This window comes from Wyeomyia smithii, chromosome 2, assembly GCF_029784165.1.
Source record: "Wyeomyia smithii strain HCP4-BCI-WySm-NY-G18 chromosome 2, ASM2978416v1, whole genome shotgun sequence".
Taxonomy (NCBI): Eukaryota; Metazoa; Arthropoda; class Insecta; order Diptera; family Culicidae; genus Wyeomyia; species Wyeomyia smithii.
Genome location: NC_073695.1, coordinates 249,350,555 through 249,411,429, shown reverse-complemented (window position 1 = coordinate 249,411,429; position 60,875 = coordinate 249,350,555). Strand labels below are relative to the sequence as shown.

At 39.7% G+C, this 60,875-nt stretch overlaps 6 protein-coding genes across 7 annotated transcripts; 2 read left to right on the top strand and 4 right to left on the bottom strand.

The window, feature by feature from the left end:
* Positions 1-7,205: 7,205 nt before the first annotated feature.
* On the bottom strand, positions 7,206-10,725 carry LOC129721771 (zinc finger protein 665-like). The gene is made up of 5 exons (XM_055674702.1): positions 10,542-10,725; positions 9,734-10,316; positions 9,463-9,676; positions 8,000-9,404; positions 7,206-7,940 (listed from the first exon to the last, which is right to left on the bottom strand). Exons 1-5 carry the CDS (start codon positions 10,620-10,622, stop codon positions 7,275-7,277), a joined length of 2,949 nt encoding a protein of 982 aa, XP_055530677.1. The 5' UTR covers positions 10,623-10,725; the 3' UTR covers positions 7,206-7,274.
* Positions 10,726-11,678: 953 nt separating this feature from the next.
* LOC129722438 (gastrula zinc finger protein XlCGF67.1-like) lies at positions 11,679-12,600 on the top strand. Its single transcript, XM_055675889.1, has 2 exons — positions 11,679-11,879; positions 11,932-12,600. The coding sequence occupies exons 1-2, from the start codon at positions 11,775-11,777 to the stop codon at positions 12,466-12,468; spliced, it is 642 nt and encodes a 213-aa protein (XP_055531864.1). The 5' UTR covers positions 11,679-11,774; the 3' UTR covers positions 12,469-12,600.
* On the bottom strand, positions 12,445-13,692 carry LOC129722437 (protein FRA10AC1 homolog). The gene is made up of 4 exons (XM_055675888.1): positions 13,195-13,692; positions 12,985-13,144; positions 12,636-12,917; positions 12,445-12,565 (listed from the first exon to the last, which is right to left on the bottom strand). The coding sequence occupies exons 1-4, from the start codon at positions 13,462-13,464 to the stop codon at positions 12,498-12,500; spliced, it is 780 nt and encodes a 259-aa protein (XP_055531863.1). The 5' UTR covers positions 13,465-13,692; the 3' UTR covers positions 12,445-12,497.
* Positions 13,693-33,462: 19,770 nt separating this feature from the next.
* Positions 33,463-35,966, bottom strand: LOC129724235 (phenoloxidase-activating factor 2-like). Its single transcript, XM_055678957.1, has 5 exons — positions 35,784-35,966; positions 34,781-34,869; positions 34,662-34,691; positions 34,208-34,601; positions 33,463-34,152 (listed from the first exon to the last, which is right to left on the bottom strand). The coding sequence occupies exons 1-5, from the start codon at positions 35,871-35,873 to the stop codon at positions 33,613-33,615; spliced, it is 1,143 nt and encodes a 380-aa protein (XP_055534932.1). The 5' UTR covers positions 35,874-35,966; the 3' UTR covers positions 33,463-33,612.
* Positions 35,967-36,054: 88 nt separating this feature from the next.
* LOC129724234 (zinc finger protein 677-like) lies at positions 36,055-38,060 on the bottom strand. 2 transcript variants are annotated; one of them, XM_055678955.1, is made up of 6 exons: positions 37,881-38,060; positions 37,336-37,822; positions 37,115-37,278; positions 36,973-37,052; positions 36,629-36,910; positions 36,055-36,565 (listed from the first exon to the last, which is right to left on the bottom strand). In XM_055678955.1, exons 1-6 carry the CDS (start codon positions 37,886-37,888, stop codon positions 36,417-36,419), a joined length of 1,170 nt encoding a protein of 389 aa, XP_055534930.1. In that variant the 5' UTR covers positions 37,889-38,060; the 3' UTR covers positions 36,055-36,416. The 2 variants fall into 2 exon arrangements, with proteins under 2 accessions (XP_055534930.1, XP_055534931.1); XM_055678956.1 differs by having other exon boundaries at positions 36,973-37,040.
* A 12,602-nt stretch (positions 38,061-50,662) lies between these two features.
* On the top strand, positions 50,663-51,595 carry LOC129724587 (uncharacterized). The gene is made up of 2 exons (XM_055679584.1): positions 50,663-50,752; positions 50,810-51,595. Exons 1-2 carry the CDS (start codon positions 50,663-50,665, stop codon positions 51,311-51,313), a joined length of 594 nt encoding a protein of 197 aa, XP_055535559.1. The 3' UTR covers positions 51,314-51,595.
* The last annotated feature ends 9,280 nt before the right edge of the window (positions 51,596-60,875 follow it).

Sequence of the window (60,875 nt, the reverse complement as noted above, 5' to 3'; positions counted from 1 at the left end):
TGCGGCCACACATCCTCCGTACAGTTTCTTCTTTCCGACAAAGTTCCTGCAGCGCTACGATACCGAAGTGAAGAGGTTCCAACTGATCCAGTAGGATCCTGTCGCCACCCGGGATGTTCAGCGATCTACAGTTCCATGCTCCAAGCTTCCAATCAGTGTCCTTTTGACGTAGGACTACGTCTTTGTTTTCTATACTAGATTACACTTTGTGAAAATGAAAATGAAACTGGCAAATGTTGCGTCAGATTTCAAACGGTTATAGCAAGCGAACGACTTAATGCATCATAGTCATTTAAATGTCGGTGGATAGATAAAATGTGTAACAATTTTTTGATATTATGTTCAACATTGTTGCTTAACTGCTTAATGGTGGAAAAAGATGAAAAGTTCCAAGGTCAAGCTTTCCCATACATTTCCCTTGTTCTTGGCTTGCTTCCCAAGCACAGATAACAATAACATGGACGAAATAAATTCCACTGCCTACATATTTCGACTCAACAAAGTGTTTTGGTTTGTTTGTCTTTGTCTAAGCTGCGTGGCCACGCCTTAATGGTAAAAATCTACGCTGAACTCGATACAAAAGACTGCGTGTGGAAAATTCAGCTTCACTTTAGTTTGTTCCACAATAGCGAGTGAGGTGCAGCCGTTAAAGCTTTGCGACATTGAGAAACGAGAGCTGCATACGAGTCAACTTCCAGGCACCGCGGAGCATGTTCCTTTATTCTGCACACGGCAGCAATAATAACCATTGTACACTGCAGGATATTTTGCTGGAACAGCTGCTGGAGGGCACAGCGGAGAGCAAACTTTATATTTTATCGATGCTACCGGTGGTGGTGTGATTATCAGCATTCTGTAGCATACATTTCGAGCTGAAGATTATCGAATCGGTTCTTTTTAGAACTATAAATGCTTGAAGATAAGAGTTACGAGAATTTTCACAACTACTCCTAGTGTGAAATGTCCATCTATTTCTCAATAATCATTTTTACAATAACAAACAGGGCGCACCAAAGATAAACGGTAGTGTTGCCTATGAATAGTTTATCACAACAAGACATAACCCTCATTTCAAGAATTTTCACTGCTAAATTGAGTGATTTTCCGGTTTAATTGTTCGTTTGTGTTCACTCGAACACCGTTATCAGTCAAACATAAGAAACGAAAATTAGTTAATCTAAGAACCAGAGTGATTTTCGCAGCGGGAAAAAAAACTTTCTTTTGATGCTTATGAAAATCACTCAGTAGTATTGAAGATGTATTGGTTTGTTTCTCTTTCTTTCTATAAGCTACGTGGCCACGCCTTAATGGTAAAAATCTACGCTGAACTCGATACAAAAGATTGCGTGTGGAAAATTCAGCTTCAGTTTAGTTTGTTCCACAATAGCGAGTGCGGTGCAGCTGTTAAAGCTTTGCGACATTGAGAAACGAGAGCTGCATACGAGTCAACCTCCAGGCACCGCGGAGCATGTTACCTGTATTCTGCACACGGCAGCAACAATAACCATCGTACGCTGCAGGATATTTTGCAGGCACAGCTGCTGGAGGGCACAGCGGAGAGCAAATTTTATACGCGGCCAACAAAATAATCGATGCTACCGGTGGTGGTGTGATCATCAGCATTCTGTAGCTACATTTCGAGCTGAAGATTATGAAATCGGTTCTTTCCAGAACTATAAGATGATGAATATAAGAGTTATGAGAATTTTCACAACTACTACTAGTGTGAAATTTTTATCTATTTCTAAATAATCATTTTTACAATAACGACCAGGACGCACCAAATATAAACGGTAGTGTTACCTATGAATAGTTTATCACAACAAGATATAACCCTCATTTCAAGAATTTGCACTGCTAAATTGAGTGATTTTCCGGTTTAATTGTTTGTTTGTGTTCACTCGAACACCGTTATCAGTCAAATGTTAGAAACGAAAATTAGTTAATCTAAGAACCAGAGTGATTTGCGCATCGGGAAAGCAAAACCTTTCTTTTGATGCTTATGAAAATCACTCAGTAGTATCGAAGGTGTTTTGGTTTGTTCCTCTTTCTCGAAGCTACGTAGCCACGCCTTAATTGCAAAAATCTGCTCTGAACTCAATACAAAAGACTGCGTGTAGAAAATTCAGCTTCAGTTTAGTTTGTTACACATAAGCGAGAGCAGTGCAGCTGTTAAAGGTACGCGACATTGAGAAACGAGAGCTGCATACGAGTCAACTCAAAATATTCATGGTGCAATTATCAGCGTTCTGTAGCACGAATTTTTAACTGAATATTATGGAATCGGTTCTTTTCAGAACTATAGATGCTTGAAGATAAGAGTTATGAGAATTTTCGCAACTACTACTAGTGTAAAATTTTCATGTATTCATGCATCGTTAGTTTTAAAATAACGACTATCAAAAATAAACGGTAGTGTTACCTATGAACAGTTAAGCGCAGCATATAATAATATTTAGATTAGCATATATTAAATATTTAGTCCTACGTCACCATTTCATACAACCCCTAGGGCTGTATACCTTGTAGTATTTTCGTCTCCTTGGTCGTTGCCGATTGATCCGGTCCGTTTCTTCTTCTTGATTATTTGTAGTAAAGTGTTTTTGCCATGCTACCTTACTAGGGCCGCGTACGTTCCCTCTTCCCAGTCAGCATACGACCAAAGTTTCCACCGGGGGTTGGTTACCCGATCTCCGCTAAGGTTACTCGTATTCCGGTCGGCACCTCGTGGAGGTTGGGATAGGAGTTGCTGGGCAGAGGTGAATGACCACAATAGGGTGTCAGGTGACACGTGTCCAACCATTTACCAACTATTATTGGTATTAGAGCTCTCTTTTTCAGAAGAGGGAGGGGCGTCGAACCACCTTGAAAACTTCTCTTGCTCCCAGAAACCTTAACATATAAAATTTGGTTCCATTTACTTGATCATTTCTTGAGATGTGCAGCAATTTGTGTTTCATTTGTATGGGACCTTGTCTTTCCAGAAGAGGGAGGAGTGTCGAACAATTACCATTATGGACTTATTTGTTACCTCTAAAAACTTCCACATGCCAAATTTGGTTTTATTTATTTGGTTAGTTTTCGAGAGGTGCAGGAATTTGTGTTTGTTTTCTATGGGACCTCTCACTTTCAGAAGATGAAGGTGTCTAAAACGTCATAGGAACCTTTCCCGGTCCCAAAAACCCCTGCATACAAATTTTCGTGTCGATCGGTTCGGTAATTTCCAAGTCTATATGGATCAGACAGACAGGACTGCATTTTTATATGTTTTGATATACAACAAGTTCGAGAGCCCGTCACCTTGCTCCAGACCGTCTAACGTAATAAACGCGTTCGATATTTCGCCAGTCGAGCGTCGCACGTAATAGTTTGATTAGTTTTGTTGGAAAGCCATGTTCAAGAATAATTTGCCACAGCTCGTTGCGTTTCACCGAATCGTACGTCGCCCTAAAGTCAATGAATAGATGGTGTGTCTGCAAATTGTCTTCTCGAGCCATGTCGAGGATCTGTCTCAAAGGGAACATCTGATTCGTTGTATATCGTCTCGTTCGAAAACCGCATCGGTATTCTCCAACAAAAGCTATCTGCGACGGCCTCAGCTGCTGGAACAGGATACAGAAGAGTTTTTTTATAAGCGGAACTGAAGAGGGTGGTGCCGACCGGAATACGAGAGGAGATCGGGTAACCAACCCCCGGTGGAAACTATGGTCGTATGCTGACTGGGAAGGGGGTCGTACGTGGCTGTATCCCCATAGGGGCGGCGTACAACAGCGTCTGACCCGGAGCGGGCGGCTAAATTATGGAATGCTGTATCCTCGCCAGCTACACCTAAGATGGCAGCCCCATCAGCAGGATGTAGGTATCGCGACCCTGGTAAGGTAGCATACCGAAACTTTTCATCAACCACGAACAACGAATATAGAAATACGGAACGGATCAATCGGCAAAGACCTAGGCTACGAACACGGAAAAGGATTAAGGTAAACGATTGGAAATTGTGTACTTGAAACGTCCGATCTCTCAATGAACCGGCGCGGGCTGGCTTGCTTGCTCGAGAACTACAGCGGCAGGGAGTCGAAATCGAAATCTCAGCGATTCAGGAGGCTCGGAGGCCAAATTCCGGAGAAAGGAAATTCCGTGCAGTAGACCCTATTGCACGAACTTCTTTCAAGTACTACAGTGGCGGCAAAGCAGCGGAACGGGACGTCGGATTCGTAGTGTTGGGAAATCAGAAAACAAGAGTCATCCGGTGGAGGCCCGTAGATGACCGTATATGCGTGTTGAGGATTAAGGGCAAATTCTTCAACTACAATTTAATCAACACCTACGCACCGACAAACGACAAATCCGATGAAGTCAAAGATGAGTTTTATGACAAGTTTGAGCGAATCTATGATAAGTGCCCGAAACACGACGTAAAAGTCGTCATCGAAGACGCAAACGCACAGGTTGGGAGGGAGGAATTTTTCCGTCCGGTCATTGGAAGGCATAGCCTCCACTCGTCAACCAATGAAAACGGCCTGAGACTGATAAGCTTTGCCGCGGCCAGAGGGATGGCCATATGTAGCTCCTATTTTCCACGTTTGAATATTCGGAAGCACACCTGGAGGCATCCAAATGGAGAAGCCTGCTCCCAGATCGATCACGTACTGATTGACGGTCTGGTGGCGCGAACCAGCCTGTGGCTGAAAGCCACCTTGAAAAGATAAAAAAAAGATTGACGGTCGGCACTGTTCGGATGTTACTGATGTTAGGTCGTTTCGAGGACCAAACATTGACTCTGACCATTATCTCGTCGTTTGTAAGATCCGCGCACGGTTGTGTGCTGAAATCTCGCACAGAGAGAACGACGCGTTTCAACATTCAACGGTTGAAAGCTGATGGCGTGGCAGCAGAGTACGCCAGAGGGCTGGATCAACGGATCGCAGAACAGCAGGAGGAAGGAGTGAAAGACATGAATGGATTGTGGAGCAGTATCCACGGCGCCATCGAAACGACTGCGAGAGAGGTGGTAGGTACGTGGCGTGGAAGACAGCCTAATGGCTGGTTCGATGCCGAGTGCCAGAGAGCGACAGATGAGAAGAACCGTGCCAGGAGCCGCATGCTCACTGCGGCTACGCGTCAGAACAGAGAGAGGTACAGGGTGGCAAGAGCTGCCGAAAATAGAACCCACCGTCGGAAGAAGCGCGAGTACGAGGTGCAGGTGCTCGCCAGCGCAGAGGACAGCTATGCTCAAAACGACGTGCGGAGATTCTATAGAACTGTCAACAGAGTCAGGAATTTCCCTGTGCCGGTCATGTGTAACGACAAGGACGGTAACCTGCTTACTGATAAACCGACGGTTGCAGCCAGGTGGAAGGAGCATTTTCAGGCGCTATTGAACGGTGAGGAGTCGTATGAGCAGAGCAGGAACAGGATGACGATTATGAGTGACGAACAAGCTGTGGAGCCACCAACACAGGAGGAGGTGAAAAAGGCGATTAGTGAGCTGAAAAATGGCAAGACCGCTGGGAAGGACGGTATCCCGGCCGAACTTTTAAAAGCGGAAAGGACGGTTGACGGCTGTACTATGGGATCCACCAGATAATACTAAGGATCTGGGCGGATGAACAAATGCCCAACGACTGGTTGGAAGGCCTCATATGTCCTATCTATAAGAAGGGCCATCGATTGGATTGTGGCAACTATCGAGGCATAACGTTGCTCAACTCCGCATATAAAGTGCTCTCCCGTATCCTGTTCTTCAGATTGAGACCGTTAACGGAATCCTTTGTTGGCGAATACCAGGCTGGTTTTCGACAGGGGCGTTCCACGACCGATCAAATTTTCATCCTGCGACAGATCCTCGATTAGTTCCGGGAGTACAACTTACCGACTCACCATCTGTTTGAGGACTTCAGGGCGGCATACGACTCAGTGAAAAGAAACGAGCTGGGGCAGATCATGCTGGAACACGGTTTTCCTACGAAACTAATTAAGCTGAGTCGTATGACACTGGAGGGATCAAAATCGTGCGAGCGGATAGCTGGCGAAACATCAGCCGCGTTCGTAACGTTGGATGGACTGAAGCAGGGGGATGCGCTCTCCAACTTACTGTTTAACATCGCTCTTGAGGGTGCAGTACGAGGAGCAAATGTGGAAAGAAACGGTACGATCATCACGAAATCTCACATGCTTCTTGGTTTTGCGGACGACGTCGATATCATCGGTATCAACCGTAAGGCCGTGGAGGAGGCTTTCGTACCTTTTAAGAGAGAAGCAGCGAGATTGGGACTTGTCATTAACTCTGCCAAAACGAAGTACATGGTAGCTGGCAGAGAGCGTGGGAGTCCCCGTGGTGTTGGTGCTGAGGTGGAGATAGATGGGGAACGATTTGGAGTGGTTGACGAATTCGTTTATCTTGGTACGCTTGTGACATGTGCAAACGATATGAGCCGTGAAGTGAAACGACGAGTTGCAGCTGCGAATAGGGCTTTCTACGGACTGCGTAACCAGCTAAGGTCCCGTAGTTTGCAAACTCGCACAAAACTAGCGCTGTATAGGACGTGATACTCCCGGTGGCCCTTTACTGACATGAAGCATGGACGCTGAAGGAAGGTGATCGACAAGTACTCGGAGTTTTTGAGCGTAAAGTTCTGCGATCGATACTTGGCGATAAACTAGAAGATGGAGTGTGGCGCAGACGCATGAACCACGAGTTGTACCAGCTATACAAACATGCTGATATAGTGAAGGTAATACAGCGGAGCTGGCTTCAGTGGGCTGGACATGTAGCCAGGATGCCTGACGAAAGAGCCGCCAAAACTATCTTCAGTAGAGAACCAGGAAGAGGCCGTCGACTCCGTGGTAGGCCTCGCACGCGGTGGATGTGCGCGGTGGAAGAAGATGCACGATCTGCTGGTGTACGAGGAGACTGGTCGGCGGTCGCCCAAGACAGAAGAAGCTGAACATCTCTAATTCGTTCGGACCTAGACCGGTAAACGGTCCGTTAGCCAACAAAGTAAGTAAGTATTCTATATTGTCGCCAATTGTGGAATTTATTTTCATTTATTTCGATGTAAATCTAGAAATATGTCTTGCACTGCATGAGATGACCAGTTAAAAGTTTTCTAGGGTCGATATTCGAGGGTGCTTTCAAGAAACTTATTCGTGGTGGCAGTCAAATTAGGTATATTGAGACATTGGGAATTTCAAAGGCAGAGAAATTTATCAGAAGAAAACAATACTAGGTACTCCACAATATATTATACACGTAAAACTTTACACAAAACTCACTAACCGACACTAACCTCGTCATCCCTCATCAGAACGGCAGGAAAACTCACATTTATATCTACTGGAATGATATCGGTTACCGATTCCTGCTTCGGACTGATTCCCGTCGTCTCCACTGTTCCGTCCGTCGACGTTACCCCTATCACGGTTTCATCCTTCTGCTCGTCTCCGTGCAAGCGTGCCTCATGAATTCGTCGGGTTTTCGGCATCGAAAAAGTCAGCGGACAGTAGGCACATGGTAGCCGGATGCCTTCGTTGTCGTGCTGTTTCATGTGCCGATCGAAGTGCTTTTTCTCCTTGATACAGACGAAGCACTTTGGACACTCGAACAAGTGCGGGTTGTCGTGAATGCGGGTATGACTTTTCATCTTCCGCTCCGTAGGGAAAACCTTGCCACAAACCGGACAGGTCGCTCCGGACTCATGCATTCGCTTTACGTGCAACCGATAGTGTCGATCGGTGGCAAAGTAACGATGACAAGGTACACAGCAGAACTCCGTTTCACCGCTGTGTGACTTCAGGTGCAGCTCCAGCTTGGCCGGATCGCGGAAGGCCCGGTTGCAAATGCGACAGCGCTGTTCGTTGGATTCCCGTGCATGGCGTGTCATATGCTCTCGCAACCGGTACGGCTGCGAGAATCCTTTGCCGCACAGCTCACACATTACCTGGGGGAAGAAAGCGATGTCAGTTACTTGGATTTAAATTAAAAAAAACTCTTCCCAACCAGCTGATCCTCCGAATGGCTTCTCAGGTGCAGCTTCAATCCTTCTGACGATAGCAAAACTTTCTCGCACACATGACACTGAAATTTCCGGTCATTATCGTGGAAATTGATCACGTGTCGCTTCAAAGTAACACGGAAATTAAACTCCTTCCCGCAAATGTCACACATGAAATGTCCAGGTATGTTGGAGGTTTTCTTTCTATTCGGATTCCGGTGTCTACCTAAATGCGATACCAGCTGCTTGCGCGTTGGATAACCGCTGCCACAGAGATCACAAACATGGTTCTTACAGTCGGCATGCTGCTCTTTTATGTGCGTTTCCAGTAGCAGCTGGGAATTGTACGTTTCCGGGCAGTTGGGGCAATTGTAGAGAATCACCCGCTGGTGCTCACGCTGATGAGCTCGCAGAGCAACCGTCGAGATGAAGGTAGCCTTGCAAATGTTACACACTATCGGGACCTCCTGCGGATGCTCTTCTTCGCGATGTTTCAACAGTTCCTCCTGGTCGGCAAACCGTTTATGGCAGGTACGGCAATTGACAGCTGTATCCTTAACGCTGTCTTTGTGCTCCTCTCGACGGTGCTGCAGTAGGTCGCTTATAGAATCGAACGTACGAGAACATAATCGACAGCAAAATTTGCCATGAATCGATCGATGACTAGCTAGGGCTGATTTAGAGGGGAACTCCTCTTCACAGTCTTGACATTTTAGTTTGACTACTCTTTTCTCGACCAAATGTATTTTCCGGTGGTTTATTAGATTGTGATTTCGTTTGAACTTCATACCACACTCATCACACTCCCAACGTCGCTCGTCAGTGTGCGAAATCCTGTGCTCCCGGAGGGCTGCATTCGTGTCGTACGTATTGCCACAATCCACGCAAATAAAGTGGTTTGCCACTTTATCGTGAACGCGTCGTTTGTGCTTTGCCAGCACAGAATGCGAAGAAAATTTTTCTGTGCAGAGATGGCAACCGAAACCTTCTTCCGTGTGACCCTTAATATGCCGCTTCCAAGAACTTTTGGTTGACAGTTGAACCCCACACTCTTTGCAGGGAAACTTTACCCCCGTATGCACCATTCGAATGTGCTCCTGCAAGTTTCCATTGGTCATGTAAGTTTTGGCGCAATACGAGCAGCTGAAGGGGCGCTCTCGGTCATCATGTTGTTGCACCATATGGCGATCGAGTAGCTTCTGCAGCAGGAAACCTTCGTCGCACAGGTTGCAAGCCAGGATGATAGATCCATCTTTAGCCCCAGGAATTTTCCGACATGCGACCTTTTTTCTTTTCTTGAAATGTTTTAGTTTAGATTTCACTGTGGATTTCTCTTTCTTCCTGGGTGACTTTTCGTTACAGTCTGATTCAGAGCTGGAACTGGAAGTTGAGCCTGAGTGGACGGATGAACTGCAAGGAGAAAACTTTTCATCCTTTTTGTGATTGATTAAAGAATGAAACAAAACACCTATTGGAATCTTCCACGTTGGTATCTTCAACCAGCAAGGGGTTTTCCTCGTCTTCCAGTTCAACCTTGATGTGTACTTCCGGTGCCGGCAATTCATCCAGTTCAACTGCGAGTTTCATGCTTTCATCGAACAGTTTGGAGTCCATAGCATCATCTGAGTCGGAATCAATGTCGCGTTCGGTTTTTGTACTAGTAGAAGTGGATGGTTTCGTACCTATAAATAAAAGTTTTCAGCATGCTAAGAACAGTTTATAACAGAGAAACCTGTTACCCATCCAGCCCACATCGATCAGTTCCACGTGCTGCTTCATGTGCTTTTCCAGCGTTCCAGGGTCGATAAACCTACGACCACATTCGTCACACCGATAGGCGGGGGTTTTCCAGTGCTCTTTGCCGACGTGCATTTTAAACTTTTCCTTGTTCCACCGCGTCGGCACTCCAAACTCAGCGTCGCAAACCGAACAGGTCAGACAGCCGTTTTTGATTATGTAATTTACCGGTGCTTCGCTGGCAATATGTCGTTCAACATCCTTCTCGGATCCATCGTCGTCTTCTACCTTCGGAGGCTGACCGTACTCTTTGTTTAGCGCCTCCATTAGATGTTTGCGCAAGTTGTCGACTCGTTCGAACGTCCGATTACAGTGGTTGCAGCGAATTTCTGTGTGCCGCCCGGTGGTGCGTCCCCCGTTAACGTGCTTCACCATGTGTCGTCGCAGTTCGGGCATATCCGGAAAACTGCGACGTCTCTCCGTCGGACAGGCTGCACACTGGTAACCATCGTGCACAATCAGGTAGTCGATCGTTTCGAACATCGACTGGAGGCCGTGCGCTGGCAGCATCGGCGGGGGAGAGGCCTAAAAGATGTTAAATTTATTTTTTTTTGCCACACCCACTACTAATATTTGTTAAATGTACTAATCAGCCCTAATCAGCTGTGATCAAGAGACTTTTTAGCAAATGAACTGTTGGTTCTGCCTGGCGCAAGGCTGGTCGTATTTTCTCTCCTTCGGGATTGTTTACTTTTGTTACTTATAACAGAAAATGTGATTTCGATTGAATTATTATAGAATTTATCAAACCTGCTTGTCTAAATCTATTGTCTCGCGGCAACTCTGATCGGTATCCGATAGTTTGTGTTTATTACTGGGCATAGTTTCCATTCTTGCGAAGGAAAATAAAATTTATTAAGCGTAAAGTTTCGAAAATGTATTTTTTCCTTCTACAGAGATGACATTTGTTTACATACTAGAGGCAAAGTAAAACGTCAAAAATTCGCCCTTACAAATTTCCGTGAAATAAAATGTTCGATCTATTTATATAAAAGTGAGTGTCTCTGTATTTCAAAAAGACTCAATAGAGTTCAGACAATGTGTGCAGCAGAGGAAGCGAAAAACAAGCGAACTGGAAATATGATTTGGACCAATCCAAAAAAAAATCCAAATCTGTTTCATATTTCCAGTTAGCTTATTTTTCGCTTCCCCTGCTGCCACATGCTTAATGAACTTGAATTTTAACGAGTAAAAGCCGTTGTTAAAAATAAAAATTTAGTTCGAAAAAAAACTCAATAGAGTTTTTGACCAAAAATTGTAATTTCTATGGCTTTGCCTTATCTCAGAAGCGCTGTTAAGCTGGAAGAGAAACTTTTACTATTTTTCAACTAGCTTACCACCACAAATGATTTACATACCTTTTAACATGGCCCTGCAAATTAAAAAAAAAAACATATACAGGATGTGAGACAGAATGTTTTGCTTAAAATTTGTGAAAATTTTATTTGTAAAAAACTAAGGGATAAGACAATGCTAAAATTATCTCTAACCAAAATGAATAAATTTAAACACAGAGCGTTATGGCGGCCAGCAATGCGGACCGGGTATCAGCTAGTATGTAATAAAAACTAGCAATACTCAGAGGGAGAGATATGCGAAGAGAGTGTTGTGAGCCAAACGAACACGTCAAAATTCGAGCCAAACGAACAAGGAAGGTAACACATTGGAAGGTATAGCAATAAGGTTCAATGAAAAATATATTTATTTTTAATATTTTTTTAAAAACATGAATTGAGAATGCTCCAAAGTTGCTTCATCACAGTGATTTTTAACTGGTGGTTCACTAACCCTTTGTATGGTCTACAGATTAATGATGAAAGTATATAAAATTAAACATAAACATAAAATTTAACACCTTCACGGTTTTTGTGATGCACTTTATTTATTATTAGCGGTTTTTTTCATCGCTTATCTCTCCCTCTGAGGATCTCTAATAAAAACTTCAATCTGAAATCTGTGCTGAATTTAGTTTCCCAGATAGCAATGACCAGTAATTTACCTGTTCAAGAAATTTGCAATGAAATGTCCATTGATAGCATAGGAGGGAGTGAGGAGATTCCACCTTACCAGTCAGAGCTTGACAGTGAGGTACATAAAACGCATAAATCCAAATTTCTGTTATTTCACTGTGTATTTGTAGCGATCGGTCCCGCCAGTAGACAGCCAGGAGGTTCTGATAAGTGATCTATTTGTGGGGTCCATGCCGGACCCCAGCCAGCTGGTTGGTCCCAATGAAGCCAACTGCAGCTTAGTCTGTGATACCTGTTCCAAACGTTTCAATGAGTGGAGAAAACTCCAACGGCATCTGGACTGCCACAGGCAGCAGAAGCTCAAATGCGAACACTGCGGCACATTTCTGAAATCACGTTCGACTTACGCATCGCATCTGCAGCGGCATAAAAATATCGGAAGATTTCAGTGTGACCACTGTGACAAGAATTTTGCCGCTAGAAGAGACCTACAAACACATCTCAAAGTGCACGATGCGACGGCAGAACGGTTCTCCTGTGATATATGTGGAAAGGATTTCGGTCGCATTTATTCCCTACTTGATCATCGAAAGCTACACAATGGAGCAACGGATTTCTGTTGCGAAAAGTGCGGAAAAGAATTTACTAAGCGGAGGCACTTACTACTGCATGAGAGAACTCACTTGCTTGAGGAAGAGGGATTTTAATATAAAAAACGTCTTTAGATCAATTAAAATTACAAAAGTAAACTCTCTAAGTAATCATCAAACTCCTCTTCTCGAGATTTTTCTTCCAAATCGGGACCTGAGAGAATTAAATATAGTAACTTTAGAATAGAACTGCCACCATCAGAAGTAATCGTAAAATAGCTTACCTTTTGTCCAGCAATTTTCCATCAAGGACGAAGAGGAACTCGGTATACCACTTTGATCCCCTGGATCATTACCCACCACGTCAGAGCTCTGCCCACTTTCGTTCAAATTTGTTGAACCTTTGTCCTGGCCATCGCCCGTTTCTGTGCGTTTCAGACGCTCCGGTTCGACTGCTTCGAAATCGCATCTCTGGGCTTGTTTACTTCGCTCCCGTTTCTTCAGTCGTTTGATTTCCCGCTTCTTGGAATGATAGTTCAACTTATCCGAACACTTTGGGCACAACCCTTGAAGTAGAACCGATCAAGCTGAACCAGTTTGTCTGGAAACTATAGTCACATTTCATCTACTCACGCAACTTAACTAGCGCGTTCTTCCGCGTTTCGTGCTCCTGATAGGCAAAGTAAACTTCCCAGCTTCGCAAAGTTTCTCGCTCCTCGCAAGTTCGGTTGCCACATGTAAACTGACCCTTACCGGCAATAACTTCTTTCTCAATCCGCCAGCGCATTGCCACCTACAAAAATTATTCTGAACAATATCCTAGAATTTATAATAAAAACTTACTTTATTTTCTTTGTATCGACTTAGATCGGCTATACAGTACTCCTTGAACAGCTTGTCGTAGTACTTCTTAGCCAGTTGTTTTTCCCACGAGTCCACTTCTTCGCCGTCCCACAGGAAGCGGTGGTTCTCCCGAATAACATCGTGATCTGTTTTGTCCCGGGAACAATCTCGCTGCAGGTGCCGCGTAGTGCCCGGTTTGGTTAAAACGTACTCGTTGATCAGGTGCTTGTGCAGCTCATACGGGTTTAGTTTGGCCAACCGGCGGGACATTTTTAGCTCGATTCGAAGACACCTTCACCGAGTTGATCGACAATCCAAACCATTCGCGTTGACGGTGTTGCTGGTATTTGTTTGGTTTTTGCATGCGAAAAAGAAGGAAGGAAAATTTTTGCTTTTGTCATCACGCACACTTTGACAATTACATATGAGTGTTCACGTAGGTGCGAACAGCCTTTAAAATTTCTTTCAACGTGAATAACCCGAATTCAAACAAACACCTAAACAAATGAACTCACAGATTCATCCTGTGAAAATCCTTCTTGAAACGGGTTTTCCATTATCCACCAGAGCTGCCAGATTTTCATTCAGAATATGCAGATCGTTTCCAGGAATTCATATTGTCCTCATCTAAGAAATCTTTTTTAAAATAAAATAAGGCCGTTACAAATTTTATTTTCATGTTATGTCACCCCCCCTTCAAAAATCTTGAATATTGGAAGGGGAAGAAAAAAAAAGCTCAAACCGTTTTGTTCATTTTATTGGTTTTCCGACAGCATAAATGCTTTATTTAGCAACAAACAAGTCCAGTGACAGCGAGAGTGTCGTCAAAAGGCAAGCGAAATAAATAATAATAATAATAAAGTGTTATTTTTCAACATTTATTTGAGTGCAAGTTACAAACGTCATAACTTGCACACAAACTTTGATCACAGATATTTGTTTTTTTTTCGTCTCGGTGTTATTTATTTTTTGCCACCCCCTTTGCTAACTTTGATAACCTTGGACATAAAAAGAATTCGAAATTTGTATCAGCCTTAATGGTCAAAAAACTTATGCAAACTAGACTAATTTCTGTGTCACATATATGGTCTTGGATATAACGACGTTTTTCTCCTTGTATAATATTATTAAGCAACAAAGGCTTAGAAATTTGAAAGTCTTAGTTTCGAGATGCTGCCCATAAGATCAAAATTAACAAAATGCATGAAATTCGCATTTAGGAAGTTTCGAACACATGATTTTGTAATTTTCGATCTATATTTTTATAATTTATCAATGAAACATTGATACATAAAACGGATCATGTTGAAAAACGCCTCCAAAGTTACTTCTTTCAAAAATGAAGGAAAACAGTTTTTTTGAACATTTTAGAATATATGAAATCCTACTAAACTGTAATGGTATGTTTGCATACAATTAAGAGCTGATTATATTAGCTTCCTAAAACCGGAAGAGTATTTGATTTTAACCCTGCAGAGTCTGCCGCAGGCCACGTAAAAATATTGGGAATTTTCCTAACTTTGACCTTCAATAACATCAGATGTGAGCACGTGTCAGCACAGCTCCTGATAGCACGCCTAAGAGCCCTGTTTGTGCTCCTCAAGAACCAATGTTTAAAGTTTGCGGAAAATTTGCGTTTTTGTAGAAGAAGATTGGGAGTTTTTTGAAGTAGAATACTTCTCTCAGGAAGTTCGGCTACATAGCGATGTGAAATGAAAATCTAAAACCGAAAAAAGTGAAAAATATGTCCAATTTCAAATGCTAATAAATCGGTTAGTATCCGATGGATTTCCTTCGTTCTTGCAGCAATGGATTGGAAAATCTTCTAAGATTCTTCCCAAATGAAGATAATTGTAATTTTATTATGCACACTATTGTACTATTGAAAATAGTCAAGCCATGTCAAAACGAACTATTCGACCTCTGATTGGTCGTTATATGATTGCTTCCCAAGCACGGTCGACAGAATCATATACCTTGCAATTTAAAATATGCTATTTAGCCTATATAAGAGCCTGTTTCAGCCGAAGCCGCTCATAATAGTTCTAGACAGCGACAACAGCAGTCATCCCTTAGCAGCAGCAGTAGCAGTGCAGTGGATACCAGCGATAGCGGATAGCGGCCACAGCTGTGGGGTAGCAATGGATAGCGTACTAGTTGCAGCGGATCTCAGCATCGATAGCAGCTTGGCCAGTTGATGCAGGGACAGCGGATACCAATGGCAGCTTATAGCGGCCACAACTGTGGCATGGCTACCAATAGCGTAGCAGTTGCAGCGGGTATATCTGACCATGAAGCATTTATCCAATAATTGAATGAAAATTGAAGTTGCAGCAATCGGCCTTTTTCAAGGCTACTAAATGTTTTTGGAAGAGCATAATGAATGGTTATTAATAAACTGCAACTGAGGCTTGATGCTGCTGCAAATGCACAGCAGTGTGATGTTTAATACGATTTGTTGATACTGTGCATAACAAGCGGTATATAAGAAACAAATCCGATTTCAAACAGAAAAGTTCGGCACGTTCTGTTCACGATGCTGAGTCTGTTTTAGAAAATTCACAACACTTCATTAACAAGGATGTAACGCCTTGAAGAAGACGGTTATGGTTAGACATCCCAGCAGAATTTCGACCTTCATACTCATGTCTACCATCGGCAATATCAAACACACAACAATTTGCTTCCATGCTACACGGGGACGGAAACATTTTTTTTTCTTCCAAGCCGCACAACACGACACAATACATATTATTTTGTTGCCTTAATGCGACCTCTATCGGTCCGGCTCGACAGAATGTCCACAAGAAAACGTTTTTGTACATCCGTGTTACGAAACTGAGAAAATCTGTAGGAACTGAAAATAAAGGCGGGTCCAGAATGAATGGGATGTATTTTTCGTACATGAGTTTTACGACATACGAAATAAAATTTTTCGAGCGTTGTAGAATGGTATAACTGGAAATAATTTAGCCACACCTATTTTTCCAGTTAATTCATTCCACAACGTTCGAAAAATTTATTATGTCAGAGCGGATATCGCACGGTATCTGACCATGAAGCATTTATGCAATAATTGAATGAAAATTGCAATTACAGCAATCGGCCTTTTTCAAGGCTACTAAATGTATTTGGAAGAGCATAATGAACGGTTATCAATAAACTGCAACTGAGGTTTGATGCTGCTGCAAATGCACAGCAGTGTGATGTTTATTACGATTTGTTGATACTGTGCTTAACAAGCGGTATATACGAAACAAATCCGATTTCGAAATTACTGACACGCAAGCAGCCGGGTTATCTTTCTTGTAAAAGTATTCTACTTCAACCTCGCGGTCGTGGCTTTGCACACAACCCTGCTGTGATTTTTTTCTGTATATTTTGAATTTTTGGTTGATTTATCAACGAAATTCTTCTTATATCACACCAATTTGGTCCAGAACACATTAAGAAGGCGTAAAATTAGTATAATTGTTCGTTAGCATACACTGACGAGTTTTTTTATTGTTTCGAAAAAAACTGAGTTATGCTCCAATTCACGTGGTTTATGAACAGCCCCTTGTCACTACAATACTTTCTCATATGATAAAATCGTCTACAGTAGAAAACTAACAATTCAACAACAAAAAAAGAATTTTGGCTGTAAATTTATTTTTCCGACCAGTCTGAAATCTGAACAATGATGGAATAACGAAAAGATTAATTATGGAGTACTTCGTAGTAAGGTCGTATGTCTGAGCGTTTACAAAACGAGTGAAAGATGATTTGTGCTTGTGAAGTACAAGGGATATAACTCTCACTCGTTTTGTTTACATTTAGACATACAACCTCATTACAGAGTACTCCAGAACTCTGCAGAATTTTATGTTTTAATAATGTTAACACAGATAACAGACATCCAAGCTAATTTTGCTTCATGTGTAAAAAGACGCAAGGGTTTTTAGGCATGTCGCAATACGCAGTATGGTTCACACACTAAGATTTTTTCACCGAGTACGGTAAACCGCTTTACCGAGATTTCAACAGCTGAGAACTCGGTAAAAATCTCGGTAAAATATCAGATTACCGTGCTTCTGTAAAATAAAATTATGACAACTGTCAACTTTTAACGAGTATCTCGGTAATATTTTACCGGGAAGTAAAACCGAAACTCGGTTGAAGTTACTGAGCGCTCAGAATTTTTATCAGAAATTGTGCTGTAATTTTTTATAAGAACTTCGGTAAAACATCGACGAATCCGGGGAAAATCACTGAAAATCGAAATAAATGAAATTTCTTTCCAGAATAATTAATTTATTGTAATTATTTCCTGAAAATTTGATTTATTGCAATAATGATAAAAATCAGAAAATCAACGTTAAATACCAATGCCTAATGCATAAAAAATGCTTATCATTAGGAATACAGTTTATGGCAAAAACATTAAAGCACTTACAAAACCTTAGAAAAGCAGTCACTGCTTCACATCCAACGGAAATGTTATGCCCAGTTTGTATGTGTCTATTTTCCTGAGAATAACAAATAACTTTTAGCAAAAAATTTACTTACTCAATATGTTAGTTAATCTCAATATTTTTTTTTGTTCACACAAAGTTAATCTCAATATTACAGATTCTTCCTCCCGGTTGATTAAACGCAAGATCTCCTCCATTTCAACAACACTCGAATTAAACAATTGAAACGCGTGTGAAGCAAATAGAATTTTAGCGCAAGTTTTTTGACAGTTGTGTTTTTGTTGCAATCGCACTTGAATATGTTTAACGAAATCTGGGTAAAAGAAAAACTGGTTACAGAGATTCGGTAGATAATTTCACTGAACTCGGAGATTTGTTATTTTACAGTTTATCTCGGTAATTCACTTTACGATATTCCGGTAAACATGTTTTGTTTTCGATATATCAGTAAAAAATAACAGAACTACGGTAAAATGAAAACATTTTCAAGTATTTCGGTATTTCGTTTTACCGAGGCCACATTATACGATTAAGTGTGTAGGGATGGGCGATACTAGCATCGATACCAGCGGTATCGATACTAAGGGTCGCGGTATCGAATATTTTGGCATCGATACTCGCCGCGAGAAATGAGTACCGGTATCGATACTTTGCCAACGATACTTTGAAACGATACCGATACCGCCAATGCCTTCTAATGGGAATAGGCGATACCAGTATCGATACCAGTATCGATACCAGCGGTATCGAAACTTCGACTTAGAGCATCGAGTATTTTGGCATCGATACTTTCTATACCGATACCACGATACTTGGTATCGTTTTGTGCAAAAGTATTCGAGTACTCAGGTATCAATACTTCAGACAGTATCGCCCATCCCTAGTATGGTGGCGCTAAAAACACTTAGTGGTCAATGATTCGATAAAATCGATAGTTTTCCAGCTCTAATCGATAATATTGCAATAAAAAGGGTTGCCGTTTTTTAATGTAGAAATTTTGAGCTGTCGTAATTTGTACATACACGACAATTTTATTCAATCCCAGTCTATATTTGCGATGAATTTGTTGGTTTTAGTGTTGATATGAAACAAAATATACACAAACCTCACAAGTGTTATATCATTGCAAAAACAGCGACTCTATAATCTGTAAGAATTTTCATGCGTCTGGCAGCTTTGACTATAATCCAGCGCTGCCATCACTAAAGTAGTTAAAGTCGCAAGTTGCAGAAAGATGTCGTTAGCATTCCAAACGAGTGAGATTTTGAAATCTTACACGCGATTTCTGGAGTTTTTTGTTCTAGCTTGGATATCTGAAACATTTTTTGGCTAAATAAACGTTTTATAACTAATCTTATTCAGCTGACGGCTGAACATTGGTCGATTAATATATTTCTAAGTCTTTAATCAGCTTTTAATCAGTCGGTTTTGGAGAACTAAATCAGCTACTTGTTACATCTACTGGAAGTAGATGTACGGGCTAAATCGATACGTATGCATGTATGTAGACGAATCGGCAACGCATTCTACCAGCAACATCATGAGCATGAGTTCGAGATTCGAGAGTGGCAGTAAAGTAAATGAATACTAAAAAGGTATTTTTTTCACTAACAATATTATAAAAATAAACGATGAAAAATACACACAAAAGTGCAACGAATCGAGAAATTTAGTTGTGTTCGAATCGCCTAAACAATAAATGAATTTATCTAATTAAGACGAGTATATATTTTGAATTATTTTTATCGTAGCTGTAATAAAGCTGAGAAAGCACTTTTTCAAAAAGACAGAACGTACAAGCGAAGCGTTTATTCAATTAGTTTGTTCAGTGTTTAGTTGATGTTGTCTAATAGCTATTTTTGAAATTGAAATAGTTCTTAACCAGCCAACAATCAAATAATGGCGTGGAATATTTCACAAGTTTTTGAAACCCTCATTTTTTGCTTGTTAAGCAGATTAATAAATCTGAGCGCTGTAGCAATCCGTTTCACCTGTATGCAGACTTTATTCAGCTATTTCGGAATTATTAGCTGTTTATTAGCCCAATTGTTTGTTGAGAAGATGCTGCTATCGTCATCTCTTGCAAGCAAACAACTGCGTTACTGGTTTCTTAGGTTTACTTGACCACCTTGTGACTTCACTGATAGAACAGAACTTCACCCAACATCGAAACTGAAAAGATTGATAGCGCTAACATCGAGTCAGAATAACTATGTCGTTGGATAGGTAAAACGTAGGACAATTCTCTTTCTCAAACTATTTATTGAGCTGCTGCTAGAAAGTAGCTAATGTAAAACTGATGTCTTGAAGGAAAACATGCGTGTACAGCCAAAAGAACCGGTATAAGCATTACGGGGTAGAACGCTGCCTGCTCGTTATCTCAAAAAGAAAAAGGTCAAGGGGGGCCCCTACTCTGGAAGATCGGAAAATAATAAATTTTTGTATTTTTTTCTCGGATGTTCAGAGTAAAGTGATGTGTTCGGGAATTTTTTTTGTATTGATTAAGATATATTAAGAAATATACTGGATACAAATCTAGTAACTATTACGCCCAGAGCTGCGATTAATCCAAGCAACATGCTGACTATGACGAGAGAGAAAATATCATCGCACTCGTTTCTTTCTCTCATAAATAGCCAGCAACCATCACAGTAAGCGTGAGGTTCCGACAAGTGATTCAATATCTTGTCTCTTTTGTTGCCATTTTCGGCTTCTCATTGTCAATCGTCGTGAATATACAGAGTTCACTCGGAAATATCAGTGCAATGCAAATCAAGGTGATTTTTGGAATATCAAAAATCGTTTCAGTAGCGTGATTATGTCAGTGCTAGCTTGAAGTATGTTGCTATCAGGATTTTTTAAAACTGATCTGCTTTGCGGTCTGTGACAATCCCAACTCAAGATATGGCAACCAATGAACTAGGTTTATAATTTCAAACCAGTGGTTATAGGTGTCGCTTGATGGGCTGGCACAACAACTCCGAGTATTCGGAACACAACCGGAACAGGTCCGCATTTTTACATTTTTCAATGAGAGGCATGGTAGGATTTTAAGCACTTCTAAGCACTGCTTTGATCATCGTTACCATGTTACTGAAACATATTCCGCTCATATATCCGAAACCAGTCGATTAACTCCGGCCATCTTCTTCGTTAAAAAAAATATGAATGAAAACTAGGAGAAAAGCAAAACCGTTCCGAACCAAAATTGAACAGTTTCAAAGTTGAACCGTGCCAACATTTAACAGGATCTGTATATAAATATACATACCCATACATATTTAAAAGTTTTCTGTTTTGCCACCCGCGATTCATTTTTTGCCGCGAACTAACACTGTCTTAAGTTTAACCTACAACAAGCACAATATTCAAGAATCAAATTAATAAACTCATGCTGTCAAAAAACAAATAAAAATGCAATATTATTTTTCAGATATGAGATCATTTGAAAAATATTAATAGAATTCTTTTTATTACATTGGTGTTATGAAGAAGCATATTTTCTACTGAGAATAAAAATGAATGATCATACAGATTCAAAATGTACCAAACTAAAATACGCTCAGTTACAAAACGAAGTAATAGTTGTTTATTGACAATGCTTTTAGTCGGCGTGCAGCCAAACCGAACCAAGCGTCGAAAAACATTTACCGCCGCAATTGCTGTGTACAAGCTGTTACAGAGAATTTTTATTATAATATCGTTATCAAATGCTCAAACGATTTCGTTACTTCATAATAGATAGATTATTACTTCTCATATCCACTGGGTGTCAATAACTCAATCTGAGAAAACGGCGCTTAGTTCGGTCTGATCGCATGCCGACCATATATTAATATCATACATATCAATTGAAGAAAAATCATTGATTTTATGTTTGCTATCCTCATAACATAATGCTGTCAAAATGAACTTGATATTTCTGCTGGTTCAATCTCAGTACAGCCATACCCGAATGATCGAGAAAGATAGCAAGAAAAAAATGAGAGTGAGAGTTGACGCTAAGAGAATCATTGTAACATCGCAAACTCTTTTGTAATGAACCATGCATCGTAGTTGGCTGATTCTGGTGTTGCATCATTTTGGCGTAATGTCAGTAGTATGATATTGACTTTCCGCAGCTCTGATTACGCCATTCGAAGTGTTTATCTCGAAACCATGTTTTTCAACTGGTGGTAAGTTTTTCTTAGCATTTACTGAACCGATTTGCCTGAAAATTTTTTTTAGCTTGTAAAAATGGATTACCTAACTTTTTACATAGCCGTTTTTGAAAATTCTAAAAATTGCCATGATGGCGGACGTTTAGGTAAAAAAATATTTTTTTTACACGAAAAACCACTATTTAAAAATTCATAAAACATAGAAAAATTCAGATATCGAAAAACGGCTATGTAACAAGCTAGATAATCCATTTTCACATGCTAAAAAAATTTCAGTCAAATCGGTTCAGTAGATGCTAAGAAAAACTTACCACCAGTTGAAAAAACATAGTTTCATGAAAAACGCTGTCAACAGCGTAATATTTACTTAAATATAGTCCACGACATGCAAAATACATCTTCAAATATACCTTAATCAATAGCCAAAATACCCGAACACTTCACCTTTTTCTAAACATCTAGAAAAAATATCACAAAAATTCATTATTTTTCAACTTTTCCCCCCTTTAATCTTATTTTTTTCGAAAATAGATCAAATAGATAAATAAATAAATACATGAATGGATAAGCGGTACAAATATATTATGTTATCTGTCTTTCAATGCATCAAGCTCATTGAGCAATCGTGACAAATCAAAATAAGGTGTTCTAAGTTTAAAAAATACCTGCTCTTTCTTATACTAATCTATAACCGACATGTCAGTAGGCCTTTATTTTTTGATTTTTAAAATAGAAAAATACATTATTTGAATTTTCACTGGTACTGCTTTGATTATGACAATTATTTTACGGGAACATGCTCGGCAATATAATGGACAAAATGCCTTTTTTGGCGGTAGTTGAGCTTAAATTGGTTTAAAGAAAAACAAAAAACTATAAAATATGATTAAACGTAACCGCTCGGTTTCGACTCATGTGTACCAAATCGAACAGAGTCTGTAGTCTCAAAATGATATATAAAACTATCGTAGTTCTACTTCAACCATGCGGTCGTGTCTTGGATACTACCTCTTACTTTTTTTAAATGTTCGTTATTAAATTATCCGGTCGTTGAACGATCGTTTTTTGATACACAAAGTTTACCTTTTTATGCAATTTTTTGCGTTCAAAACATGTTTTTTTCGGGAAAAAACCTTCCCGTTTGCACTGAAAACAAAATACCCAGGACACGATCGTACAGATACCCGACACACTTCTAAACTAGAGACTGTGTTATAAAATGATACGCAAAGAAAAAAGCAGTAAATATGGCAACCCTTTGCTAATATTCTACTTTGAACAATTCTGGCAACCACATTTATTTATTTATGCACGAGGGGTAAGACAGTGAGTAAATTTGAGGTCTTCCGAGTTTTTATGAGGAAACCTGAAAAATAAAGAGCAAATCTGAGTAACTCTCGTGTCTCTGAAAATCCATCCTTAAACTTTTTCCCCACCGCGAATATATATATGAATGTTACTCGGTCTCACAGCTCATATATTTTTCTTGTTCTCAAGGTAATCGAAGATGTGAATCATCTGGAAATTTCGGAGTAATATTGAGTACATAAGAGTTACTCCCAAGCATAAGAGTAACTCAGATAAAAGCTGTCTCGCCCCTCGTTTATGCATGACTTTTCATCACACTACACGCTCACTCTGGATAACCCAAAACTAAGTCAAAACCTAATCAGTTTCGCTAAAACCGTATGTACTCAAAATTGAGTAGAAGTTGTTTTACTCATTTTTGAGTACAACCGAATGTTATAAAAATTGAGTAAATATTACCCATATTATAGCTGATGCGCGATGCGTAAAAGTTACTCATTTTCGACTCAAAAATGAGTACTTCAAGCTTCAATGAGGGAATTTCGGAAAAATTATCATTGTTGACTCGATATTATTATATTTTGCCTTTTTAATTAATTTTATTATAAAAAAGGCTTATTTCAAGAAATTTACCTTTGTTCGCCGGGACACGGGAGATCTTTGAATTTTTTCGCCGTATATCCAACCAACGAGGCCTGGTGAAAAAGAAAAATTGGCATTAGTTGCAGTCAATTATTTTAAATTATGAATTACCTACCGATAACAACTAATTTCAAACATTTCTATTTCTTCCTTTTTTCGGATGGTTTGCTTGGTTTGCTGTTTGCTTTTAATTGCAAAAAAAAAAATAGCAAAAATAACACGCAAGCACCAGTTACTCAATTTTGAGAAAATTTGCTGCCATAGTCAATTCAATTCTACTCATTTTTTGACGTCTTCGAACAACAACAATAAAATTATTAAAATTCAACTCAGCTGCTGAGTAGCCCAGAGTGAGCGTGTAATGAAGTTTCGAAACTTTGTGGGGATATATTGCTGAGTTTCAATACACTGAAAAAACTACGCACGCTTCATCCAAGTGTTTCATCAAATGGATATGAAAATGACTCTGCATTAGGGTGTCCCAAAAAAATGGATGTTGAAAAAGTCAAGGTGCTCAGCCCTAAATTGAAAGATAATGTTATTTATAGTATTTTTGTAGAACATTTCGACTTTCTAAAAAATCGTTTTCAGGTTGCCCAAACGTGATTTATGAAAAAATGACTTTTTCAAGCTACAAAAAAAAAAATGTAGGAATCGAACAGAATTGAAAAAAGTGCAAAAAAGTGGGTTTGTAGCTTGAAAAAGTCATTTTTCATAAATCACGTTTGGGAAACCTGAAAACGATTTTTCAGAAAGTCGAAATGTTCTACAAAAATTCTATGAATAACATTATATTTTAATTTAGGACTGAGCACCTTGACTTTTTCAACATCGATTTTTTTTGGGACACCCTACTCTGCATTGTTATTTGAAGAACTTTTTTTTATCGAATTCAATCATTTTTCATTTTCGTTTCAAGTTGTCGCGCACATTGAGTGACATCTATGAACCGCACATCATTTACGTATGATTCCAACATCCCTTTCAAGTGAATTGCACTTGAATCTGCCCCACTGTTTCATCACAGTGATTATCATGTGCGAAACACTTTCAGTTGATTTGTTTTGTTCTTATATGTCAAATGACGAGTCGTTTGTGCTGAGAAGTAAAAAAATGGCGACAGATGAAGATTCAGCGAGTGTAATATGGCCTTGGAATTCGTCCCGTTTCCGGACTCTACATCTGTAAATTTTTGCAAGGTAAGTGGTTTGTGTTCCATAAAAGAATCGAATTCCAATCATACTTTTGTTTCTTTCTTCCATCACAGACATTCTAATGAAAGCATCTTTGCGCTAGAGGTAAGTATTTGTTTACTATAACTTTAATTAATTAAATTAAATTAATTGAATTCTTTATTTGCTTTACAGGCTTCTTCAACAGAGAAGGAAAATTGTTCAGAGCAGAATCGGGGTTTTCGGCTTTGTTCTCGTTAAGCACCACACAGGATTTAAATTAAACTAACGATCACTGAGAACAACTTTTTTTTGAGATCCGAACCGCTTCGCGTCTCGATGGGAAAGATAAATTTTAAGTTTTATAAATATAAGAAAGGTTACATTGTAGAACTGTTTTCATTTGAAAATCGAATAAAAACCATTAGAACTTCGGTAAACTTTCATTTGAGATTAAAAATCCAAACACTTTATGCCTATGTGTCATAACACGCGAATTGAAAGTGTTTTACTTTTGAAAATGAGGTGTTCTAATGTGTTTCGCATATGAATTCTATATGTTTTGATCAGTAGGGCGAATTCAAGTGCAAAACACTTTATAATGTCGTGTCGATTTCTTTCAGTGTACAGTTATTTAATTTTCAATGCATCACTCATACTATGAGCATGTCGAACATGTTTCTCGTTGAAACCATAATTGCACGTGATTCACAGAATTTATACTGATTGCAACATACCTTCTGTACGAAAAGTAACTCGCATGAGTTTGTTTATTTTGCACACTTGAAGCCTCGATTTGACGGTTCACTTGGAGTTTTCGACCTCACTCTTTGTGTATCTATTTACAGGGTTGTTACAGAACAGGGTTTGAACAGAGTTTGAAGATCCGCGCCGTGAGAACTAAATCCGAGCCGAAAAAAACTATTAAAAATTACTGATTCAAGCATGGTTTCTACAAGCATCGTAGCGTTTTTCCTTCAAATATCATGTATCGATATATTTCTAAGAGCAAACTGGACATTTATAGAGAATAAGTTTAAAAGACCGAGCTAAGTTTCAGTTAGAAAATGCAAAGATATTATTACTATTACGAGTTGAAGTATGGCACCAACCTCGGAAAAGTAGAATCAAACCTTAGCTTAGTAAAATTGTAAAAATGAAGCGTACTTATAAAAATGTTTTGATTCGATGAAAAATATCTAAATAAAAATCACTGAGTTCAAATTCATGTATAACATTTAACTTATATTTATCTGAAGAAACATGGAAAGAGAGTTTTTTTTATGTACGTATTAACTTTTGTAAACAAAGCTTCAAACGACAGTTTAACGCAAATGCTAAGTTTGCGTGGGTTGCAAAATAGTCGCGGCGAATAGACCATCATACCGAATCTTTCAACCTCACTTTTAGAGAGATAGTGGTGCCACAGACAAACAGACGTACCACACCATACAAAATTCTAAAAAATCGTTAGAAGAGATGCCAATGTTCCAATTTGAACTAGATTCTTCCAGTTTTTTTTTCGAGTTATCCAGTTAAACAGTTGAATCACAAAATCATCCAGTTTTTGTATATTTTTCCAGCTTTATCCAGATTTTTTATCAGCTCAAGTTTCCATTGTTTTTGTCTATTTTGAAAAAATATTTTTTAAGTAAAAATTTTATTTTGTTTCATATTAAAAAGTTCTTTAAGTGGGAGTGAATAAGGATTTCACTCATTTTTTTTTAATTTCTATTCTCTGCTCGCACGAACTCAGCCAAATTGATAGCAACATGATATGACATAGAATTAAAAAAAAAACATAAAAAAATGTAGAAGCAAAAAAGCCTCTAATGGATAAAGCAACTATTTAAAATTTTGTAAAATCTGTATTCGAATAGGGCTGACTTAGGCGTGAGATTGTTAAATATTTTTTATTGTGACCTGGACCGAGAATACTACATATTAAGTGATTGGCGCCTTGTCATATCTGTGGTATATAATCTCCATTTGCAAAATTGATTGATTTAATAAAATTTAAAGAAAATCCATCTAAAGCAAAATCTTAAGCGAATAAATAAGCTTTTTTAGATAAGCTTTTTCTCCTTAAGAGTGCTCTTTTTGAAATATTCCGAAGAGTTTTAGACAGTGTAATTGTCTATCTAAGAACCTAATTTGGTAAAAATCAGAGATGACCGTTTTATATATCATTTTTTGTTTCTTAAGTATTTTTTTTTCAATAGTCCTTTTCAAGTATTTTTTTTTCAGTCCTTTTCGAATGCTAGTCCAGATAATGTTTTGAAAAATTTGCTTAATTGCCTTGCACCCACAAAGTTTCATCGAATTCTGAAAGGGTGCAGCCAACTACTCAGTCGAACTGGTGCGAAATCCTTCAATATTAAATTCTAGGTTGCTGGAAGCAAGGTTGCAAGGCTTTCCGCAAAATCCGCGCCATAGAGTAGTAAAAACGCGCCAAATCCGCGAGAAACGCAGAATCCGCAAAAAGCGCGAAATCCGCGCCGACTGTAACAACCCTGTATTTATAACACCGTCTGTATTCTAAACTAATGAAATAATATGAGTGTTTTGATTTTAGTTGATCTGCTGGGTCTCTATCGTAAACAAAACCGCAAACCTCTTCAAAAAACAGCGTTTCGGAGAAACGTCATTACTCCACAAATAATTGGTACTTCTCATGGACAAACGCGATTTTTTGTTGTTGATTAATCGAACTTTCACTTTTATGCAATCAAAAAAGTAGTACTGCTTGAAAAACATCGAAACTTTGTTCTTTTTCTCGAGCCAAGAAATCCGCATAAAAACCGCGTAAATTTCAAAATTGCTGTGAAAAAATATGCCTAAAAATCGTGTAAAAATACTTTAGTTTATTTGTTCATTTACCATGATTTCTGTAGGGTCTTTTATTGTTTGTTCTATCAAAAACAAGCGTAGTCAAAAATGGAAAGGAATGAAGATGCGCACCGGGATATTCCGCGTAACTGAAAGTCGTATATAAAACCCATTACACCGCACCGTTCATAGTGTTATCAGGTATTGGAGGAAATAGAGTTCTTGGCTTTTGACAAAGATGACTAGAACAAGATACCTGACTTGACAATTTGGGTCCTAAAGCTATACCAGTTTTTATTTATCATTTGAAAAAGCCGTGTTTTCTGAGCAAAACGTGATTTTCAAAAAAATGTTTATCGTTTTCCTTCGATTTTTAATAAAGAGTAAAAAAACTGCTCGAAAGGTCTAAGTTGACGTTTCGCCCATGTACGGTATATGAGCAGGCCTATGAAAAGACGCCATTTTTATATGACCGAAAAATAACAAGCAAAATATTGGAACCACGGTGGGTTCAAATGGAAATGGAGCCACAAAAATATCACATACAACCCAGTGCAAAAGCATAGGCGCGTCTAAGGCCTGTATATGAGAGAACTGTCATTTAAGGCATTTCGAGCAGTTTTTAATTTTTCATTGAAAAATCGAAGGAAAACGATAAACATTTTTTAAAAATCACGTTTTGCTCAGAAAATTGCACTCTTTGAGCTGATACATAAAAATCAGAAAACCGTTTTAAACTTTAGGACCCAATTCATCGGACATGATTGTCGCTGCGCGTGAGCAAAAGTCGAACTAATTTATACACTGTTAATATCATGTATACTTAAAGTCAAAATCAACTGACGACAACGCCAAGACATGACTGCTGAAAGGTGAAACAATTTTTTCAGTATCCATGTGGATGACTGTACGGTGCTGCCATCCGAAGAATGATAATAATCTGTACGAATGTTTAGTTTTCAAACACGAAACTTTCCGGAATTGTCGGCGCATCATTTAAAATAAAGCACACAATCAGAACTTCCTGATAACCGCTATGAGCACGCTCCACGAAACGCTTGACAGAAATATTTTATTGGTAGGTTAATAAGAAATCACTCCAGCAATGGTCAGTGCTTGATACCTATATATATTATTAAAGTATACTTGAAACCGTGTGGTCAGGTATCGATACAATGACAATTGAGAAAGTATCGATACTCAGTATCACCCAATCAATCATGTAACACTTAGTTTTGTTTTGATATTCAACCTAATTTTCAACTAAAGCTGCTCAAAAATATATACTCAATGTTGCAAATGAAAAAAAAAAAAAACAAGCAATGAACCCAAAAAAAACTGCCACTGCGCTACTGAGGTGTCAATTTGATAAAGCGAAATAAGAAATTGGGCAATGAATGATTATCACAGAAGTCCAAATAGTCATGCAAGGGGCAATAATCTGAATGCTATCTTAAGCGTCGAGCTGACCAAACTGCTACACCTTTTTCATATACAATCTTGATCAGCTCAACGATCGATGACAGACTATGCACGATAAATCGGTTTTGCTCATAGTGACAGTTTAATGAGAATTTAAGTTATCAGATGGCAGCACCAGCCGTCGGTAATCGGTCGTGTTCAAAATGTATGAAAAATCTGGAAGTTAGGTAGCTTGTTCTAGTTATTTTTGCTTTTGAGGAAATACAATTGATTTTGTGTTCGATGTGTTAGGATTGATGAGGATTCAATAAATTGAGTTATCTTGGCTTCTCAGATTAGTTACACGATCTACTGAAAAGTGGGAATAAAATTTTCTTTTAAGATTCGTACCTATGGTAGTGCGCTTGTCTCTGTAATTCCGTAATTGAGAAACTTTCCAGTTACATTATTCGTTCACTTTGCAGTATTTTCAATAGTCACGAGCCCTAAGAAAACTAACCGAGGATCAGTTTAAAAATTAAGATACGTTCCGGGCGAATATAAATTGTCGAAGGGGAGGGACGTGATTGATCACTCAGGACATTCGATTTCATATTCAAGTTAAACCCGTAATCATGTGTTCTGACTGTCTAATAACATTTATAAACATAGACTTCCAATTTTCTTTTTCAGATCGGCTAAGATCGGCTTAGAGCAAGCCCACCAGTGGCTAAATTGAAGTTTCTAAAGCTAGTTTGGCAACTCCCACCATAACGCGGCAACCGCACCGGGCGTTGCTATGTTGGTTTGGGAAATAGCAATCCCCACCTCGGGTAGTAGCGAGTTATTAAATTTGGCAACGCAATAGCAACGAGCCGAATCGTTGCTATTTGATGAAATGTCAAACTGTTGTTTTTTTTTGGGCTCGATAGTGAATGTTCGTAATAATATTACGAAGATTATGAGTGTTTCGAATGCGGACTCAATTGGTCGGCCTCGGAAAACGAAGTGTTTTGCCTCGCTTGTTAAACACGTCGTAGGACGCAAGTGTCGGCGTGAACCACTACTCAATTTTATTTCCGATTGAACTGAAATTTTGCACAGGGTGTTTTTCCGGGCAAGTAAACATATTGTATAGGTTTTTTATTGAGATGACCATTTTGGTTGGCATTTTGGTCTGCAACCTACACAATGCGGAAAGCTCAAATCCTCACAAGTTTGGCCAATATTATTCAATAAACCTGGAAGGTTTGAGCAAATCTGCTCGGGAGTATTACCAACTGTTTTCCCGTTTCGTTTGGTCGTTGTATAAATAACCATTTTTCTCCTTTACCGCTGTTTCAATCTTCAAAAACAACCTAAGATGCGTTCGAAAGCGGCGTTGGAAATGGTCATCGGTATAGACCGTTGTTAAAACGCTGGATGGCACCTTCCTCCGTATGGCGGTCAATATTTGGTTTTTTACTAGGCTGAGAGTCGCCCCGAATCTTTCCAAAAACCATTTTCTTAATCGCGTATAAGGAAATTTGTTTTGTGAAATCACATTCTTCATCACTAGAATCAATCAAATAATCGAAAACAATTTAGGCGTTCTATATTTAAGTTCTTTTTGACGGCAAATTTTCAAATGTTAATAGCAAACTGTGGGAACCGAGACCAGCTTTCAGTAGAATAGTCATTTAAGCCAACGTTGCGGGACGTGCCCAGTTTTACGGAATTACTTTAAATAAACATATAAGGATGAAAAAAATTATGTACGCACAAGTAAAAAAATCTGCAAAAGAATTATGTTATCGATAACTTGGGAGAACGGAAACAAAGATACGTGAAATGGAGGGAAAATTTTATGAAGTAGAAAGAACGTAGATCATTCCGGAAACGATTGACTGACGGATAAGTTGGTTATTACTAGATCCGCAAAAAATATGCGAAATACATCACAAACAAACATTTTGCCAACGCTGGCTAGTGACGGTCTTCAGAAATTGGCAACTGCCGGTGTGAAAAATAAAAAGTGGAATCGGTAATCCCCATTAGCAACGACCGGTGCGAAAATCGGTTGCTATCCAAAATAGCAACGGCCAGCGTAGAGAAAATAGCAACTGCAATGGCAACTCACCGGTGCGCTTGCTCTAAGAACAATCATAAATTGGCCCTGACACCAGAGATGCCAGACTTTTTTTTGGCAAGTCTGTATAATCCATAAAAATGTCTGTATAAGTCTGTATACCGCTGCGAAAAAAAGTTACCGATACATTGATACCTAATTATTTGTCGACCTGTCAGATTGTTTTGTTTCATTGCTTGTTTTGATTGTTCTTTTTCGAGTCTATCATTTATCTTTTAAATCTAAGTAACACATAGAAGTAAGAGTCTTTCCCGTGATAAAAATCGTCGTTCGTCGTAATGTAGCTAAACTGATACATGATGGCAGAAGTCTCGCGGTTATAAAAATAGTACCTTCAAGGTTTGGGACATTTTAAGCAATTCTTCAACGTTGGATATTGCTCCGAATAGAACAAACGGTCTTTTCACCAATATAACCTGCATGGCAATCGATCGAGACAATCAGCTGTTTGTTACTGGGGGCGAAACAGGCAGATTAGTGCCCACGGGGCCGATAAAAACCCCGATAGCCTGACTCGATTCCCGTTGTCATGATTTCACTCTCAAAAACGCAAGAATAATATGTTCAGCAAAGTGTTCAGTTCCTAGTTCACTTTTTCCAGCAACGGCTACAGTGACTTTTGGTTTTTGTGTTCGTTTTTTTGTGTATACTGGTAAAACCATTATGTAGAATATCAGATATCTGTGTAATATCTGTATTATACTAAATGTCTGTATAAAATCTGTAGGCTTATGCGTGTCTGTATCGCAACTAGGAAGCCTATAGAAACTGTTTAAAGTTTCGAAAGTTTTGACGCAAAGTATTGCAATCAAGTTGCGATGAAAAAAGGGAATTGCAGTTTACGTAACAACTTGTGTGCAAGTACAATTAAAAAAAAAAAGAATTGTTAATGTTTTTCGAACCCCAGCTCTCGAGGTACGATGCTGGCCTAACAAGCCATTCATCGTAGGTTCGAGTCTTGACTCGGGAGAGACTGTTAGTGTTAGTAGGATCGTAGCGCTAGCCCCGCAATTGTCCTGTACACTCAACGGTTGGCTGCGAAGTCTGTGTATAGTAAACAGAAGGTCAAGTTCCGAATCGGAATGTGACTCTAACACATATTAAATTTAAACATGTTTGATATACGCTTAACTGCCATACGGTTTAATTCCTGTTACGTGAGATGTGTTTGGGTCCCTAAACATATAATATTGAAAAAGTCACGCAAAATAACATCGCAAAGCTTATTTTGGCGGGGGAACCCGCCGTTTTGGTGTGACAGTTACCATAACGGTGAGTTCTACGTCTTCTCTCTATCCTATAGGCTGACTAATCGCAACACAGAAAGTCTGTATAATACAGATTTGTCTGTATATCTGGCATCTCTGCCTGACACAAGTAAAAGAGATTTTTAAGGCTGTTCGCACCTACGCGAATTCTCATATGCAATTGTCAATTTATGTGTGAAAACAAAAGCAAAAATATTTCCCTCCTTCACTTTCGCAAGTAAAAACCAAACCAATATCAACAGAGTCGTCAGGGCCAATTGAGCAGCATTTTCACTACGCACACCTCTGTTCTATTATTTTTTGCGTAATAACACTGTCCAGTACACAAACCAAATTCACAACATTACAACTCACACATCCAACATTGATTATCAACCGAACACAACTTGACTTATTTTTGAGGCTCAAATGTTCGTTGTCACGATTGTCACAATCCATCACTGTATTGGTTGATGACAATAGTAGTAGTATTGGTGTTGTCAGTAACGGTGTTGATGGTATAGTTTCACTATTTGTGGATGCAAGGGAAGTATTGTAATTATTGTATTTTTTTTTATCCAAGCATTTTTTTTCTTAGTCAACAAAACTTCATGCTATAAAAAGGCCAATCCAATTGCACAAAGTAAACAATGGAACGCTGTTTTTTATATAACATATAGAAGAAAAAAGGAATATTTTTAATAAAAAAATGTATGCACTTTGTTAACAGTAAAAAATGAACATCAAATTTGTAACGGCCATAAAAAAGCAGAGGAAGAGAAAGTGAACATTGCCTTTCCTTGTGAAGGTAAAAGGAAGCATTAACGTTTACGGTGGCCAGATTTTGCATTTCCATGCAAAAGTGCTGAAAAATATCAGTTCTACTTCTATTTTACATTTCCGGCGCGAACAATTTAAAAGTCAATCTTTTCGAATTCGGAACAACACTTTTATTCAGATTAAAATCTCTTTTACTGTGTTCTGACGTTTTTAATAATATTTCTTTGAGCCCAAGCTCAAGATTTTCTTCCCAAACATCGGTGCAGGTATTACAACTGTGTTTCACACACAACACGCCTACTTGTAGAGAAAAATGTTTTCTTCAAATAGTCGGGTTTTGATCCATTCTACGTATTTAGCAACGTTAACATATACACCTGGCACGTTCTCCTGTCCGCATCCTATACCCCAGGCTACAATACCTGCCTGTACGAAACTACCATCCTGCCGTGCACAGGACAATGGCGATCCGCCGTCACCTAAGCAAGTATCGGTACCGGCTTGTCCGCCGGCACACATAAAGCCAGGATGCAGCTGAAAGAACGGTCCTAGTCTGGTTTTTCTCAACAATTTAGCACATTTACTGTGCTTCACAGTCGGTAGTTGAACTTTCTTCAAAATCTCTGCATAGCTATCCTGCTTGTTGAACCGCGTTCGTCCCCATCCGTTACTGATACAATCTACTCCATCGAACGATTCATCCGGCGCTGGAAGACAGATGGGACGAATATGTGATTTCATGTGGGCCTCCTTCTCCAGGATAAGCAAAGCAACATCGTTGAAGAACTTTTTTGCGTGATATGACTCGTGGATAATGGTCTTTTGTACAGCGTAATTCTATATTAGGGAAAACAAATCAGTTTAATCCTCCGGTTGTAATAACAAAACTTGCCTCATGTTTGAAAATTTCGTTCTCTTTTGTTGTCTCCCATTCTCCAAGTCTTGCCTGTATGCTCTCTGCGTTGCGATCTTTGAGACAATGTGCCGCCGTTAAAACTACCCGGGGATGAATTAGTGATCCACCGCAGAAATACATTAGTTTTGGTTCACCCAACAGTTCGACGTTTTCCAAAAGTGCCACCATCCAGGGAAATTCTCCAAACTGCGCTATCGCTGGGTCATGCACCCGATGTGCGGTAATATTTGGATTGGATTGACCGCAAGTGGGTAGCGGTTCTTCACAATCATCTCCACACTCTTCGTCTATCGCCTTAATCGGTTCTCGCACATCTTCAAGCTTGCAGCATCGTTGGAGCACCTCGCAACCGTCCGCAGTAGGTTCAAGGCTGTTCACGGGGAGGCTTGTTAGAATTTCATATGTTTCAACGATTTTTTCAAACACTTACTTGATACCTTCCACCTCGTAGTCTGATAATCTGAAGTTGATATTGTTTGGTTAGTTGTGGCATATTAGTAAAGTATTATTTTTAATTTTGGTTTAGGGAAGCACCAAAAAAGACATTACCTAAGATCAACCAGGTCTTCGCCGTCCCTGATAATCGTGCCGTTCTGGTTGCATTGGTAAATAGAAACACAGTATCCATCAGGGCATTTCTAAAAAGTGAATATAATTTGGTTCATAGAAATTATCAAAATGGTAATTTAGTTATGGATTTAAATATAATGAACAAAGTCTTTCACCCAGAACGATAAATGTATGAGAATTACATGGAAAATATCTAAACCTATAAATGACCATGCTTGTATCGTCACAAAACGGAAATTATTTACGATTGGGCCCAAGATACTTCCTTGGGGGACACCAGCAATCTATCAGACTCACCATTCAAAAAGTTAACCTTCAGGTTACGTTCAGTTAAGTAACTTTTGTGATGTAAAGAGAAAAACTAAAATTTGATACTTTAGCTATTAAATTTTTATGCCAAACTCCTTTTCTATATCTAAAAGAGCAGCTCGAGTAGAATATCTTTCAGATTTATTAGTTCGAATAATATTATTCACTCTTAGTAACTGATGAGTAGTCGAATGCTCATGGCGAAATCCAAACTGCCTATTTACAAAAAATTAACTCATTATTATGTGTTATAATTCTATTAGGAATTATACTTTCAAAACGTTTCATATAGATGAGGATAAACTAATTGGCTGGTAACTCGATACTTCAGCTGGATTCTAAAACAACACATCCAGAAGGCCAGTTTTCCATAAAACCTGTCCATGGTTCGAAGCAAATGGTGCACAATATCAACAGGCCACCGATATTGTAAATATTTCTATTTGTCGGTGAATTGAACGAATAAGCGATTTTTGTTTTAATTTTTCATAGAGCTAACAGTTTCACCAATTCAAATCAGAGGTATTAGGAATTCACAACAAAACAACGGAACCGCAGTTCATCAGTATGTACTGAGATCGGCTTGATCAATGTTTAAGAAGTTTGTTAGAATTTTTTCACAGACTTTTTGGTTTCGCACACACGCACACACGACACATTTTGCGAATCCTACCTTGACTGATGTATCTTCTTCGGATTCTTTTTGAGCGATCGAATTGCAGGAGTACAAAATTAGTAAAACAAACTTCAGCACCAGCAGCATTTTACTCGGACTCAGATTCGCTATTTTCTTCAAGTAGGTATTACTTCTCTCGCGGCCGGCAATCAACTGGATTAAGACTGGTTTTGCGTTGCATACTGAACCGGGTTCATCAAGCAGCTGGGGATTCCCTACTTGCTAGGCGATAAGCTTAGGCTTTCGGAAGCAGAATACACGTCACAGATATTTATTTTAATATAATATATGGACGCGATAATGCCAATGAAAAACGATTAAAACATACATTTGAATTTGATTGCTGTGTTAGTTAATCGGGTCTAAGCACGAGTAATTTAAAACAAAAGTTTAGTTTGGCTATCACATAAAAATAAGAAAACCTGCCTACGACTGGATCATCGTAATATTGGTAGCAGTAGCACTGTCCACTTACGAAGTATTATACATAATAAATCAAGCTACATAAAATAGTTTCCTTCATCTTATTTTCAACTTAACGTCAGTGTTCTAGTAACGACAATCAATGGCTGCCGAACTGGGCCAGGCTCTAGTTTATATTGTGGGAAGAGCGCAGTCGGCCAGTTCTGTCTAGTTTTTATTGCAGAAATTTTTCTTGTGGATTTTCAAATGATTCGCCTGAGCGAAACACTTGCCGCAGGTTTGGCAGCGAAATGGCAACTCGACGGTATGAGAGGAATAGTGATCGGTCAGTTCATTGAGATCGGTGTAGCTTTTCCCTGGGGAAAAAATAACACATGATTGATTCATCGGTTTTAAGAATACGCAATTACATCTCTTACCACAAATGCTACAATCCAGTGGATTATCTTTTTTGTGCACCTTCATGTGATTCTTGATATGGCTCTGCTGGATGAATGATTTGTTGCAAATGTTGCAACGATACGGACGCTCGTTACTGTGGATACGGATGTGGTAAATCAGGTTGATCTTCTGAATGAAGCTAATACCACAGATCAGGCATTCGTGTGGCCGCTCACCGGTGTGAATCTTAGTGTGGTTCGATAGGGCCGAACTCTGAACGAACGCTTTTCCGCACGTTCCGCACTTGAAGGCGCGCTCTCCTAAAAATCATTACAGTTAAAAAAAATTCTGGAGGAAAATAATTCACAGAAACTTTTCCCACCTGAATGAATTCGCTTATGATTTGTTAAAGTGGATTGATGGGCAAATACCTTGCCGCAAACGTCACACCTGAAGGAAGATCTTTTGAAGTTTAGTATTGTTAAAAAATTCTCTCACGCTACGAAACAATTCTCAATACCTACCTGTGGGACAGTTCTGGACTATGAATCCGTACGTGGTAGTTCAACTTGTACTTATCCTTAAAGTACTTGCCACATATGTCACAGCGGTGCTCACTGACCACATTATAGTCGTGATATTTGCGTTCTTTTTTGCCCGGGGGTTTAATTGTTCTAATGAACTGTTCCTGCAAGAACGTAATCGGTCACAATTTCAATCTAGTGGCTAAAAAATATCTACAAACCTCTGGAATCTTTGTAACTGTTCTAACATAGTTTTCGTTGTACTCTTCCTTTATCTTAACGATAAATCCCTCTGGGAGCGGAGGCAGGACAATCGCTTTCGCAGCTTTGGCCTTCTTTTTCTTTCTGCCACTGGTTGGGGCCGGCGTTGCAGATGTGTCTTGTTGTTGCTGCTGATGCTGCTGGAGGGGCTCACCTGTGGGTGCTAACAGGGAAGGAACATTTAACTGTTGAGCAATGTGCTGAACAACGACGTTGGCCCCCAGCGGGGGTGGATTTTTTTCGTAGGGATCGAACTCTTTCTTTAAATTGACTATCATTCCTTGGGAGTTGAAAGCGCTTTGACTCAGCTGCAGCGAGTGCTGGGACTGTTGCGGTTGCTGCTGCAGCTGATGGTGCACTTGCTGGAAGCCGGGTGGAAGCAGTTGAGGTGGTAGATGTTGCTGTAAGTAGATTCCTTCCCGCTTTACCTGGTCGTTCGGTATAAAACTGTAAAAGCAATCGAGGTAATCATTTCATTCGAAACCGACTGCCAAACCCAACTTACAAATTCATTTTCGATTCACTGTAAAACGGGAACTAGTGCATTGATTTTACTACATTTGCGGCAATTTTTTCAACCTTTTTTTCTTTTGATAAAATTTAGCCAAAACAACGCCAGACACAGGAGAAAAGTGAAAAATGAACGAAAAGAAAACAACGGCACGCAAAAGAGTAAAGTGACAGGTTGTGAAAAGTGACAGATTGTCAGTTTGACGCCCTTCAGGATATTCAGGAGTAGGGGATGTTAAAAAATGTCTACCTGTGTTAAATAAATGAGATTTCGAAACTCGTTCACGTTAGCAAGAAATTACATGAGATATTTCCAAATTGTTTTAATATCTCGCCAAACATATGAAAAGGGCCCATTTGCCATATATTAACAAGTCAAAATCGACGAAAATGCAGATGGGACTGATATGCGTTTTACGGCCGTACACTACTCGAGTAAAGTTGAGGTTGAAATAGATAACATGATGTGATGCCTAGTTATCAAGTAAACCAAATCCTATAACCAAGGTCGCATATTCTACAAGTTCGTCGAAGAAAGCAATGCTCCAACTCTTATGCCAAAAGTGCGAGAGCCCATATTCAGCGGGATATTCAGCCAACACTCGCGGTGAATATTACAATATTCACTGCGAATATTGACTGCATATTGCACTGAACATGGGCTCTCACGCTTCAGGAATGAGAGTTAGAGCATTGCATTATTCGACAAATTCGTAGTACTACTTGGAAACTACAAGTTTGTCAAACATCGTTCTCTTAATTGTACTTGTGGAACGAGCTATCTGCACGCGGCGAATAAGCACCTTAAAATTGAATATGTAACCTTGCCTGCCCATAACCCGATATCAAATATGTAGATAAAACAGTGCAACAAAAATTGACTCATTACCACTCATTACATTTTGTGCAATGGTGGAGCCGACCTTTTTGGTCACTTTCATCCATTCTTTCTTTAACTCTAGCTCGTTCTTGAATACCTGAGACGATTTTCGAACGTTGGCCCTTATTATGGCCAAAAATATTTCCACCGGACGGTGAACTTGCGGGGCTGGCGGTTTTTGGTACGAAAACAACGTTATTGTCGCTGTACCAATCCAACGTCGATCGGGCGTAATAGCATGATGCCAAGTCCGGCCAAAATAATGTCTTGCCTCCGTGGGACTGCAGGAAGGGCAGCTTGGTGCGGTAATTTTCGCTGTTGATGGTATCCGTTGTGATGTACGGTTTACTCAGTTTACCGCATTGGCATATGGCTTTCCAAAGCAAAAATTTTTGGGTGAATTTGTCCACTTTCTTTTTCCTTATGTCTTCCAAGATATCAATTGTGATTCGGCAACGTAGAACTCCAGCTTTGATATATGCTTTGCGTCTGCCTTGATGTAGTAGATTTCGTTATCCATGACCACACACATCGGTTTCGTTAACCATTCCCGAAACAGCTTCCTTGCGCGCCGATTTGGCCGCCGTGTTTTGTTGATCTCACTGATTCAATGCCATCTGGACCTTGAATACACGAAGCTCAGCTCGGGTCATGGTTTGCTGAACAAACCAGGCGGAACACTTTACTTTAAGAGCGCGTCGCGAATCAAAAGGATCGAATTACGCTTGAAATAATCTAACACCTTCCGGGCCTTCACAGGGTCAGCCGTCTTTGATTTTCTTCTACTTCCAGCACAGTGGGGCCATCAGCCAAAAAAATTTTATTTCGTCTGCTGTTTCATAATATTTTTCCTTAGTTGCTATAACATTCCAGTGTCTAAATCCAAAATTTGGGCGCAATATCATGAAATCTGAATTTTTTATGACTTTTCAAAGCATGGCATACTGACGTTTTTGACCTTTTTTTGAAAAAAGGTACATCACTTGAAACGCTCTGTAGCTTCAATGGTAGCTTGGATTGTTTTGATGTCAAAGTCGAAATTGTCAAATGCATACTGTCCGCTGTAGCGCCAAACTGTGCAAATTATCACTTTTGTTGAAAAAGCGATAGCAGATTTTTTGTTTTTTTTTTAAGTTGAAATTTCATCCAGGATTAATTTTAATCATAACCAATAATGAAAATTTTTGATATTGAACTCAATCCGTAAGAATAGAATATAAATTTGGGGAAAAATCAAAAAAATTATCAATAGAAAGTTATAAAAATACGTGTTAAAAAAGAAAACTGTAAACAATTATTTATGAAATCTAAATTATGTTAAAAAAATGGCTGAGTGAAGTAAATGTAGATGTAGGAGGGGAAATGATGGAGTGAGAAAAGTGCTATGGCTGTAAGTAGGTCATGATAACGCTATGGAAGAGAATAATAATTCAAACAGAACTAAGCGTGATCTCACACTTAATTTATATCGTGAATCCCACCACTCAGAGAGTTGCGATCTTCAGCAAAGTTGTTCGAGAGATCAAGAGCTTTTAGTTGGTGCAAATTTTACTTTAAAAACGGCCGCGACACAAAGGTTGTGAACATATTAAGTACAGTCACAGACAGACGTCCAAGCAAGAGCAACATTGATCGAAAATTCTGTGTAAATTTTCAAAGAGAATTGCGTTATAAATCACTTGTACACTAGCGCCGCCTGGTGACCTTATCGCTACAATACATTTTTTTTCGCTGGTGTACGAGGCTGGCGTCACTGGTAGCGCTATCTGGTTACGAATTGCTACTACAGACAACTTTACACAAGTTTGGAACTCATCTTGGACGTCTGTCTGCGGTACATATTTAGAACTTAATTTATTTCATGAATCTGACCACTTCGAAAGTTTCCGTTTTCAGCATAGTTGTTTAGGAAGATAAGGACTTCAACTGGGTGTATAGTTTGTTTCGGAATTTATCAGCTATGCGGCGCTAGTGGGTGTTTAGTTTCAAGAATTTTGAACATTATCTCGTGAAATTAAACATGTAGAAAGTTGCGGTCTTTAGGAAAGTTGTTCAGAAGATCATGATTTTTTGGTTAGTTTACAACTTACCTCGTAAGTGGTAAGTTTTCAGTGTGCTCTACTTACTTTATTTCGTGAAATCAACCACTCAGAAAGTGATTGGTTGACATACAGTTCGGTACGGAATTAACTTTTACGTGGCGGTAGTGTGCATGTAGTTTCGTGCATTTTTAACGAAATTTGTCACGTGAATTTAATCACTTTGAAAGATGCGGTCTCCAGTAAAGTTGTTCAGACTGCAAGAGCTTTTGGTTGGCTAATAGCTTAATCCGGAAATCGGCCACAACGTGTCACGAGCCTGTTTTCAGTGTTTTCTACTTACTTTATTTTCTGAATGGAATTCCTTAGAAAGTTCGGACAAGATCAGGGATTTTTGGTTTTGGGACAGTTTGGTTGGTAATAAGGCTACTACGTGACGCTAGTATTGAGTGAGCTTTGAGTGCTATGAAATTAATTAATCTCAAGAATTCGACTATACAGGTAGTTGCAGTATTCAGTAACTCAGCGATGTGCTCAGAAGAAATTAGGGCGTTCTTTCGCTGAATCGAATGGATAGGACTCTTGGTCACAGGTTTTTATTGGCAGAGATACAACCTTTTACTTTTTAGGAAGTAAGAAAAGCGGGATAAGATTAAAATGCGGAGAATTGTGTGCACAGTAGCATCGCGTTATGGTAGCATTCCGAACTAAGTCGTCCATCAACCAGAAGCCCTTCACTTTTAAACAAGTTTGCTGAAGACCGAAACTTTCTAGAAAGTCGAAACGCGAGATAAGTTAAGGTCAAAAGACGAAAAATTGGTAGGTCGTCCGAAACACGAGATACCTACCTGTTACAGGTAACTGTTTTGGAGGATGCTGCAATACTCAGTATAGCGATTTAAAACTTACTTGGGTGTCCCAATCAAATTGCATCTCGAGGCTGTAGAAAAATTACCTAGTTGACTGAACCTTTTCAAACTTTCAGATTATAACATCATACGGTTAACTTCATTCATTGGGATTTATACAACATCTGGCTGAAGCTTTTTCTGTACGGAAACCCGCTTTTTCTTCATATCCCTCTCAGATTTGATTTCCTTGAGATGCTTTCAGGATTTTTCGATAGGCCTTAGTTCCGGTGCGTTTATGGACTTTTTGTCCTTGGGTATGAAAGTGACTGCGTTGGCATCATACCACTCCAGGACTTAATTTGAATAGTAATACGAAGTTAGATCCGGCCAGAAAATCGTAGGTCCCTAGTGTTGCTTCAACAGAAGAAGCAGACGCTTCTGTAGACACTCTTTGAGGTAGATCTCCCCATTTACAGTCACGGTAGTAAAGAACGGCGCATTCCTTCTGCCAAATGAGCATATCGCTTGCCAAAACAGGTATTTCTTGGCTAACTTTGAAAGTTTCTACCTCCATACTTCCTGCGGAACATCAAACTTGTGCTGGGCAGCGATAAACAGTAGCCCCGGAAGCTGCCGGAAATCCGCCTTGGCGTAAGTCTCATCATCCATGGTGAGACAATGAGGCTTCGTCAGCATCTGGATTACAGTTTCCAGACCCATGACTTTCCCACCGTATTTTGCCGTTCGTCACGATTTGGAGCTTTCCGCACTTTGTTTGTATGCAGTCCCTCCCGGTCCTTGGCTTTTTGAACGAAAGTCCTGGCCAGATTCAACTTTTTGGCTACATTCCTGACCGAAGCATTGTAATTCCGCCTAAACGTTTCCACAACATGCTTGTGATCCTGGTCACTAATAGTGACAACAACTGTCAACTATGTTCGAAGGGGAAAAGTACACCAGTGATCATATTCCGCGTTACTGAAATTTATTAAAATTAACCGTTATTTTGATCCACAAAAAAATTTCGTGGTACTGTGACTGTTTTTTTTTTCTTCATCTATAGTTTATTTGACACGGCACAAATACAATTCAATGTTTAACGGCGCCAATTATATCTGGTAGCTTACTTTCTAAAGTATCTTAATAACTAAAAGCGAATTTTTTATCCTCGCTGCCGACTACGAGCTGAAACTAAATCTAACTTAAAGCTAGAATATTTTGCATTAAAAGCACAGGTTTGCTGTTTGATGGTTTTCATTGCCATAGGTAAGCAGCATATTAAATTTGTTCCGCTGCTGGGCCAAGATATTACGGACTGGCATATTGGGTTGTTTCCATCGGGCCTTGAGAGTATCGTGCGGGTCTGATTGCTGTTTCCGGATCCGGGGTCTTAACGTGTTCTTGTCGTTTGGTTGGATGTAGGCGGAAGGGAATAGGATTAAACTGGGGCGTGGATGGATTTCAGGAAAACGTATATAAGGGACATGTAGGATAGGTCACGGCTCGCCAAGACATCACGAACAGGAACAGCCGGCTGCCTACCTTCGGCCTGCAGGGAAGCTATTAATCTAGACCTGGCGTCACGGTGTACAGGGCATGACCAAACAACGTGCTCTATGTCGTGATAACCTTCACCACTGCACAGATACCACTCTCCCCGAGCCCAACACGACGGAGATGCGCGTCAAACCTATAGTGATTGGACATAAGCCGGGACATCACGCAAATGAAATCCCGACTTACATCCAACCCCTTGAACCACGGGTTCGTCGATACCTTGGGGATTATGGAATGTAACCACCTTCCCAGTTCCTCCTTGGTCCAAGAATTTTGCCAACTGATGATCGTATTCTGACGTACAAATGCAAAAAATTCATTAAAGGCAATTGGTCTTACATAAATATCACCGTTTGTTGCGCCCACCTTAGCCAAAGAGTCCGCTTTCTCATTACCCGGTATCGAGCAGTGAGAAGGGACCCACGCTAAGGTAATCTGAGTAGATTTTTCGGATAAAGCACTCAGATGTTCCCGTATTTTCCCCAGGAAATACGGTGAGTGCTTAACATCTTTCATCGATCGGAGAGCCTCAATGGAACTGAGACTGTCCGTAAAGATGAAATAATGGTCCGTGGGCATTTTTTCGATAATCCCTAGGGTGTACTGAATTGCAGCTAATTCTGCGACGTAAACAGAAGCAGGATTATCGAGCTTATGGGAGACGGTTAAATTGTTATTGAAGATACCGAAGCCAGTGGACCCATCAAGAAGTAATCCGTCAGTGTAGTACATATTGTCGCAGTTGATGTTTCGATATTTATTGGAAAAAATTTTAGGGATCTGCTGCACGCGTAAATGATCCGGGACTCCACGAGTTTCTTCTATCATGGATGTATCGAAAAACACAGTAGAATCAGAAGTATTTGATAAGTCGACACGATTTGGAATATTCGAAGAAGGGTTAATATTTTGGGACATGTGATTGAAATACAATGTCATAAAACGGGTTTGAGAATTAAGTTCGATAAACCTTTCAAAATTTTCAATCACGGGACGGTTCAAGACCTCACATTTGATTAGAATACGAGAAGACAGGCTCCAGAAGCGGTTTTTCAATGGTAGTACTCCAGCTAAGATCTCCAAACTCATCGTATGGGTCGATTGCATGCAACCCAAGGCGATACGCAAACAACGATATTGTATTCGCTCCAGTTTGATCAAATGTGTGTTTGCTGCGGAGCGGAAGCAGAAACACCCGTACTCAATAACAGACAGTATCGTTGTTTGGTAAAGCCTTATAAGGTCTCCTGGGTGGGCACCCCACCATTGTCCGGTTATTGTACGAAGAAAATTCACTCTTTGTTGACATTTTTTCATCAGATACCTCACGTGACAACCCCAGGTGCCTTTAGAGTCGAACCAGACACCAAAATATTTGTGTACCAAAACCTGAGAAATCGTTTTACCCATTAATTGTGTTTGAAGCTGAGCAGGTTCATGCTTCCTAGAAAAAACTACTATCTCAGTCTTCTCCGGAGAGAATTCGATACCTAGCTGTAAAGCCCAAGCAGACAAATTGTCCAAGGTATCTTGCAATGGTCCTTGCAAATCGGCAGCTTTGGCTCCTGTTACAGAAATTACACTGTCGTCTGCAAGTTGTCTTATCGTGCATGAATTTGCCAGACATTCGTCGATGTCATTTACATAAAAGTTGTAAAGAAGGGGGCTTAAACATGAACCCTGGGGAAGACCCATGTAGCTAATGCGAAAAGTTGCCAAATCGCCGTGCGTAAAATGCATGTGCTTTTCGGACAACAAATTGTGCAAAAAATTGTTCAAAATTGGAGAAAATCCTTGTCGGTGAAGTTTACCCGAAAGAATGTCAATAGAAACGGAATCAAAAGCCCCCTTAATGTCCAAGAACGCAGACGCCATTTGTTCTTTGCGAGCATACGCCAGCTGAATATCTGTTGAAAGCAACGCAAGACAATCATTCGTCCCTTTGGCACGGCGGAAGCCAAACTGAGTATCTGATAGTAGACCATTTGATTCGACCCAATGGTCTAAACGACGGAGTATCATTTTTTCCATCAATTTCCGGATACAGGATAGCATTGCAATCGGCCTATAAGAGTTGTGATCAGAAGCTGGTTTCCCTGGTTTTTGGATGGCGATCACCTTCACTTGCCTCCAATCCTGCGGTACAATGTTTTGCTCCAGGAACTTATTGAACAAGTTCAACAAGCGCCTCTTGGCATTGCCGGGTAGATTCTTCAACAAGTTGAATTTGATTCTATCTAACCCAGGCGCGTTATTGTTACAGGACAGAAGGGCAACTGAAAATTCTGCCATCGTAAAAGGTGATTCTATCGCGTCGTGGCCCGAAGACGCATCGCGAACAATGTTTTGCTCAGGAACAGAGTCCGGACATACTTTCCTGGCAAAATCAAATATCCACCGACTTGAAGACTCCTCTCTTTCGTTGACCGTTACGCGATTCCGCATTCTTCGGGCTGTGTTCCAAAGAGTGCTCATCGATGTCTCCCTCGACGTCTCGTTCACGAACCGACGCCAATATCCGCGTTTCTTCGCTTTAGCCAGGCTTTTAAGCTTGGTATTAAGCTCCGAATACCGTATATAGTCGTCGGGTATACCTCCCTTCTGGTAGGCCAAAAACGCGTCGGATCTTTGCGTGTAAACATCGGAGCACTCTTTGTCCCACCACGGAGTTGGAGGCCGCTCTTTGATCGTGACGCCGGGATTTTTCTTCGTTTGGGCTTGCAACGCGGCGTCGAGGATTAAGCCCGCGAGGAGGTTGTATTCTTCAAGTGGTGGATGATGTTGAATCGACTCGACCGCTTTTGAAATCATTTCCTCGTATAACTTCCAATCGACATTCCGTGTGAGGTCATACGGAATGTCAATTGGTCGCATGCGAGTTGACCCGTTTGTAATTGAAATAAGAATAGGCAGATGGTCGCTACCGTGAGGATCGAGGATTACCTTCCATGTGCAATCCAACCGTAGCGACGTCGAACATAAGGATAGATCCAGAGCGCTTGGGCGCGCTGGAGGTTTTGGGATACGTGTCATTTCACCGTTGTTTAAAATAGTCATGTCGAAGTCATCGCAAAGGTTATAGATTGAAGAGGAGCGGTTATCATTGTAAGGGGAACCCCAAGCCACACCATGCTCAAGTCTCCCAAAATCAAACGTGGCGAGGGAAGAAGTTCTATTAAATCAAAGAGCAGCCGTTGCCCAACCTGTGCTCTGGGAGGAATATATATTGAGGCAATACAAAGCTCTTTACCTTGTATTGTCATTTGACATGCGACAACTTCGATGCCTGGAGTCGAGGGGAGGTTAATACGATAGAAAGAATAGCACTTTTTAATCCCTAAAAGTACTCCTCCATATGGGGTGTCTCGATCAAGGCGAATAATATTAAAATCATGGAAGTTGAGATCAATATTTGAAGTAAGCCAAGTTTCACAAAGGGAAAATGCATCGCATTTGTTTTTATTTATCAAAACTTTAAACGAATCAATTTTTGGTAAAATACTTCTACAATTCCACTGTAAGACAGAGATAGAATCCTTCATATACGCAGTTGAGTTAGGCATCGAAGGATACAATCGCTGCAAGGAGGGGCCATTGGGCAGTCAACTGCTTCAAAAATGATCTAACTGTTGGGAGGAATGCTGTAAGAAAAATTTTATTTGGATCGGGTACATTGAAATTTTCAAAAATCCAGTCCACAATGTCAGAAAATTTCACTAATCCAGAGTTTGTTTCATCAACTGGATGTGCAAAAGGAACAACTGGGGTTTTAGATGTTCCTGGCAGTGCTGGGAACTCCTTCTGGGACTTTAAATTTGCAAGCCCAGGAGGAGTTTGCTTCGGTTTTTCCGCAGCACTGTTTGGTTTGTTCGTACTTTTCATTACACTTTGGGAAATCTTAGGACCTTTACGGGGAAGTTTAGGAGAAGAAACATTTTTCCTCTTCCTAGACTCCCCAGGATTGGCATAAGATGTTCCCGCTGATGTATCGTCAGAATCGGTTTCATCAGAGGGCAACAGATCAAAGGGGTTCGATGTTATGGTAGAAGTGGTCACGGTCTTCTTCAGCATCTCAGCATAAGAACGCTTTGAACGCTCCTTAAGTGACCGCTTGATTTTATCTCTGCGCTGCATGTACACCGGGCATGTGGAGTGCTCATGCTGGTTTTCCCCACAGTGAATACATTTTTCAGCATTAACACTGCAAGAATCTTCCGCATGAGTCTCCCCACACTTGCTACATCGTGCCTTATTGCAGCAGTAGGCGGCTGTGTGGCCTAACTGCTTGCAATTGGTGCAATTCATAACACGGGGTACATACAATCGCACAGGCAGACGAACCCGATCGATCGAGACGTGGCTAGGGAGTGCAGATCCGGCAAACGTAACGCGAAACGAGTCTGACGGAGTGTAAACTTTTTTACCGCCGACGAGAGACATGGACCGCAATTGCTTACAATCCAAAATCTTCGCCTGTGTTTCGGTATTTTTGAAGCAACCGGTTGCGCTTTTTAGGATACACTCGACAGACAGACTCGAATCGGTTATGACACCGTCGATCTCCACGTCTCGTGCGGGTATGTAAACGCGATACTCGCGTGTGAAGAGCTCAGAGCAAGCGATAGCATTGGCCTGTGCCAGATCACTGACCACGATACGGAGCTTGTTAGGTCGGACCTTGGAAATTTCGGTCACGGCCTTGTACCCCTTCGTCCGGTCTTTAGCAATTTGCAGTATGTTTAAACGCTTTGAATTCACTCCTGCCTTTGGACGAAAATAAACAGTATAGCTGCCCTGTTGAGATCCGTCCGGGTAAAGCCTGGGCGAGGGGGGACTGGAGAATGAACAGGGGAGGGGGTAACAGAAGGGTCAGGGTCAGGGAGGTTCGGGGATGGTGGCACGGGAGGCGAGGGATCTAAATCCATTGCGCTAAATGTAGCGCACTAGCGCACTAGCGCCGACAAGAACACGTACCTCTTTACTTCTTCCTTCCAGCAGTGGTTGTCCGATCGTTCGAAGCTGCACCCAAAGCAGCCAGCAGCACCAGTACAGCAGCACCAATACAGCCACCAGCAGTGAGCCGGGTGTGAGATCACTCAGCACAGCGACACGCACTCGACTGTCAACTGATGGCCTTGAATAATACACTCTTTTGTTTGGCTATTCGTACACACGGACCGGATTGTAATAGAACGACCACTTTGCACGTCCGTTTCCGTCGAGTGTTCGACGCGGAATGGACTGTGACTGTGTCAGCATGAACAATATTAATTTCTGCTGAGAACTAGAAAAAAATAAAAATTGTGCTCGTTTTCGTAAAGAATCCTCAAGTTTACAGTTTTCTAGAACATTAAAAACTCGGTGACGGTGATTACTTTAATGCAGCTCACTTTCCAACCCCATCAAGTCACATCATACTTTTGCAAATGATAGGTGCGATTATGCAACAATTTCTTCAACTGTTGTTTTCCATTCAGTTCTTTTTTTTGTGAAAGAGCCTAAGCCAACGAGACTCGTCCGTCTATTGTGTTTACTGTCATGGCCATTTCCGGTGCATACTTTTGCTGACCTCTCGCTGCTGCCATTCCCAGAATGTGAATAGAACGACGTGACAGGCGGTAACGTAGAAAATTAAACGTGGGAAAGGAGGACTGACTGGGGAAGTGAGTTGGCACGTTCGAATGCAATGCAAAATATGAGAGGACAGCTGGTCAAACGAACAAGGATGACCTCGACCGACAGTAGGAGCTCTCTAGTTCGGTCTTGCATAAATCACTTCGATGAAGGATGCTTCCGGTGCGGTGGAAACTTTTCGAAATCGAATCGAATAGGTTTTACGGTATGGAAAGCGGCGCTGAAAAAAGCGAATCTGACGCGAATCAAAACCAGACACAACAAAGCCGTCGTGTTGAATATTCAATCAGTTCCTTGTCTATGGTGGAGATTTTTCCCGCTTTCATTCGGCACCCCGACTGGAGTGCAATTTGTCGAGAAGATTCAACCCTATAGCTCAGTGTGAAAATATGTACAAGTTTACTCCTAAGTGGTTGGATTATGGTAGATCGATTTGCCTGCTATTGAGGTTAACCGCTCGACGCAATAGAAATGTCCCATCGGTAGTAGGGTAGGGAACAAATTAATCAGAGTCGCATTATTTTCAACAAATAAAGAAATGCGCCGAAAATATGATTGACGGGAACGAAAATGTCTTACGAATATATGAAATATCGTCCCGAATCGAAAATATCGAATAAGCGTCAATCGAAAAAGAACAACCAAAATTGCAGCCATTTTCTAGGTGACGGAGAAAGCGCACTAAAAATCAGATACAATATCGCACGCTAGTCTGGGGGCTAATACGGTCTCGATCAACTAGATTAGTTGAGAGAATTCGTTATCGATATTGTTTTCGGCACATTTTGCATATTGTAGGATAATTACAACAATACACCGTGCCCCAGTGCTGAGTCGAGAAAATTTCCAGCTCGAAAAGTTCCCCGACCTGATCGGGAATCGAACCCGATATCACAACCGTGTGGGAAGAACTAGCCGACCGACATCGCTAACCACAGAACCACGGGAACCACCACAAAAAATCAGATGCAAACTGCTTGAAATACATTCGGGGTGTTTGAAATAGTCTCCCTCGATTGGGAACTTTAATTGATTATTGTTAAAATTTGCCGGGTCAGTTTTAAAATCTGATGATAAGTGCTGACAAAGAAAAAGATAGTGAACAAATTAATATAGTTTTGTTTGTATTTGTTGTTTTATTTTGTCCAGAGACTGAGAACTTTCACATCAAAATGCGTGGTACAATTCGAATGCTCTACGTGGAAAGTTGCTTATAATTAGTTGGTATGCTCTTATATCTTCTTTATGTGACGTTAAGGAAGAGAGTTTTCCTTTTTAATGTAGCCGATGACATTCGATGGTGTTTTATAAAATTTATCTAAACTTGTTTGGTATCATTCCAGTAAACTTTTGAAATGGGATCCATGAAATTTGAGGAGAATAATGCTGATAAAAATTTAATTTGTCCAACGCAAATCAAAAAGTATTGTATAAATAAAAAAATTGTGTAATCGTTTGAGACGGAGATTCCTTGAATATTTGCAGATAAAGAACAAAGAACTTTGTTCTTTTGGGTTGTGGGTAGTCTCGTACGAAGCAACTTTTCAATGAAAACGAAAGTCAACAGCTTCCTTCGACAAATGAGGAAGCACCGTTGGTGACCTTGGAATTCTTCATTCAATCAAAGACCGTATGGCTTAACACGAGTTATTCGTTGCCGTTTTATTTGTTTGAATAATTTGTCGTCTTTGGACGTTACCAACCGGAGAAAATGTTAATTCAACAAGTCAGCCAGCGGCTGTTACACTTTTTATCGGTTGACTTACGCGCAAAGGCTCGTCGTGGAATCGTTGATGAAGTCAGCCAGACCTATAAAATGTGCTTGCAGGCCCTCACTACGGTATCAGTCGTCAGCGTTCCATCAAGCGTTACGCATCCAAATCATTTGATATTGAAGAAAATGAAGGTAATAAAACAGTTGTTTCGATAGGTGGTAGAGTGATTAACGAGTGTTTCATTGCAGGTCTTCATCTTGTTATCAGTCGCAATTGCCCTAGTGGCTTCTGCTCCTGCCGAAGAATCGGAAAAGAAGGAAAAGCGGGGCCTAGTTGACATTGGTCATAACTTTGGCTACGAGGAACCGCTCTACGATCATCATGTAACCAAACATGTAACCGTCCAGAAACACGTTGCCGTCCCGTACCCGGTGGAGGTCGAAAAACACGTCCCAGTTGCCGTTAAGGTACCCGTTCCAGTGCACGTCGAAAAGCAAGTCCCGGTCGTAGTCGAGAAGAAAGTTCCCATCTACATCGAGAAGAAGGTTCACGTACCGGTCGATCGCCCAGTGCCATATCCCGTTAAAGTGAACGTACCCGTTTACCAGAAGGAAGTAGTGGAGGTTGCCAAGCCTTATCAAGTTCACGTGGAGAAACCCTACCCGGTGTACGTGAAGCAACCACTCTACGTGGAACAGCCTACGGTGTACGTGAAGGATCATTATTACGGCAAGAAACCGTACTATGGTTGAGTGAGCTTACTTACTGCTGCTGGACTGTGATATTTTTTTCGGACCTTGAACTTATTGAAAAAATTTTCGTTGCTTATTTAAAATGCTTGTTGATTTATTAAGTCCCTGTTCATCATCGGTTTGAAATAAGACAATCGCCGAGGTTCCTTTGCTGGTCCGTAAATTCTTGATGAATTTCAAATTCAGATTCTATTTGTTGAGCTCCCTGTTCTCGTGCCTATGGATAACACTAGAAAATCGATCAATCCCTAATTTTTCTACCATCGTGACCATATTAAATGAAAGCTCGAAACACGACAAGCATAACGCGTTTGTTGATTAAACCAGCGCTGTTAGTTGATCCGTGTGGAAAACGACAGCCCCCTACTTTCAGAAGCGAAACCAAAAGTGATGGCTGAAATACTAATAAAGTAGATATATTAATGGATTATGGTTCAATTCTGAACACGTTCGAAGAATCTCGCAAAGGGAGACGGCTGTTGTTCACTCGAGCGAGAGTAAAAACGAAAAATATAATAACGAAACTGATCCACGGAGCGATATGATGGAAAATCCAGGCCTAAAGCAGAAATATAGCAAGGGATTCACTATTATTACTGGCAAGGTACTATGTACTGTACTGTACTGCATAGGTACTCCATCGAGTGGCATTGATCTGTTCTATCAATAAAAGTGAGGTTAGGAGAAAAAGCGGCTGGTGGGTGGAAAATCGAGTAAAATGGACAATTTATCATTCTCTGTGATACGTGTGTGGTACAGTTTTTTTTCGTTCCCGTTTGTCATTTTGATTGTTATATATTGCATCGGTGGGGATATCTCTTCTCCCGTGGGTTTATTGCCCGTCGACGACGGTTCGGGTAAGATTGTCACTCGATTCGATTGGTGCTGACAACATCGTATTTTCCTGGACACGTGGTTTAGGCGGTGGATGCGGTTGCCTGCCTCGGGAATGACAATAAGATCCTTTGTAATAGATATCCGTTAACAAACCCGTACGTCTTTTGAATGGTCTCGTATCGGAGATTTCTTTCGTCATTCGATCACCTGAGGGCTTTCAAGGAGGATGAATAAGGATGATTTCAATTTAATTGAAGTTTCTTCGAGCAGAGCTAAAGAATCGCATTGTTGGGAATATAATGGGTTTGTTCGTTTCTCATCTAGTTTAAGAACGGTTTTGGATGTGTCATGAGTTATGGAAATTAATGTGCTTTAACCTAGACCTCAGCAGGAAACATTTTTGTCTCGGCGTCAACGCGACATAAATAAAATAAAATAAATAGGATTATACCGATGCATTAACGATAAAAGAAATCTGCTTCTTTTAGTTTTATCGTTAATCTAAATTCACTAATTGAGCCATTGCGGAACAAAGTGGTCTAAAGGTTTTTTGCATAAACCGCATCTACTCAAGAAGCTGAAGTTGGGAGATTAAGGATATTTCGGAAAATCGAATTCTAAAGCTGATTTATTCCGTGTTGAAAATTCGTCCGAAACAGAATGGCCGTTTTGTTTCGGAACAGAGTGGTCTATGTACATAAATCGATGTAATACTATCATGTAACACGTAACATGTGGCATATTACATGTGATAAGGAACATGCCGCTTGTTTTGTACATGTCACACGTGATATGTAACTTGTTACACGTAATGTAACAGGAAAAATTTAACATGTAAAATATTATGTAATATGTAATATCTTGTGTTACATGTTATGTAACACGTGACATCTTACATGTGACATGCTATATGTATCATATAACATGTGACACTAGCCATTTTATACGATTTACCGTCATTTTCTTTGTCATTTACCGGGTTTGTGTACATAGACCATGTTCCGAAACGATTCGAGGATTCCAGTGAATATATATACATCTATGTACATTGGTGAGATGAAATCACCGATTTCGCAAAGAAAATGTTAATTTTATGTATCCCAATTTTAAACCACTTTATAACCTTTATATTAGAACATTCGCAACTTTCGCAACGGCTCAATTGATGGATATTTGAAATAAAAAATCCCATAGTTATTCACTACAAGAAACCACATGAATGAATAAAATGAATCGGGACTTAAAAACAATAATATAACTACTCGAAATCCAATTTATTCGAAAAAAAAAACCTAAATTAATCCACCTAGAGGTCAGACCCAGCCTTTCTCATTCAATCTTATTATTTGTGAAAATAGATTTAAATGAACGCTTCAATCCAATCAACGTATATTCACTCTTTAGGTTCTAAAACATGGATGTTGTAATCTATACATATAAAAATGCAGTCCGGTCTGTCTGTCTGATCCTCATAGGCTCAAAAACTACCGAATCGATCGACGTGAAAATTTGTATGTAGGGGTTTTTAATGCCGATAAAGGTTCCTATGATAGTTTGAGACCCCTCCCACTCCTGGAAGGGAGAGGTCCCATACAAATGAAACATAAATTTCAGCACAACTCAAGAACAAACCAAGCAAATGAAACCGAATTTGGCATGTGGATGTTTTGAGGGGTAACAAATATTTCCATAATAGTTGGACGCCCCTCCTTTTCCTGGAAGTGGAAATGAAACACAAATTTCTGCACATCTCGAGAGCTAACCAACTAAATGGAACCATCTTTGGCAGGTGAATGTTTTTATTGGTAATAAATTTGTTCCAAAATCGACCTCAGGCAACATTTTGGATTGTAAGATGGCGACTTCCGGTTTTAGGAAAACAGCCAAAAATGGCCTATTTCCACCCAATATAATAATATCCGGATCTAAAATGATACACAGGAGCTAAAATCGATCGAAATTGTCTTCAAATGCCATTATGAAATCCAAAATGGAGTCAAAATCATGAAATCCAAACTTCCGGTTTCTGAAAAACAGCGGCAAACGACCAAATACCACCCAATATGGGTATTTCCGGAACCGTAATGATGCAATGGAGCCACAAATCGACTTCAGATAACATTTTGAATTGTAAGATGGCAATTTCCGGTTTCTGGAAAACGGCCTGAAATGGACGATTCCCATTAAAGACGGACAGAAGCTAAAAATTGATCACATACACAATCTTGAATTTTCAGATGGTGACTTCCGGTGTCTGGCAAACAGCCGGAAATGACCAAATACCATTCAATATGAATGTTTTCGGAACCAGAATTACGCCCAGATGACAGAAATTGATTTCACAGGCAATTTTAAAGTCCAAAATGACAACTTTCGGTTTCTGAAAAACAGCCCAAAGTGACCAAATACCACCCAATATGAGTATCTCCGGAGCCAGAATGTTGCAAGAAGCTAAAAATTGACCTCAGGCACCATTATGAATTGCAGGATTGCAGGACCAGAATTACGCCCAGATGACAGAAATTGATTTCACAGGCAATTTTAAAGTCCAAAATGACAACTTTCGGTTTCTGAAAAACAGCCCAAAGTGACCAAATACCACCCAATATGAGTATCTCCGGAGCCAGAATGTTGCAAGAAGCTAAAAATTGACCTCAGGCACCATTATGAATTGCAGGATGGCAACTTCTGGTTTCTGGAAAACAGCCAAAAATGGCCGATTTCCGTCTAACTTGAGTATCTCCCTCCGGATCTAGAATGATACACAGCAGCTGAAATCGACCACAGACCCCATTTTGGATTCTAGGTTGGCGACTTCAGGTTTCTGGGAAACAGCCGAAAATAATCGAATAACACCCAATATGGGTGTTTCTTCAACCGGAATGACGCTCAGAGGCCAGAAATTATCTTAAATACCATTTTGAAATCCAATATGGCGACTACCGGTTTGTGAAAAACAGCCTAAAATAAACAAATACTATCCAATATGAGTATCTCTGGAACCAGAATGATGCAAGGAGCTAACAATTAACCTCAGAAGCCATTTTAAATTGCTAAATGGCAACTTCTAGGAAACAGTTGAAAATAACCGAATAATACTCAATATGGATACTTACGAAATCGAGATGATGCATAAAAACCAAACATTGACCCTGGACACCATTTTGAACTCAAAGACGACCATACAACACTGATAGAACGGACACGTAAACGGGACCAGACAACAACACTTATTGCTCTTACTTACTAGTGTAAAGAGGACCACTTTTAGTTTCTGGAAAACAACCAAAATAACTAAATACCTTCCAATATGGGTATTTCCGGTGTTAGATTGATGCCAGAAAATCTGCAGAAAATGACCGAATACCACCCAATATGAATATATTCAGAATTAAGGCGATGTACAGAAGCCAAAAGTCGAGGATGTTGTCATTTCGATAAAACCAATCATTTTAAACGATTTGTTATTTGTCTTTGATCATATCCTATGGCCGATTCGTCTTGCATTTGCAGATTTTAAACACGCAAAGAATCAATGAATTTGGAACGTTCAAATAGTATGATACCACATTTAAATTATGTTGAGGCCACTATATCGATCAAAGCAGGTGTAGTTTTCAATGGTCTTTGAATTTCTTTTCTTTCCATAACTTTTGAGCCACATAACAAATAGTTATGAAGTTTGTTATTTGTAAGTTTGAGAGATGACTCGTTCGTATGACACTAGTTATGTTCAAATAAGTCATGTAATCTTTGAGATAATAGACTTTCGTTGTTTTATAAATAATTTAATACATAACGGTTGCTTAACTTCGATTATAATCAAATGACATAGGAACGTACAGGGCAGCCAAAATTTTTTGTAACCACGTGTTCAATCATAATTCATCAGTTAACTCTTAACTAGCCCGCTCATCTGCTAATAATATTGATCAAATCGGTTGTATAGTTTCAGAGATAATGAAGTTTCGTGATTTTCACATTTCGGTACATTACAGACGAAATTACAGTCCGATTACAGTAAAATTCAATAATGTGTTATGAGGCAGCTAGACTTATTATTTGACACTAATTTTGTGGAAATCGGGTCAGCCATCTCTGAGAAAAGTGAGTGAGTCCAAGTAGTCTTCGGAATATGTTCCTTTTCATAGCTGGATTTCACATTTTTAAACATAACAGGCAAAGTAATGATCTGATTGCAAAACAAATCAATAGGGTTTTATGGGGCAACTAGACCTTCCATTTAACACTGATTTTATGCAAATCGGTCCAGCCATCTCTGAGAAACATGAGTGAGATTAAACAGTCCTAAAAACACGTTTTTTTCATAACTTTTAAATCACAAGTCCAATCTTTATAAAATTCAAAAGTTGAGGGTTTTTCAGGTAGCCCGTTATTTCGAGACCAATTTTGTTCAAATCGGTTATGTGGTTTTAGAGATAATGATGTTTCATGATTTTTACATTTTGATACATAATCTCTAAACTAAAAATCCGATTACAATAAAATTTAATAGGGTCTTGTGGGACAACAAGACCTTTCATTTGCAATTAATTTCATAAAAATCGGTCCGGCCATCTCTGAGAAAAGTGAGTGAGAATAAAAATCTGCACATACACACACACACAGAAAATGCTCAGCTCGTCGAGCTGAGTCGAGTGATAAATGCCATTCGGCCCTTTGGAGCACTTTTATATCTTCGGTTTTGCAAGTGATTGCTATACCTTTCTAGGAGAAAGGCAAAAACTCGTTTTCTTCTTTAGGTTATCAAATGTTAATTTCATCACAAAGTTAGAAAAGTTTATTCAACTGAAATAGATGATCAAAATTACTATAATAATAAAAGTTTTTAAGGTTAAACATAAATTTAGGAAAAAGGTTCAGTTATTAATCATTCGATGGAAAGTTATTTCGAGAAACACATTTGGTAAGGATACCATCTTTTCTAATTTAGCAGGTCATTTCCTGATTTAGGGATTTTTTTCCATTTTCTAGAAATTGTAGGGGAAGGGGTTATAAAATGGACACCCTAAGCCATTTCCCTATTTCCTCCACAGTTTAACACTACAACTATGAGTCGATAGCGCACATTAACTGAGTCACTAATGCTTCATACAAAAAATAAGAAGAAGTACTAAAATATAGTATTTTTCGTAATTTTAATGAGCATTTCCGAAAGCAGTTTTTAGGGGGTAAAATGGACACCTGTGGGTAAAATGAACATAGGGAGGTGGTAATATGAACACTTTGGGCGTGAACATTAATTTTCCCTTTACGGATAGTAAAATGTTGTTCCATAGTAGAGATGATCGGGTACGGGTATTTTTACCCGATACCGGTACCCGACGGGCTCGGGTCGGGTTTCGGGTAACACTAAAAAATATTTTTCGGGTTCGGGTCGGGTACGGGTTTGAAAAATTCTCAATTGGTCGGGTACGGATCGGGTACAGGTAATTCGATTTTCGTGCACTATGAGAATTTAATTATTAACTTTTCAAGCCTAGGTGTTTTAACATAATCTTGGTCTGGGAGTGAGAAACGAATACGAAGCTGTGGGAGTGTCAAATGAACCAGAACGAGTTGCCAATTTGAACCAGGAAAAAAAGCATCTTTTAGTAGCAGGTATTGTAATAACTTGAAAGTATCGTCTTACTTGAAAAAATATTCAACGCAAGCATTTGTTGTATTTAGTGTGGTTACACAAAATATTTTGGTTTATTTTTACGTAAAACAATCGCCAGCGTATTTCGAGTATTAAACTTGCGTTTTCTGGATTTACGGTCCAAGCCGGCTTTCTGATGAAATTTCCCGCATAATCAATAACCATAAAAAGTGCCTAACAAGAGTTTCGGGATATAGTCCCGACTGTATGGGGTATCGTTAAACCATGTGGATTATCATCCGTTTATGGTTATAGATTATGCGTGTGTCTATTTTATGTAGCGACAATTTTGTAGTTGCACCGTTAACGTCATCAGTGATTTCTGTGGAAGAATGATTGTTTTTTCTTAACCGTGGACTTATTCGAAAAATACTTTTCATGATAACATCCATACACACAATGAAATTAACAATATTTTTTGAAACATAATTTTTCTGTCCTATGGTAGTAGCTACGAGATTCGAAAGTTAATAATTTTTTTTTTGGAATACCTCCTACATATTTATTACTTGTGTATAAAAAAAAAGTCGTTTGGTAACAGTTTCGAACTATATAGTTCATCACGGTTGAATGTTGATTTTCGTTTAACAAAATAGTGAGGAATAAAATTGTAAAACTATTGTAACTCTGCGCAAGTCTGCGTAAGTATATATAAACCTAAAAATCTGAAGAAACTGACTCGAAAAAACTGAGTTTTACAGACAAATATGCACATTTAGTATTCTGATGTTACTAAAAACTTAGTTCGAGTCATGCTCGGATCACAGCAGAAAGATAGTTACACCATTTAAAAAAACGACGAATTTGCGTGTCATCTGTTTTGATCAATTTTTAGTGTAGTTTTCGTTTATCTATCTCAGGTCTTGGTTTGCACTGTAACCAGGGATGCCGTATGTACAGAAGTCAGAAATATCTGTGTTATGCCGAATTTCAGTTTCCAGGTTGCTACGATGTGCACATAAAACTCGTCGTTTATTCTAAACTCTACCGGACATGCATTTTTCACAATTCTCCGTGTTGTTCTAGTAGGGTAAATTAACATATAGTTATTAATTTTTTTTTGCTTGTTAGTTTTTAAAAAAATTTTATTGATTTTTTATTAATCTTTCGAAAATAAAATAAAAATTTTCAGCAGTTTATATAAATCATACGTATGCATACAAAATATATAATTGAAATCCCTGATCAATTTCAATATTAGGTAACTCAGGGCCGGATTTCGATGGTGGGGGGCCCGGGGCAAATTTGTTTTTTGGGAATCTTTACTTAAAACATTTAGAGGTAACGTCCTGAAAGGTGCAAGCAAAAAAAAAGGTCGCCCCAGGATTAGGGGGGCCCCTTGAATCGGGAGGCCCGGGGCATTTGCCCCCTTTGCCGCCCCTCAAATTTGGGCCTGAGGTAACTAATACGAAACATGGAATCCAAATTCTCTGTGCTCAGTTATTAATAAATATTTTGCTTAGAATATCGCCTGGAACTCTGGGTTCATTAACATTCGTTCACATGAACACTCGGTTCTAGCCTAACTCCGGCCATCATCTCAAGAAACCACATATGGCAATCATTGCATAAAAAGTGCGAGGTAACCAGGTATTTGAAAAAAAAAATTAATAAACAATATTCAGGACGGGTCGGGTACGGGTCGGGTACCGGCAAATTCGGGATATTTTTCTTTCGGGTACGGGTCGTTGAAAAAAAAAATTATTCGGGTTCGGGTCGGGTACGGGTATTTTAAATAAACCCGACTTCGGGTTCGGGTCGGGTACGGGTTTAAAAATTCTCGATGAGTCGGGTACGGGTCGGGTACGGGTAACAAATTTCCCATATCCGACCATCTCTATTCCATAGCACGTGACACACTTATGCATTCACGACCAGTTCAATTTTCACCGTTTGTCGTAGAATTAATAACAATATGTGACCTTATCCGTAAGAAACTGAGAAATGGCGGAAGTTTTTTTTACGGACATTCCGCATTCAACGATACGTTTAGCCGCGGTCATCTGTTCATCGGTCCGCATTTACCGTTGCGTTTTTCTGATATAAACACGAAGCATTTAGATTTTTCGATGGAAATTAACACAATTTTTTCACCATCATCATGGGCTGTCCATTTTGCCCGCACATACATATTATTGAAAATACCTAAATATTTCGAGAAAATCCTATTAAACAATGGGACACCTGAAAACATGTCCAATAGCAAGAGATGGCGCTTTTTCAGTGGTAGTAAAATCGAAATTTCTTCGAGTATTTTGCTCATTGACCGAGAATACAGCTATCAAATGTCTTCTATACATTTTATTCTAACTTTCTAGTATTTACTTTCACTAAACGCAATCTATTTTTATCAAAACACATGTTTTTCCTATATAACTCCATTGCGGCTTACTACCATTCGTCCATGAGCCCGTGGTGTTGATTTTGACAACAGCTCAAAATTAGGGCGAGAGCCGTGTGGTTGAAAGCGGATGCGCACAATACTCATTAAGGTGGTTCTAGGTTGCAAAAAGCAAGTTATCTCTTAGAAATCTTCATACAAATAAGTTTAGGATTTTTGAGGGCTCTAATGGAAGCAATAAAATTTTGTTCTGGCTCTTTGCTATCAAGATTTAACATTTCCATCTGACGATGAACCGCTTTAATACTCTCAGCCAAGCAACGACATCTAGTTCTGGTGTAAATGAAAAAATCGATAGTTTCAGCAGTTTTTTAAAAGATGGCAATACACAAACAGTTGCGCTCGCTGGTGTGATTTATTAGCAAGAATTAGCGGTGGTGTCCCATTACTAAACTTTGATTTCTGCTGGTTAGTAGTCTGAGTGCAAATATTTACAGAAAACCCGTTCTAAAATACTGTTTTCTGTGTTTAAAATACTGTTTTGCCAAAAATAACATCATCCCCATGAATGTACACGTGTGTTTTGTTTTTGTTTATTATTTTAACTGTTTGACTGTTTCATGTCGCATACTTTGACTCAAATAGCTTCTAGTGCCTCTAAGATTAGTTGCCAAAGAAGTTTGTACTATTTTTCAACGTAATTGTCGAGATATGAACGGGTG

Coding starts and splice junctions, on each gene's coding strand:
- LOC129721771 (XM_055674702.1), bottom strand. CDS start 10,622: ATGGAAACTATGCCCAGTAATAAACACAAACTATCGGATACCGATCAG. Junction 9,677..9,733: donor GATCGATGTGGGCTGGATGG/GTAACAGGTTTC, acceptor TTTTATTTATAG/GTACGAAACCATCCACTTCT. Junction 9,405..9,462: donor AACGTGGAAGATTCCAATAG/GTGTTTTGTTTC, acceptor TTCTCCTTGCAG/TTCATCCGTCCACTCAGGCT.
- LOC129722438 (XM_055675889.1), top strand. CDS start 11,775: ATGACCAGTAATTTACCTGTTCAAGAAATTTGCAATGAAATGTCCATT. Junction 11,880..11,931: donor AGTCAGAGCTTGACAGTGAG/GTACATAAAACG, acceptor GTGTATTTGTAG/CGATCGGTCCCGCCAGTAGA.
- LOC129722437 (XM_055675888.1), bottom strand. CDS start 13,464: ATGTCCCGCCGGTTGGCCAAACTAAACCCGTATGAGCTGCACAAGCAC. Junction 13,145..13,194: donor GTCGATACAAAGAAAATAAA/GTAAGTTTTTAT, acceptor TAATTTTTGTAG/GTGGCAATGCGCTGGCGGAT. Junction 12,918..12,984: donor GAACGCGCTAGTTAAGTTGC/GTGAGTAGATGA, acceptor TTCTACTTCAAG/GGTTGTGCCCAAAGTGTTCG.
- LOC129724235 (XM_055678957.1), bottom strand. CDS start 35,873: ATGCTGCTGGTGCTGAAGTTTGTTTTACTAATTTTGTACTCCTGCAAT. Junction 34,870..35,783: donor AAGAAGATACATCAGTCAAG/GTAGGATTCGCA, acceptor TTCACTTTTTAG/AAATGCCCTGATGGATACTG. Junction 34,602..34,661: donor TACGAGGTGGAAGGTATCAA/GTAAGTGTTTGA, acceptor CCCCGTGAACAG/CCTTGAACCTACTGCGGACG.
- LOC129724234 (XM_055678955.1), bottom strand. Junction 37,053..37,114: donor AGTCCAGAACTGTCCCACAG/GTAGGTATTGAG, acceptor AAACTTCAAAAG/ATCTTCCTTCAGGTGTGACG. Junction 36,911..36,972: donor TCATAAGCGAATTCATTCAG/GTGGGAAAAGTT, acceptor AATGATTTTTAG/GAGAGCGCGCCTTCAAGTGC.
- LOC129724587 (XM_055679584.1), top strand. CDS start 50,663: ATGTGCTTGCAGGCCCTCACTACGGTATCAGTCGTCAGCGTTCCATCA. Junction 50,753..50,809: donor TGATATTGAAGAAAATGAAG/GTAATAAAACAG, acceptor GTTTCATTGCAG/GTCTTCATCTTGTTATCAGT.